At 36.5% G+C, this 72,089-nt stretch overlaps 2 protein-coding genes across 4 annotated transcripts in view; one reads left to right on the top strand and one right to left on the bottom strand.

Annotated features, from left to right (window-relative positions):
• LOC145981684 (transmembrane protein 126) overlaps nucleotides 1-2,695 on the top strand; it is a 25,013-nt gene extending 22,318 nt beyond the window's left edge. Inside the window, exon 5 of one of the 2 annotated variants that reach the window (XM_083115075.1) lies at nucleotides 2,305-2,695. In XM_083115075.1, coding sequence (XP_082971201.1) covers nucleotides 2,305-2,541 — 237 coding nt within the window. In that variant the 3' untranslated portion in view covers nucleotides 2,542-2,695. The remainder of the gene's footprint in view (nucleotides 1-2,304) is intronic. The other variant, XM_083115074.1, reaches the window with a different exon arrangement.
• Nucleotides 2,696-16,319: 13,624 nt separating this feature from the next.
• LOC145982023 (nuclear protein AMMECR1) lies at nucleotides 16,320-69,911 on the bottom strand. Of its 2 annotated transcripts, XR_014441016.1 has the most exons (5): nucleotides 69,656-69,911; nucleotides 62,945-63,055; nucleotides 51,638-51,843; nucleotides 19,237-19,947; nucleotides 16,320-19,198 (listed from the first exon to the last, which is right to left on the bottom strand). XR_014441016.1 is itself a non-coding variant. In XM_083115586.1 (4 exons), the coding sequence occupies exons 1-4, from the start codon at nucleotides 69,859-69,861 to the stop codon at nucleotides 19,781-19,783; spliced, it is 690 nt and encodes a 229-aa protein (XP_082971712.1). In that variant the 5' UTR covers nucleotides 69,862-69,911; the 3' UTR covers nucleotides 16,320-19,780. The 2 variants fall into 2 exon arrangements, 1 of the variants encoding a protein (XP_082971712.1); XM_083115586.1 differs by having other exon boundaries at nucleotides 16,320-19,947.
• Nucleotides 69,912-72,089: the final 2,178 nt, after the last annotated feature.

The following is a 72,089-nucleotide window of genomic DNA, read 5'->3' as shown; positions in this document are numbered from 1 at the left end:
GCATGATACGCCAGGTGTCACCACCGAATCGAAAATGGTCGGATATAAAGTGAACAACCTCCGTACATTTCTCTTACCACAGTTGTGGTAATCACCCTCTTCAATGCATGAAACGTGCAAATCACCAGAATTGGGCTATTTTCAATTTTCAAAGCATGCCTTCATATACTTTCAGTCATGACTCTGTACCTTGCATATCATATCATGAACAGACTGCATGCAATATCTGCCTCTAAACAATAAATGTAAGCTTTACAGTAATCGCTCGCATGAAAAGTTTTTTAGATATTCAAGTATTTCTATAAAACTAACAATACTATTAATTTAAAAGGCAATAACAGTTTCACAGAGGTAAACAATTCGTCTGGATGTTTTGCAGAACACTGTTGAAATATAGGATATATTTGGTTATTTGGAGTGTCATCACAGAGTGCAGGACATGACCCTCAAAAAAAGGACTGTCCTGCTAAAATCAGGATGTCTGGTCACCTTAATTTATGTAAAAAAGTGAAATTTCATGATAAAATGTATTTTGTCTGCCCCTGTTTAGGGCACAAAAATGGTTTGTGACAGTAGGACATCTATATCTATTCACAGTACCTACAACGAAACAAGCTTACTAACCTAGCTTACTGTTACACTAAGATACTTATCTGCACATATAATGCTTTTTTTTTAATGTTGCATAAACCCATAAATTTTTTTGTGATGAAGTATTGAACTATTATCAACAAAACTTTGCATGGTTGTAGGACCCTAAGAGTATATTTACAATATTTTTATTTGTGTCAGTTTTTTACATGGCCTCTTTAAGTAGGATTTTTTATTTAAATGGTATATCATAATTTTCCTTACCAAAAGAGCATTTTACTTTAAGAAGCAAAACAAAACCAACTGGTAAATACTCTATTTACACATGTATAATGCACACTTTTTTCCAAAACTTTTGCCCCCAAAAACTGTGGTGCGTATTATGCACGTAATAATTTGGACAGGCAACATGAAACCATGAATGTTTTCAATATGTCACTGCGTATAACATGTATATATCAACAGGTGCAAATACAAATTACCAAGTTGGATTTCTTTAGTAATAATAATTTCACAAAGAAAGATGAAATGTCCATTTTCCATTATTTTGCAGTTTGTATCGGACTGTTTTGAGGCATCGAGAACTGATACCAATGCCAATTTCGCACTTTCCTGTGTAATTTGCTGGTTGTGTTTGTTAGATATTGGGATTAATACCTATACTATATTAAATTTTATTACAATATTTCAGCTATAATAATTATGATTTTTGATGAAAACAAATTGTCAATAAGTGCCAAGTATTACGTAAAAGGTTACCCCAGATAACCCTTTTCAACAGCCAATTTCTATTCACTATTCCTTCGTATCAATTTTACATGTGAAGTGAATGTTCGAAAATCTTGGTTAAATAAGAAGGTAAGTGTGGTGTTAGCTAAAATATAGTGTTAGATGAATTTAAGCGAGAAAAGTTTGGTTCATGATCTGGAAAAGTCAGGAAATTTTGTTTTTATGAAATTGTAAACATCCTGATCATGTCACCATGATCTGTTTGTGTAGAAGATGCTCCACGAAGATAATTTATCTGTAGAATTTATTTTACACGCCTCTCCTCCTCCATACATAATGCACTTTACCAGACTGCACTCTATGAGCACACTATTTAACACAGCGCTAACCCACTCTCACAGTTTATCACGGAAGAGTCTCACGCATTCCTCTCATTAATTAAGTGCTGTACATCTAATTTGAGCTACGAGCGAACTATTTGTCATGGCGTTAACCCGACCCTGCAGTTTATGACTCGCTCATGAGTCCCTAGTTGCTGCAAACACTCTCTGTGTATCTTTATGTATCCATGTGTAGACAGACATCTGTCTATGTATCCATGTGGCTCTATGTAACTGTCTAAGGAACAAGTCGGAGCCTGGTATTTATACCTCTAACAAAACTGGCCCACCCCCAACCAGCTGGGTGAAGACCCTTTTGTTACTTTCTTTCAAATAAGAAAGCTGTTAAGAAAAACTAACCGTTGACTTCGCCGGCTACCGAGTAAAAAGCAACATTGGCAAGATCATTTACAAAGATTCAAACTTTTACACATATATTTCAATTTTACAGCTGTGTGTGTTAAAAACCATACAGCACTTCCCAGAAAGAAAGAAAAAAAACTGGATGCAATGAACAAGTTAGTAGTAGTATAATGTGAGCACTGATATCAGTAGTGTTCCGAGTCAAGTATGATATGATTAATTTCGTTCTTTATTCCTTCAGATGGCTGCAAGACACTTTACGTATGACATCCCAGTACTTCACAAGGACTTCATGGGAGTTTTGAGGCTGTGGAGGAAAATAGTGAAACCTATTTCTACCCCTTTGAACACAATTGCAATTGCCCATGTTCTGCTTGCTTGGTGTGTGACATACTTTGAAACAAAATCTGTCTTCACAATGTCAGAGAAACTGACGAAATTAGAAAAAGAATATGATATGACAAGTGAACAATTGTAGAAAAATTTGAAGCATGTAGTGAGTTTTCCGAACAGAAGTCAGCAGTTTGTATTTTTAGTTTAGATTTCAACTAATGTAACAACTGTGCAGTATGTAAATATAGTTATAATGAAAAGATATAAAGAATTGTTATTACTTCAAATGTTTGTATGCTAAATATTAGAATAATGAAAGAACAAAAATATGTATTATATGTCAGTTTTTCTTCCGTGCTATCCCCTACAGATACATGTATTGGGAGGGTGCTTGTATGAGCTCCTTCTAGTTGGCTGCACTTTATGACACTTGGTGTAGGGCAGGTGTACCCTGGTGTCAGGCTGGTGCAAGGAAATTATGTTCACGACCAAGTAGACAAATAGCAGTGTTCAAGTTCAGAAGATTCAACAAATGCCTGTCTGCTGCTTTAAATGTTCATTTGATTAGTTAGCACACACCATGTGACCATAGGCCACATACGAGGTACATTCAAGTTCTAAGGTCTCCTATTTTTTTCTTCATGAATTGAAGCAGTTATAAACGTGAGAGTTGTTTGAGAAGAAACATCCATTCTTGAAGGTTGATGAGGCCAGATGACAGCACAATACGACCCATAGGAAGCTAGTGGCGCTATCTAAGGACGGAAATGTTTTTGATACTGGGAATGACATCATTTACATCGAAAGATTATCCATTTTCTTCACCTGCGTGGAGTAACACCCATCCATATTCATCTTAAATTGACTGAGACATGCTGTGGTGGTGTCATGGACGTGAACAATGTCCGTTCGTGGGTCCGATAGTTCAAGCAATGTCGAACGTCATATGAAATAAAACGAAAGGAGCCTCGCCCACGAACCAGCCGCCAGTTACTCCATTGCTGAGAAAAGTGATGTTTTGGGACAGCGAAGGCGTTATACTCACGCATTGCTATCCTAAGGGTACCGCAATGATGGGTACAAGCTATGAAGCTGATTTGAGGACCAAGTTGCTTCCAGAATTGCGAAAGAAACAGCTGCAGCTGTGTTCTTTCATCAGGAGAATGCACCTCTTCATCGGGCGGCCATTGTACAGACGCTCTTCATGGAAAACAAATTTGAAGTGAATCACATGCTCCGTCCATACTCACCTCACCTCGCACCTAGCAATTTTTTACTTCTTCCAACGCTCAAGGACAGTCTCCGTGGTTGCACATTTTCCAGCCGTTCCCCTCTTGCATCAGCGATTATTCAGTATACAAAACAGACTCCTAAAAAAGCGTTTGCAGAGGCCATTATAGTCTAGATGGTGTTTATGGTGAGAAGTGACGGCAGTTTCAGATTTCTGAGGTGAGTATATTTTTCAAAATTATTTAGGAGACCTTAGAACTTGAATGCACCTCGTACTACACTGCTCCAGAACATAGTGCAGACACCTAATAGACGAAGTAGGCGAGTCAGTGTAACTAACTAGGTGCTTCAGTGCCAAGAGAGTCAAAAAGTGCAGCGAACTATTACTGGTATAATTTCACAAGTTTAAAAACAAGATGCTGCAAATAGCTGTTGCGCATCTCGCACCACATTTCCCCACTCCATTCTCCACAGCGACGTTGGTTCGCAGCGTTGCAACCTGGAGGGAGCTGAATGGTCTGAGGATTTTCGACGAAATTTGTATTCGCTTTTTCCTGGGCTGTTTTCTACCTGTTGGAGTACAGAAATTCAGCTAACCTTTCGCCAACGACTCTTTTCCTTCTTTTAAAACTTGGCCTCCCGATGGCACAGTGGTAGCATCGTCGCCTTGTAATCAAGGGGTCCCGGGTTTGATTCCCGGTGGAGGCACATAGTGGTTCAGATCCCACTTTAAACTGTAGGTCCAGTCCCGATTAGCCTTACTGTGAATAAAGTGGACTTAAAACAACAAATCAATACAATCCAATTCTTTTAAAACTTGAGAAAGCATCCCTTAAGATACTCCCGTGGCGGCGCTTGTGGATTCGACAACATTATACTTAAGTTTATGTAACTCCTCCTGATTTTGCAAATATGTGGCAACATTGTAAACAATTTATCTGGCCTGTCCTATAAGGGGCTTTCCAGAGCAGATTGTGGATTTTGTTGGACCCGGCATGATTTGATTTTTGCATTTCAAAAATATGCAGCCAAGATTAAAGAGCAAGAACATATCAATGCTTTAAATAAGAACACAGGCAAGTGTGTTATCAGATTGCCTTCTCGTAGTGATTGTTGTACAGTCTTAGAAAAAAATACCTGGGCCACGGGACGTAGAATTTCGTAACGTCTTAAAGCCTGTTGTTTATGCAACCCAAATAACAAAATATTCGCTTAAGTTTGCCTGGTGATTCCGAGTTCTCGGGAAGGATTGAGCTTTGATAGCATGAGTCACATGACTCGTGCCCCAGCCACAACAAACAGCTGGGTGCTACGATGCCTCCAGAAGAAAATTTCAGGAACTGGTTTCTTGACAAGAGCTACTCGTAAGGAAATACTATTCTTTCGAGTGATATTACAGTCATTGTCAAGAAGGTTCGCTGAAATGATGGTTCTCATCACAGACCACATGCCACACGTTAATTGTTTAAGTCCAGTTCATGCACTGGACCTACAGATTAAAATGGGATCCGAACCAAATGCCTCTCTATTTGGTATTGAATTCGGAAGCCTTTCATTACATGGCGAAGACGTTACCACTACGACATCAGAGAGGCAATGGAACCCCTTGAGAAAGAGATAAGCGAAAATTGCTACGTGACAAACCATATTTGCCCGTAAATTTTAAAAATAAGACAATATTTTGTACTGACAGTTTCGAACCGTGGGAGTCCCGGGTTCGATACCCGGTGGAGGCACAAGTGGTTCGGATCCCACTTTAAACTGTAGGTCCAGTCCCGATTAGCCTTACTGCGCATAAAGTGGATTTAAAACACCAAATCGAACCGTGGGAGAGGCATATATTTTTTTGTACCATCGTCCATTTCACAAGTTTATAATTCTTCCTCACCGACTCGAGTAACGCGAGTGGTAGAAGAAAAGCGAAGTAAAATAACTGAAACAGAAATAAAAGGAAAAAGCGAAATAAATTTTATTCATAATATTCTGCAGTCACTTGAGTTGTATTCACGGGATGCTATCTTTAAAGAAAGCCGTGGTCTCTTCCTTGTCTTTTTCGCTTTCTTTGTGCTCTTGCTTCCCCTGTCACGATTGGTCTAAAACTAATTAATGCGACGTTAATTAAACAATCCAAACAACGAAACAATGCACAATCAACTGCACAAAACAACATTCCAAATGTTTTCGAATCGGAAAACAATTGAGATGCTGTAAAATGACTTAAGATGCAGTAATAAAGTGGGAGTTCGGTACCGTATAGAATTAAATCGGTAGAGATGTTCGATTTGATTAGATGTTTGTTATTTAGATTTGCTATTCTTTCACTTTTGGCAAATAGCGACGATGAAGATGAGTGATGCTATGATGAAATTGATGAAGGGACACTTACCAAGGACACCCACGCCCAAGTCGAGATTCTAACCAGGGACCCATGGCATCGTAGCGCGCTGTGCTAACCGCTCCTCCATGGAGTGGACATTATACCATATTTTGTGTGCTCAATTGGGATCAATCAATGGAATGAATAGGCATATTATATGATTAAAAAATTCATATCATAATACCACGTCATGTTATTCGGCACGAAGTAACATCAGAGACATTCAATCTTCCATTTTTGCCTTTCAACTAATTCTTTGAATTCAGGTTAATCACAACAATAAGATAAATTATGAAGCAAATGATAGTGAATGTGGGATATTATTACGAATTACCTGACAGAAACAACATTAAGCGGCTCGGTGGTCAAGCTCATTAAGTGATTGACATTCGATATCGTCGCCAAAGTTTCCGGGTTTGAGTACCGTCCTTGTCGGGGGTGTTTGACTATTTCGTCATCAATTTCATGTAATGGTCACTCGTCCTTATCGTCGCGATCATCGAACAGGGAATAAAAATTATAAAAATAAATACGATGGAAGAGTACTTATTTCATCTCTCACGAAATCTCCTACAAAACCGGAATATATAAAATACATGTATATTCATTCACAAACATTTTCGATTTCTATATTTAATTAATCGAGACCGAGAACGGGAGAGCAATTTTCAATTCGACAAACCGAGAGACGGAGACACTGTCAAGTCTCGTTTCTTCTTGGCACCTCCGTAATCGAGTTGTTCTGTTTGTCATTGGCTTTGTATTGGCAATTATTGTCATTATTCTTCCCCTGCAGGTAAACCATAACGATGAATTATGATGAAATGAAGCAGATAAAGGGCAAGATCACGAAAGTCATGCCTGTTCGGGACTCAAACCCAGAACCTTATGTAACGAGATTTGAAATTCTGGAGAAGGCGTCCGTGTTTCGCTTGGTTTTCTCTTTCCTCTACTTCTCTTATATTATCATACATGTATAATAAAAATGGATCTGATACGATATGTTGTGATTCATAATTGTGCTGGTTAGATGCTACAGATGTGAACTCCAACCTGCAATATATTATTCCCTTTTGTTTCGTATCTGGTTGAACATGAAATTTTCTTACATTGTGACAATTTCTTTCTTAGTTTTGGTTTGGTGCACAGATATGCTAATCTGGACTGGACCTTCAGTTTAAAGTGGGATACTAACCACTATGTGCATCCACCGTGTATCAAACCCAGGATCCACTGATTACAAGGCGACGACGTTATCACTACGCCATCGAGGAGGCCCCATGACAAAATGTTATTCACTCGATCTCTACCATAATTTATTTCAGCATTTACATTTTCGTTTTCTTTTTCTTTTTTCCTTTTGTTAACTACTCTTATACAACTTTTTTTGCGTCTTCGAATTTCTTCTTGTTTCAGGAAAAAATAATACATGCAGGCTGTATAAAAATTCCCCGTTCAAATAGATAAAACGTTCACTCTCGAGAACTAATTTACATGTTTATCACTAACGTAACCATTAGGAAGGAAACTATTGAAATGTTAACTGATATAACTGCAGATGAAACAATACTTACAGCCACTGACGAAATATCTATTCTTGTGTAGCCTCACAGACAACAAGTATATGGTGAGTTATTCACTCTTGCTGACTACGGGCGAAGGTCACTGAACCAAAGGGTGGTGGCAAGCAAGCAGGCTTCTGCTCTACCAAAGACGAGGTCACGTGTTCCAGTTATCAATGGCGTACGAAATAAGGAGGAACACAGCTATCTGACGTATGTTTTGGTCCCGTCATTGCACGTATAACACTTTATCATCGTGGCCTTGAAGTTCCCTCAGGGCACTTCTGCGTAAAGGCTTCTCAGCTAGAAGCATATCTTCCCCATTGAGTGGAGGAGAAGTGGGTGCGTATAGAGGTCCTTCAACTTTCGTATTCTTTTTCATTTCAGAACCCGTGCTGTATCGTCGACTTAATCCAATCTATCCGATGTAGGTTTTAGGTTCTGTTTCTGTTCGGTTATTTCACGTTGTCTTCCTGCTTATGTTATTCGCGACGAAGGTTCTGGATTCGATAATCTGGACAATAACGGGATTGTGTTGGTTGCTTGATTTGGTGTCTTAAGTCCACTTTATGTCCTGTTAGGCTAATCGTGAATGGACCTACAGTTTAAAGGGGGATCCGAACCACTATGTTCCTCCACCGAGTATCGAACCCGGGATCCCTTAATTACAAGGCGCCCACGATCCCACTGCGCCATCGGGGATTGTGTTCGAAACGAATGAATCAAATTTGAGTGATATGATATGCAACCATTGGAAGACTATTGAAAGAAAAGCTATGGGAACCTGCCAGTTTTTCTACTGCAGACAGGAAACCATAAACATGGAAGAGAAGCTTATATTCTATGAAATCTAACTCTATGTGCTCGAATACTGGCTAAATATAATCCATAGAGGCATAGAAACGTTAAACAACCTCTTATATGATACATATAGGTTTAAAAAGGTCGAAATACAAAGATTGTGTGCGCCTCACTGATGGCGTAGTGGTAAGGCCTTGTAATCAAGGGGTCTGGGGTACGATACCAGGTGATCGCACATAGTGGTTCGGATCCCACTTTAAACTGTATGCACTTCAGATTAGTCTATCTGTGCCGGTGACTCAGTCGGTAACGCGTCTGACTACCATGCTATAGGCCCCGGGTTCGATTCCCGGGAACTTTTCTAACGTTGGAAGCGGCCCCAGCGCCCACCCAGCGTCGAATGACATGGGTACCTGGGGGAAACCCTGGGAGTAAAAGCGGTCAGGGGCGTGATGCTGATCACATCACTCCCACTCACGAACGAATCAAGAAAGTGTGGGGCGTTACCCCCACACCCCCTATACGCCTTCATGGCGTAGCGCCAAGCACAGGTGAGAACTTTACCTTTTTTTTTTTTTTTTTTTTGCATAAAGTGGACTTACAACAAAATTTAAACTTGCGATAAAGATTATGATAAGGTATTAAAGAATTGGGTCTAACACATTTTTTTATTGTTTACCAATGACATTGTTAACTAATATTCTTAATTTCAGTTTCAAGATGAAATCGGCTACGAAATATAAGGAGTGGGTTCATATTTCTGTTACGAAATTCCACTTTTGCAGTAGACCTGTGCCACACTAAGATGTGACGTAATAAACAAATCTGAGACACTTTCAAAGTATTAAATTGCTATCTACGTATTTGGGAAAAATCTTTCAATATAATACTTTTTTTGGACGCGTCAAATCATAGTATTTAATTCCTGTTTTAGCAGCTTTAAGAGGGCCTCCCCCATGGCGCAGTGGTAGCGTCATTGCCTTGTAATCAAGGGGTCCCGGGTTCTATACCCGGTGGAGGCACAAGTGGTTCGGATCCCACTTTAAACTGTAGGTCCAGTCCCGATTAGCCTTACTGTGCATAAAGTGGACTTAAAACACCAAATCAATCCAATCCAGCTTTAAGAAACCTGATTTGTTTTTGGGGGGGGGGGTTACAAATGCCCTTTCTGCTCCCGTCAAGTTACGCCTATGACAAACAGGAATTCAAAGTAAAAGACTGTCCCGACTAAATCGGGAGACACGTCTGATAGATTTACAATTGGGAAAATCATAATTAAGCGTGTAGTTGAAAACAACCTATTTTCATATATTGCATGCAGCTCTACTTTTTCTGCAATGTGGATCAAGAACTGGGGACGTGGAGAAGCACAACACTCCACGTAACCAATAGTCACGTGACCCTCTTTGCTTTCCTGTCATGTTGACCTTCACGTGGAACACATTTCTCGGTGTTAAGACAGGCAAAATCACCCGATCATCGAAGGGTGCAATATGTGTTGCCTACCCTCCTGCATTACTTGCTCCTATTAAAGCCTTATGGGGAAGAACTTTTTTCCACGACTGTACAATAAACAAAAGAACCCCCACCCCACTCAGCTTTAAAAGAAACCAGTCCACTGCTCGATGTCGCATTCAGAAAATGAAGTAATTCGCCCAATAGTTTCTCTTTGTTATAAACCTTAATGCGTGTGCGTAATACTACAGTTTACGATCCGCGAACCACACGCATTTTCAAAGACCGGATTAAATAAAATGAACCACTGATAAACTGATATGAGCCGGCACCAAACAGTAAAAACAGTTTGTCATATTTGATTTAGCTTAATTTTGCTGAGTTGGCACCACTCGCACTCTCAAGGCCAGACCAGTACGTAGAAGAGTGGTGGGGAGGATGACGTAATAGGAAGTGTTCTGCGCATATCAGGACTTAACTTGTCAGGCTTTAGGCAGGCATGTAGCCAGGAGAGGGGGGTTTGGCCACCCCTTCAAATAGTGTATTGTGGTAATTTATTTTACTTCCCTAGCAGCATTAAACATCTTGTGTAATAAGTTGTACTATACTGACAAATTCATCTTCAGGGCTTCTACCCCCACCCCTCACTTTTTTGCCTTTAGATGATGGCTGCTAAGGGATGAAATAAGATAAATAAAATTCTGGCTACAGGCCTGCTTATTGTGCTCAAAATATGTGATACCCTTTGCAACTTATGTCTATATTATTCACTGAAACAGCCTAGGACTAAAAGGAAAGTAACATTCTGAAGTTGTTACAGATCAGCGCAGTTGATAAAATTAACTACTAGGGCAAATCAAAAAGTAAGTTACACCCCCTGTATAAAAGAAACAAAACACATTAGAAAGAAAATAATTATTGGACAAGAATGTATGAACATTTAACTTCTTTCGACATAGTCACCAAAGTAATCCAAGCACTTTTCGAATCGTGTGATCAGTTTTTCCTATCTTGTGTGTAAAAATTCCATCAAATTTCAATTGCGTTGACTTTTGTACTCATCGGTTAGCAATCTCAGCACCCAGCAAGAGCACAGTTTACGATGCACCCAACTGGTCATGAATCAGCATAGACACACTATCGTAGGATATGTTCAGTTCACTTGCAATATCTCTTAATTTTCATGTGGCAGTTGGCAAGGATGATTGCATTCACACACTCCGTTTTGATGATAGTGTTCACAGATGCAGACTGCCCGACACGCTGTTCATCGTTCATGTTTGTTCTTTCGTCTTCGAACATCTGGCACCATTTCCTGATAAGGGGGTGTGACATTGCATTCTCACCATACACCTTGACAATTTGGCGATGGATTTGACTCCGATTATGTCTTCATGCCCACAAAAAATCGGACGCCACCTCCATACAACGTGCCATATTCACAAGGTGACTACTTGCATACTAAACCAGATGCAGCTTGGTTGCCTTCGGTATGGGGAGAATACATTCCAGACAGTGTTGCCACCTCTTTTAGTACAGGAACACGGCTTGGGTGTAACTTACTTTTTGATTTGCCCACGTACTTGAAAATGCTTTACACATTAAAGTATATGTGGAGAGGTTTGTTGTAGCCTGGATATCAGGGTACAAAATCACTGAAGACTTGAACGATGAACAGCGTGTCGGGCAGCCTGCATTATGAAATAGTTGTATTATTTTTATTTTTTGTTTAGTTTTTGCTTTTTATTAATATAAATCAATTAATTTCATAGTTATACTTATCTTGCACCTTTGTTTTACTTCCATTGTGCATATATTGTTATTGGTGTATATCTAGCATTCAACACTCACGCCACACTACTTTCTCTGTGTTATCTTATCCTTAGTAAAGTATATTTGAAGTCAACACTAATTGCTTATCTTTTGTTGTTACAACAAATACTCCCCCCTCACCTGTCCCCCAAGATTTCACATCCTGCTGGATATGCCTTGGTGGCAAGTGATTTGTCAATAATTGTACTAACATCTTATCATTATTACGTTAAAAAGTGAACGAGAAAGACACCTGAAAAGAAGCGTAAGTACCAAATTCCATTTTGGTAGGTATTATATCTAATAATGTTGCAATAGAGACATCGCAAGTGAGAAAATTCTGATTTTTTGACTTGCAGATTTCATCAGCTTTCAGCTATGATGTCATAATGTTTTATGCCTGTGCTTCATTCCTCATTCTTGCAGAATATAAATACAAAGAAGTAAACATCCCACAAAAACTAAATCTGAAGCTTATATCTACACCATTAGGTAAATGGCAATTGAACACTTGCAAAACTAAAGTACTATAATATCCTAATGTAATGGGTGCCTGTAAAATGTAATCGTTCAGATAAGAGAGAATTTTTTTTTTCCTAGTAAAATTTTCCACGTTTCTCTATTTCATATTTTTGCCCTTATGAAAATATACACTATATTGTCAATGACCAGACACCCCTGAACTGCAACTAGGATTGTCCATGTCATGAATACATGTCGGGAGCGACTAGAATGACTCGTGAAAAAACAGCAAGTGAGCTGTAGATGTGTATACCACTGCCAGCAGTCAAATAAGCAGAAGGCATGAGCTAAATAAGGCTGAATGGGGTATGATTATCCACAAGAAATAATACCAGTTTAATATTATTATAGATAGATATTTATGTTTGAGCAGGCTCATGGTGGTTCCATAGCAACAGTATTAAGGAAATCTCCAGAGAAATCAATAGGCCTTGCAACACGGACTCCGATTGTGGTGAAGGCTCCTCCCCCCAACAACCACGAGCATAATGCGGTTCTGCGCAAGTTCTCTTTCCTGTGGTTCCACTATAGTTTGTAAGAACAATTGAAGGGGTTAATAGAAGGGCTCATCCCACTCTGCAGCAAAAAGCGAATCTGATACTATCTAGTATTTCATGTGCAAACTACAAGCTTGCGAGTTATTCCGTTATAATCTGAGTGCCGTGTTGGGAGAGTTGATTTCCAACTACAAGAATGATATTGTTCTCTCGTTAGAAAATGTTCCTTTAAAATGTGTATTTTCTTAGCATGTTTAGTCACAAAATGATTAAAAATAACTGCAGAATGTAAATTAAAATTTTATAAACATGAAATTTAGCGTTTATTTCACTACACTTTCTGAAGACAATTATCCTGTCAGTTATGTAAATTCATAGAAATGTCATTAATTCTGCAGTAAAAATTTCAGGAGGAAAAAATGAATGAAGTTAATATTCTGGTAACATAATTATGCATGTACTTTGTAAACTAAGTATAGTTTTTAAATCAAATTTTAGATTGCATTCGCCATTTTAACACCGAAGTGCAATTTTATGTACCACTTTAGATCCTGAAATGTGCACAGGTTTTGTACCAAAATCTCTATCTTTAATCCACCATTAATATGTTGGGTACATAGCACAAGTAGTAAACTCCACTTTGTGGAAATGGAGTTACATGTATAACTTCGAACTGTGAAGTACCAACATTTTAGTGCTACAAATATCTCCTAAGTTTCAAATTCTTGCTCATGAAGGCACCACTTTTGTTTGTGCTCCAACAGCTGAAGATAGTACTACCTTTTTCAAATGTGCCTTTTTCTCAAAATTTTCTTGAATGGAGTTACACTTCTTATGGTCTGAACCCCTCATATGTGTATCAAAGTTTTCTTTTGTTGATATTAAGTGTTCAATACCAGCTGACCACCACACCCCTGGGTATATGGGGTGTCCACCACTGCTTAAAATGCTATGGACACCTGTGACTCAGGGTTGTAAAGGTCCGGGATCCCATAACTTGTAATGGTTTCTATTGGGTTCCGCTGAAAGACCGGAACCTTTTTTCTCGCACAATTTAAATTCAATAAAAGTTGTGTATTGTTTCATTGAAAAAAGGTTCCTGAATCATACTTAAATTCATCTGGAAAAAAGGTTCCTGGACAAAAATTCAGCCAGAAAAAGGGTTCCTGGACCATTCATCCGGAAAAAGGGTTCCTGGACCATTCATCCGGAAAAAGGGTTCCTGGACCATTCATCCGGAAAAAGGGTTCCTGGACCATTCATCCGCAAAAAGGGTTCCTGGACCATACTTCCACAAAAAGGGTTCCTGAACTGAATTGAAACACTTTAAATACAAAAAGGTTCTTTATAGTCTAGAACCCATTTACACTTGCCGATTTTCTCTCCTGGACGGGAATTGAATTTATTTACGATTCCTTGATCTTTAACAACCTTGGGATTGATAAAGATCCAGTAACCCATACATTCTAATGTGTTCCATTACAAGACTAGAACATTTTTTTTTTCGTGCAATTTAAATTCGGTACAAGTAACGTATTATTTCATTTCAATACGGAACTTGGACCCTATTTAAACTGATGTGGAAAAAAGGTTCCTGAACTTCATTTAGATTGATCCGGAAAAAAGTTTCCTGTACCAAATTTAAATTTAGCTGGAAAAAAATGTTCCTCGACCATATTTAAATTGATCCGGAAAAAAGGTTACTGGACCAAATTGAAATACTGTACATATAAAAAGGTTCGGTAAATTTCTCGTATGGGACAAACAGCTGAAATTTGCTAGTTTATTTAATTTGAATATTCGTACTTACATATTCTGCATTGAGAAACATTGCTGAAGGTGGCATTTCGCTTATTTCACGGAAATAAGCTCTATTTGCGACATATTGAGTAAGTTTTCTTAGTTTCTTTTTGCCTTCGGTAACACGCAAAATGGCGATCACAGTTTCACTACCGTACTCAGCATGCAGTGTTTCCACCCCACTGCACCCAAAAATACCTACATAGCCCACAAACCATTGACGCATAGCCCCACAAACCATTCATACATAGCCCCACGAACCATTTCCAGTAAGGTTAGGTTAGGTAGGGTCACTATAGGTTACAATAGTTAAAAATTTGTTTCGAAAAAAATATGCGTAGCCCCACACACCATTCTCGCATAGCCCCACGAACCATTGACGCATAGCCCCATGAACCATTGACGCATAGCCCCATGAACCATTGACACACAGCCCCACAAACCATTTGTGGAAACGTATCTTCTTCAGTTACAAAAACACGTGTTTGGAAACACTGACCAGGATTACGTCATCACACACAGGCTACATCCACCTGGAAGTAAATGGATGCAAGAACTTCCATGCATCGGTCACACATTTATATCGAAAAATAGATGATTTACCGTCAAAATTCAATGAACGATGCGAGAAAACACTTCCCCGAACTTCCACAATTCTAAACAAACTGCATTCGGTAAGTAATTTCTCCTGTAAATTTGATGAAATCCGTTTGTCCCTTACGAGAAATTTACCAAAAGGTTCTTTACAGTCCAGAGTCCACTTACGGTGGCTGCTTTTCTCTCCTGGACCGGAATTGAATTTATTTAATATTCCTGGACCTTTAACAACACTGCTGCAAGTACCATTGTACCTAATAATATTCATCAACTGGGTACACTGTTGACGAACGATACCATATTTCTGACTGAAGTGTATCCCCTTCCTCATCTGGCACCAGTACCTGGGTAGCTATGTAATGATCATGCACTCATTTGCTGCTGGTAAGTCACAATCCCACTGCCCTATGGAATCATCATTATTTGCTGTTTTGCAGGTAAATGTCAAAAATTAGGGAGAGCAGATACCGATGCAGACACTCACACAGATACCAATACAGTTACTTGATAATTGAAAGTTATTCAAAATATTAGGTGTGTAAGTATTCCACATTAATTATATGCATCAATTTACCATCACTTTTGCTTTAAAATATTCAAGAATTATATAAAATTAAGAAATTACATGTTATGTTACTACAAAATATTTCTTTTCACACAAAAGTGGTGAAAAATAAAAAGAAACTTCATTTTTTGTAAAATTTCCAAGATAATTATACTCTGTGAAAGTGTTACGCAGCATTTTTGCAGAGTCCATGAAAGACCAACATGCAAGGAAAGTATCGGCCGGTATCTAAATGAATTCCAACTGATATTTTCCAATACAGATACATCAGCATCGGTATCTGCTCAGCCCTATAAAAAATACTCCTTCTCTCAACCAAGGATGGCCATAAAACCTGGAAGAAATGATGAACAATGCATTTCCTCAATGTAAAACGATCTCTACATGTCCACCACCAGTTTCAAAACACTTAAATGTCTCAGCAAGTTTCCTTGAATTCTCTTCAAAATTTGAGGAACAAGAGCAGTGTTTTTTCTTTCCTGGAGATGACCCAGATTTCCACAGCACACACTCTCAAATTTCAGAATCCCCACATGGCATATTCCATGCAGTTGAGGTCAGGTGACGTGGTGCCCATTCAAGCATACGGGGAAACCTCTTTTGTCAGTGTAATACCCCATCTTTAGTCTGAAAATAATACCGCCATTTCTCCCAAACTTTTATGACCAACTTGTATATAAATTCATGTAAGAAATAGAAATGCAGTTCTAAAGTATAGTATGCATTTTTTCCTATCTCGCCATCAAGTATAAAAATCACAACATATACAGTCCAATACATTCACATAAATAATTAAAAAAAAAGTTCTTTCTAGATGCTACAGAATACGAGCTTTCAAACAGAGCAGGAGCCAAATACATTTTCACTTGATTACTGCTTTACAAAATATCACACATTATTGTGTTCTTTTTTTCCACAAAAAACAACAAATTATTATCCATGAACCCCACTGCTATTTCAAAAGAGCTTGGTGAAGAGAACCAACATTAACCAAATTTACCATCTTTTTTTTTCGGGGGTGGCCCCTTACTACTTCAAGTCACAACTAGGCACAATGTTATATATATATATTTATATATAATATAATAAATGTCTTGTGATCTACTTTATATAAAAGTGCTGCCATATTAGAAAAATTAAATGATGGGCTGTTCCAGAAATTACTTAAGGTGATTGGAAATAGTGATAGAGGAGCAGATCGCTTCCTTGAATCATCTTTTTATTTAACGTCTAGCGCATTCTTGTTTTTGTTACTGCTATATTTCCAGGAAATATATAAACTGGAAACACATTTCACATGCACACACAACCACACCCACAGTAATTTCTGAACTCTATACGACAGTTCACACTCAGCTCTCTCTAACACCTTGAGAAGAATTGTGGTGGCAACGAGTAGACATGAGGTATTGAACGCTATTCTTGCTGAGTCCACACATCATATTTTCATCTTTCTTAAATATATCCATGAACTTATAATGAACATTATACATACAACAACCTACTGTACTATCTGGTATTTATGAAAAAAGAACTTGTTCATATTTTGATCAAACAATGGCACAAGTGTTGTTACAGTAACAATGTAGAACTTTACAGAAGGCAGCCAAAAAAACAGCCATTGTAGTTTTACAACTGTCACTATCCTCATACCAATGAACACTGCACCAGTATTACATAATTTCAGTGCTACATTCCTCACACTACTATTTTAGATGAAAGCAATAAAAAAACATGATTGAATGAGATTCAAGTCTCTGGTTATCCTAGCACTATCCAATGAAAAATCTTCCTGGTGGCTGAGATGCTTTTTGCACATGCATTGTTTATCTAATGCAGTATGTTAACAATTCTGTTGTTTATTTCATACACAATAATTGCATGCGAACCATATTTTTTATTAAATTTACACAATTGTTTCTAAAATATGATTTAATTCATAACAAGAAAAAACAGTTACAACTAGATTGTCAATTACAGTCATATGCACTTCTACACTGAACAATCCTGTTCAAGGGCAACTGGATTGTTAAAATGTGGACATACACACAACTACTTATGCAATTAATGCATAATTAACAATCAAGAGTTTTGTGTTGGCAGAAAAGCATACTATCCATATGCAGTTTCAAATTATAAATATACTGTTTTGTTCGCTAGGCACAATAAAGTAATGCCTTTAACAAGAATACAACCACCAGGAAGATTTATTGTTACGTAAATCCTGGTTATCAAGGGACAATACACAATACAAAGCTCAAATTATAACAACATATTCTTTGCAAATTGACATATCGGTAGAATGAATCAGGCCTACATGTGCAGAAACTTATAAAGGTTACATACAGAAATAGTTACGCTTACATCCTAATACTTACTTTAAAAAAGAAAGAAAAAAAATTCATCGATATTCTACACATTACTCCTTCATTGTACCTTCAGACTAACAACTTGTGCGACCTTCACCCAATGTCAGTCTCTTGCAAGTGTTACGGGCATGAACAGAAATTAATGTGCATTATTAATGCTGCACATAAAATTCTCATTAAAACTATTACACAATTATTAATTATTGTATGTTTCTGTGCACAGCACAAGTTTAATATTAGCGTATGTGTGAGTGTATCTAGATTACATAATGAATTACTACGGTATAAAAAATTTCTTCCAGCGCCCAACAACTATACCGTTCCAATTTACTTCACACACATTTGATATGAAGAATGTGTGGATATGGAATGAATATGCAGGCATTTGTCTTGTTCACAGTCAAGCACCTATGTATAAATGTCTCTGATTTTATAGTTAAAAGATGACAATTTCTTTTACGTGGCAACTAGTATTGTGCCCATTATGCAACTATCATTCAACAATTTTTTTTGTTATGGTTTTTCGAAAGGATTGGTGTTTGATTCATTCTATACACACTTGGAAGACAAATTCTAAATATCAAAAAATCTTTTGCCTACAATCATTCTGAGAAACTACTTAGATGCCTTAAACAATGACAACTGCAGCATAGAGCACATTCTCACACTATACATTAGCATACAAATCTAGTCTACGTAAGGCCTTTGTGTCATTAGTTGATGATCGTTAACATACGAAAAAACACAAATGCTACACACATTGATTACCATGATAATGTGAGATGAGTGAAAAACAAAATAAAAATGTCTACAAGTTGCCCTTTTATGTGCAAATAATATTGGAAACCAGAAGGTAAAAAGTTGGAGAGGGATGTTTCATTTTCAGTCACAACAATGATGTCATCCAGATGCAGAACGATGGAACAGCCCCAATACCTGAGCAGGTCATGTGACTGAAAGACAGTTATTAATTGGCTCGGGACTGGGAAACATATCAGCATTCTCATTTATCTTAGTAATGGACTACTTCGTAACCTTTGATCACAGCAGAGATGCAAGCTACAGGATTCTTATCTTATCTCACAGAAAACGCTTTACCGGAATCTTACTTTGTGCCGAAATAACTTCAACAATCAATAATATCTGACTTCAGAGGCCAATGATTAATATAATCCAGACAATAACCTTACTTTCCCAGTGAGCTAATCAGCATACCTATCTTAAAAATTCATTCTTTTAAGAAATCAGCATACCTATCTTAAAAATTCATTCTTTTAAGTAAATTATGGATGGCAGTGACAGTACGATAATGCCAACTTCTATTACCATTAACTTCCCATGGTAAGATATATTCTATGCTCACAATCCAATGTTTTTGTATTTCATTATGAGACCTTGAGGAAAAAAAAAAGCATTCCTGAAATTAAGTTGTTGTTGTTAAGGCCGCTTTTCCAGCTTGATTATGATGAACAAGAATAATATATCTTCTTTCTTTCAAAAAATCACATGTATCACTATGCTATTATGCATGGTGATAGAACTTCTTCTGGTGTGAGGATTTTTCTTTATCTTGCACTTATTTTCTTCAATGTGCCATACCATTCTTGAATCACATATTGTTGGGAAGTAGTCAGGATTAGGCGGTGCCCTACACGTCTGTCACTTCCTTTTTCTGATCGGGCCTTGCTCCCCGGCAGAACATCCTGGATAAGATTCCTGTGAGCCCCATGCACAATCCACTGTATTCAGAGCTTGCGCTGCAGTCCAAACAATTGCACCACCTAAGTTCCATATTTGCTAGCACCGCCGGTTCCTCCAATGGTTAAGATAATCTTGGTAACTCACTGTTATTTTTTCACTTTGATAGCGTGTCAATTTTATATTCCGACGCACGTCTGCAGTCACAGATCCCTTGTAGCCTCCTTTCCGAAGAAGAGAATCTATTGTCTGTATCCGGTCCCAACCTGCAAAAGAAATAACACTGTAAGCAAACAATTCACAGTTTTTCGAGCAATGCACGCAAATGTATTAATTTATATTAACAGAGATACCCAAAGGTCATAATTAAGAATATGACAAATCGGATGTACAGTCATGGACACTTCTGGGTTGTGGCAACGCTATTGATTTTCAATGGGATCATTACAACCCAGAAGTCTCCGTGACTGTACAAGGGTCAAAACTTTGTATCCAAGCCTGTAAAGATATGATATTCAGCTTCTCACTTCCCAAATTTTGAATATACACAATTGATATGTTATGCACAAAACATCACAGCTTATTTCACTAGGAACCTATTAATTTTGAAGGCTCACTGTTTAAGGTGTCTTGGACACAAGCTGAATCGGATCTATGCTTTCTTTGCAATTGTCTGGCAGGAGTTTGCATTTCCTCCACATGGTAGCACTGGTGATAGTATGCTGCTCAATCCTCTATTCCAAAGAAGCAATGACAGCCCATTGAAGCACACGACTCAACCCTGTAGCACACTAATCACCAAAAGCCACCAAGCAGAAGAAATGCAAACTCTTGCCAGATAACTGAAAAGAAAACCAACACAACACAACTTGCATCCGAGACAATGAACACAGTGGGCCTTCGGAACTAATAAGTTTCGAATTAGTGAAACAACAAACACAAATACAGGGTTTTTTTATGTAATATGGATATAGTTTTGGTGAGTTCAGTGCACCATAGTGTCTTCCGATTCTCCTGAAATAGGAACAACTTTTGAAACTCTTGTTTTCTTGTAATGATTGGAAATACCATAAACAAGTACTGTACAATAACAAATATTGATAGGTTCATATCTATTCAAAGTCTGCACCATGGCTGTGCGGTCTAAAGTGTCAAGCTTTGGGCTACGAGAAGTGTGCAGGTTTGAGTCTCTAGGAGGAAGTGTAACAACTTTCCTCTTGAGATTACGGCCTGTGTATGGAACCGGTGACCACTCACCATCATGAGGAAAATGGGGTGTTGCAAATGAGTAGTGTAACCCGGTCACAGAAACCTGCAAGAATGACCGAGGGTTTGTCGTGCTGAGCACACGTCACCCCGTAACCGGTTGGATGATCTCACACCTTGTTGGTGGGATTGAGGTCAGCAGTTGCTAAGTAGACCCTGGCCCCCATGGGCAGTTGCACCATGGGTTATTATCTTATCTATTCAAGTGAACCAGTGAAAGAACATGGCAAAATTTGTTTGGGTCCACTTTATGCACAGACAAGCTAGTCCCAACTGTCCTTAAGAGTTAGATTTAACAAATCACTGTAATGAGCTCTCTCTAATTAATGGAACCAGGATCACAAAAAGATAAATTAAAAAAACTTCCAATATGACAACACCGACTGAATGCACAAACTTGTACTAAAGTGAGACTAAAATCAATTGCATAGCACCTCTTATGGAATGAATACTGCCGTATATGATTAACAGATTGCACGAGATACAATATTAGGGGCGAAGGGGGGGGCAATATCCTCATCATCCTCTAACTTGGGCATTCTGCTTGATGTTCACATAGGTTGGCAAATCAGTATCTGAGGAGTTTTGAAAGTGCAGCTGCATATCTTACGTTACTGTTACATGGCACAAGAATTTCTAGCAAGCGCACTGCTTACAATTTAGTTGTTATGGAGCACTGGTTCATACAGCATCATCTTGCTGCAGTGGAAGCATTTATTACAGTCAGGTACTTATGGCAACACTGCAGGGGTTTTGGTGATATTTTAATATGCAAGACGAACCTTGTAGGAATACTTTGCTATTGTGAATAAAGAGGTGTCAATGCAAGATTTAAAATCTTAGACGTTCAGCCAACATCTGAAAACTGAAGCAGCGCATTCAAATGACCACTGCTGGATCTTTCAGTGTCAAGAAAATATACATTTGAGCAAATTCAATATTTTCACTACATTTTTTACACCACCACGTTTCTGCCCTATCCTGTTCCACTGTTTACGACTTAAAAGAACCAGAGCTGAGCAGATGCCAATGTATCGGTATCAGAAAGTATCAGTTGGAATTTATTTACCGATACCTTTCTGACATTTTGGTCCTTCATGGGCTATATTTTATTTTGGTCTAATTATCCTGAAAAGTATGCAAAATTCGATTTTTTCGTTATTTTGCACCAGGTTTGTGTGAGAAAAATGAATTTTGGCATGACATGTAATTTTATATTCTAATGTAATGTTGGTTTATTTTAAAGCAAAAATCTATCTTGGTCAATTGATGAATGTAATTAAGACTGGAATACTTGCACACTATTGTTAATGAACATTTTGAATAACTTTTAAGTATTACAATTTTCAAGTATCCGTATCAGTATTGGTGGGAATCTTGAGAGAGTATCTGCATTAGTATTGGTCCAAAGTGGTATCGGTTCAGCCCTAAAAAGAACCCTTCATATATATTTACATTATTATATATTATTTATTTCCGAAGTTTCCTGAAGGTGTGTGGTCCATTTTGCAACAAAATTTTGTCACAAACAGGTGTGAAATCAAGTGTAAAATGTGGAATAAACTCAAATACTTTATAACAAGCCTCTTCCATATCGGTATATTAAATATTGAAACTGAGCTTAGTTCTACAAATACGTGTGGTTTATTTTCTTATTAAAAAATGTGAGAATTTTTTTCTTTCCACCTAGTGAGAATTTTTCTTTGCTGAGAGAAGAGCAATTTGCAGTCTTCTATCTTCAACAATTGTTTTACAGATTTTCTGCAAACTGTTCTGTAGTGTCAGACATCTTGAAGCCAGACAATCCTACAATTTTGATTTCCTTGCATTTCGCACAGGTAAAAGTTACCGATCTGCTATTAGAATGTAATTTTTTATTTTATGTTGTGGATGCAGTTTTTAAACCACATGTAAGCTCTTATTCACAATTATAACACCAAAACGTAATTTTCCAAACAAAAATATGATGTATTTGTACAAAAAATGTTCTTTTACTTGCATTAAGTTTGAGTTTTTGTTTTTAAGTCCACTTTATGCACAGCTAGGCTAATCAGGACTGCACCTACAGTTTCAAGTATGATCTGAACCTCTACATGCCTCCATCGGGTAACGAATCTGGGACTCATGATGACACTATTCTACTGGGGAGACTCTTTATTCAATTTAATTATGGAAATTTGCACATGGTATAATGATACACTTATTTCAGGTAATAGTGCATGATGGAAGGTCGTGGAATAAAAGCATCCATGTAAGAAAAAAACAAAGGTTATTCTAAGATGGTATGTTATTCATTTCAAAGTACAGTTGTAGGAAATACTACAAATGATATTGATCAGAACTGTTGCGTCCTCAAATAAACAATGCACCAGTTATTAATTCATCTATCATTTCTTCCCAAAAATTAACTTAGATTTGGAATCTATTTATTTATTTACTTTTGAACCTATTTTTAAATCAGTATATAGGAAACCTGTCTTAGTTTCATCTCGTATGCACAGAAATATTTGGCAGTCCTATTGAAGCCAAACTCAATGGCATTTTCTGTTACTATTTCTGTAGTACGGTAACGTAAAATTGCCAAAATTTTAACCGTTAAATGCAAGATTGGGACAATTATGTATGTGCAACTTTGGAATCATACTGTGACTCAATAAATGTTCCAGATATTCAGGTTTCATTCATTTTACGGTGTCATGATGAATTTTATATCCTTGGCTTAATTATTTTATATAATATAATCATATGATATAATAAGGGGTTGGACCACAACCTCTGAGGCTTGCGGATACAAAACCAAAAGTGAGACAGAGTTCTGTACAACTGAGACTCACCTTTGTTCAAGTCTTTGGCACAATATTTCGAAAATTTACCTACACTGAATTTACTTTACAGTGGCAACCCAGTGTTGACTTACAGGAGTCCAAAAATGTTACTTTCTACTTCATCTAATTAGTAACACATGCATCTTTTTCATTAGCATGACATTATAGCTTGATCATTTGTGACTACTATCATTTACTTCTGAATCATTCTGACAAGAGTTAAGGGTAGTATAATTGAAAATAGCCTGGTATCCAAGGGTTAAAGCCTTACATTTCTATATGTGAAACTTGTAATTGTCCTGTCTGTCATTTAATCAAGAATGTAAATCATTTAAGCTTATTGTGCAATGTTAGTAATTTTATAATGAAATGGTATAATATGTATCAGTTACTGGTGTTGGCAAACAACATCTGCCCATCCCTAATATATGAAATTGTGTGTGTGTTAATACGAGTGGAAGACAAATCTAAGTACCACATCACCGACTCTGCTAATGTGTAATATGCATTAGAATTGACCCATCTCCATCTGAATAGCATCTAACATAACACAAAAATAGGAGTTTATCCACAATTTTTCATTTGGGGAGGGGGGTAAGTTCATGTTTAGGGGGTTGTAAAGGTATATTTAGAGCCAAAATGACCATAAATTGGGCCTTCGTGAAAAATTTGAGAATGTTAGCAAGGGTTGCGCACAAATCACTGCATTAGAAAATCCTGATATGTGGTATAGAAAACATTTGCCACTTCCTGACAAAGTTGGAAAATTTTCAGGAAAATCTAAAAAGTTCCAGAATTAAGCACTTCTATGACACAACCATTCAGAATTTAAAAATTGAAAAATCAGGAAAACATTCCCAAAGTCAGGATTGGGACACATCCTGCACACCCTTTAAAAAAAGGTCCTGAATTGGAAAGAAAATGCAAGTTAAGGAGCAGAATTCTAGATAAATGGCTGGTGACATATTACATCACCCAAATGAAAGAAATGTAAAAATCTGTACCTTCATATTTAGGGTAAAAAGAAAGGAAAGTTTTCTTCAAGCTCATTTATAAAAAGGAAAATAGTAGAACTCTTAATTTTATGCTCAACAATTTTCCATTTTTCTACATTATACAGTCTATCTCCATAGTTCACATAAAGTACAGATTTGTAAAATTCTCTAATTTTACATTTTCATATTTCTAGTCCCCTTCACCCCTTTGGTCCCCTGACAAGCATATAATCGAGGAACTGGATATGTGAACATGACATTATCACGGACATGCCAATAGTTAAGCATATTTACCGAAAATAATTTGGTAATGTACAAGAGGCAGAGTGTCACAGTGGACCAGTCAGTAAAGTGTCCGACTACCATGTGGAAGAAAGCCGTGGGTTTCATTCCTGGGATGAGCAATTCCAGGTAGGAATTTTTAAAGCATTGTTACTGCATGAAGCAGCTCTGGAGTTCACCCAACCTCTTGATAAAAGTAGGCACATTTTCAGGGGCAGGTGACTGGATCATGGGCTGATCACATTACCTCTGCAAATGGCCAAGATCATGAATGTGTGTAATCCATATGCCCCCATGGCAATATGTTTTACAATGCAACAGGTATCTCATCTCTGCGAGAGAAAATCAATTTTCTGACTTGAGAAAATTTATGTCCTTTATCATGAGAACAACTAATACCTGATCCTTATCAAATTGTTATTTAAATGAACCAATAGAAAGCAATTTGACAACACATTGTATGCCCCCAGAGTATCATGGTCATTGGAAGCGGTTTATTGTTTTGTCAAAGAATGCAGTTTCTTACTTTTACATGCATGCTTTGTATCAATACATGCACTTTTACCCTATACATTTCTCATAGTTGTACATTACATGTGATTGAAAGTATGTAAAACAACTGACATTTGTCATAAATTTAAATTTTGTCAGGCCAATGCAAAACTTTGCAGTATGAAAAATTCATTAAACAATACACACATTCTTACTCTGTAATGTACAAATACAGTCAGCCGGGCCAATGTGTTCCATTTCAGAAAATTACTCATATGTCAGGTGGTAGCTAAAAGAAAAGTTCGAAAGTAACATGCTTAGAGCGATTTGAGTTACTGTATAAAGGAGTAAAAAGCAGTATTATTTTTTGGGTATGTCTAAACAAAATATGCAGCAATGTTCTCTGATATTTTGTGGGTATTGGGATAATTGAAACTGAAGAAAGCACAATTTTGAAAAAACCGGTCAGAATGAAAACAGAACAAGTTATAATCTGGGACTAAAATGTTTGGGTTCCACTGTATTAAAATAAACAAAAAACTAGACAATTCTGTCCTCATCCAACTTTAACAATAATTTTTAAAAGGTTAAAAAAAGTTTGCTATGTGCTATTTGCTACATGACAATGTTCTGCACATATAAGCTACTCAGGACTGGACCTACAGTTTAAATTGGAACCAGAACTATGAATTCTTCTCTTCAAAACCGTAACTCACGAACCTTTCAATTGCAAGGACTAAATGTAAATGTCAGTTCATTCATTCCTTCAGGAAAGCTGCGAAAATCCAGTTCTTTGCATACCCAGAATGGAAATGTATGGTCAATCATACCATGAGGTATTTCTCCTAGAACTGTTATACCACAACTACTTTGTAAATATTTTGAGAGAGAATTTACAATTCACACAATTCTGTGAATTCTAAAAATAAATAAACAAACACTAGCATACAAAAATAACTCCTACTTCTTGTATCTCGCAATACAGAATATGAATAACCGATTTGGGCAATTTTTCTCATCAAGCTTGTACGTTCCAACTATAAGAATCAACAAAACAACAAAAAATACATGTGATTTAATTCCCTGCTTTACAACAATATTTCAATACTTTGAAATATAGAAATAAAACTGCATTCTGCTTACAATTAAGAATGAACATTATATCAATAAACAAATCTTAGTTGCCAGTTTCTTTCAATATTTCATTAAAAAACTTGAAAGTATTCTAGCACCAGCTAATACCAGTAATGAGAAGTTACAGTACTGAAGATTCAAAAAAGAGAAATTACCAAGAAGTACTCTATAACTTTGATCAAAATTTATCCGTTTAGCACAATTAGTAATAAGTCTACCCTAAATAGAAAGAAAACTACTGGTACTGTTTTTAAAAGAAAAGATGTAAAGCATTTTTACTACATAGAAAACACTAGTGCAAATTTGCACCAACTGAATAATTTTAATGTATAACTGCTTACAAGCTATAGACCACTTAAACATAAAGGTCTCCAAGTGGGTTGCTTTGGGTAAGGATTCAAGCACTATGTGTGCTGCATGACACCAGTTGTATGTAGTAAACTTGTTCTCCAGCATCAAGCTGCAAGTAAACGAAAATATAAACGCCATATATCTTGAGAGGAAAGAGAAAAGAATCATGTATATTTAAGTACACTAGCCTGCTCGGAAGGCAACATGAAACAATACAAATGTTGTGAAATGAACATAACTTATCATACCGGAAACATAATTCATTTTTCAAGCTGAAAGTGGCTATATACAAGTTCTCGAACGAGGAAGATCAAATGGAAAGTCTGCTTGATATTTGCTCAATGCGAAGATTACCAGTTTCTGGTGTATTTATGAGAAAAAAAAAAAGGAAAATAAATATTTCTAAATTGAGCATTCAAGTGTTCGTATTCAAATATACAGGGCAATTACAGAAGAATCAAACACTTTTGTAAAATAAAAGCCACCTATTATCAAGTCTCAAAGAAAAATCCCATTTTGGACAAACTGAAATTTGTTTTGAATCAGTGGTCGCATTTTGTGTCACATGCTTTAGAAAGCATTTGTGTTCTACAATTGACAGACACAGAATCCCAAAGTGCAATGCAAAGGCTTTTCAACAACATTATGAATCATACTAATTCACAACAACATAGGCAGATTGAAAAGAGAGACTGCATTTACAAAGGGAAAGAGAATGGGCAGATGATAGAAATCTTCCTCAGCTTGAAAAGTGCTTTACAAGACAATGAACATGAAACTCTAAGTTACAGCTGGTGCAGACACTCATAAAAATTGACAAGATGTAGAATTATCGAATCTGCACCCAATATGCAAATTTGCATGGACGGTTTAACATCTGTGATAAGTAGGGAACGGATTTCTAGGTTCATTTTTGCTTCGTTCTAGACATATGCTTTAGAGTTTTGCATTCCATATACACAGTACCTCTCTACTGAAATTCTATAGGTCCTAAAATGTCTACATGAATTCCTATAAATGCATAAAAGCCTTTTTTGACCTGAAAAACACATTTTAAACTTTTCGCGTAACTTTACAAATAACTTGTATTAAGAACAATCCTTACTTTCCACCACAAAGATTTGAGACTGTTGAGACTTTGAAGGAATCTTGAGCATCAAAATGCAACAACAAGGGGTGTCAACGTAGTGCAAATTTCCATCTTCCAGCCTGCTTCACGACGATACCATTATGCCTGAGGGAGCCCCAAACATGTCTTGGGAATCTGTAGCAGTTACATTTATAAAGTTTGCACCAAAAACTTCCTGTGGCATGGAGAGAAGGTTCTCCATGGACACTTCTGGATTTTTACAACACAGAAGTGTCCATGACTGTACAAGCACCCACTCACGGACAACTGGAAGAACTTCACCACAGAGAACATTGGAAAGCATATGGTGGTGCAGTACTACAAAATATGATAGATTTTATATTGAACAAACTGTATATTTTTTAGGGATAGGTCCGATTAATCGGTACTCGATCGGTATCGGCCGTTATAGGCATATTGGTTTATCGGTAAAATTACAGGTTATTTTACCGATCCGATTTATTAAGGAGGTTACTGAACCTTTCATGTTCTTCAAGGACCATTTATAATTTTATATCGGATTGGTAGAATATCGGTTATCGGTATCGGTAAATTTTATATCGTTACTTTATCGGTATCGGACAAAATTTCATATCGGCCCATCCCTAATATTTTTTATAATAAAAAAATACAATTTATTGCATGGAAAATAGTGCATTTTTTAACACAAATTGCATCTAATAGTAGATATTTCATAAAATTATTATTAATTAATAATTAATATTTTAGCACCTAAAAATCCATTCCCTAAATGAGGTTCCTTAAAAATCAATGTTTTTTCTTTATGCAGTGACATAACAAGGTGTACAGTGTAAAGGGCAGGCTAACCTACCTGACATGTTGACCAAATTACTTTTTCCGCAACTATTGGAGACCCTATCTCATTTTCACAAGACAGTGCTACCATTTCTGAATGTAAATTTGGACATATCAATAGCATGTAACAAAAGTCCGGGAACACTTTTAAAAAATTATTGTAGCCAAACAAGTAGCATTACAAAGTGACAAAGTACATCATTTCAAAGAGTAAAGTTGTAAGTTTTTTCTCATTGCAGATGTTACGTGTAGTTCCATATACCATCGCTAGGTGGTGTCATAATCAAGATGGCGCTTTCTGGAGCTAAGAAGGCTTTCTGCGTGCTAGAATTTGACAAAACAAAGAGTGCAACGGATGTCCAACAAAAATTTAGGATGAAGTACAGGAAAGCAGCACCAACCAGGAAGGCAATCTACAATTGGCATGTAAAATTTGTTGAAACTGGGTGTTTGAGAGAAGTGGTCGGCCAGGTGTGAATGAAAATGACACTGAGCAAGTGAGAGAAGCTTTCACAAGGAGTCCGAGAAAATCGATACGCAGAGCTTCACGTGAGTTGGAAATGTCAACAATGACTGTGTGGTGGGTTTTTGCGTAAAAAATTAAACATGAAACCCTACAGACTACAGTTAGTGCAAAAGTTATATCCTAAAGACAAAGACCAGCAATTCCAGTTTTGCTGTGCATTGGAGGTCAAAGATGATGCTTTTGTGAATTTGATAATTCTTTCGAACAGGCAAAATTGTACATTGCCTTCCTGATTGGTGCTGCTCTCCTGTACTTCATCCTAAATTTTCATTGGACATCCGTTGCACTCTTTGTTTTGTCAAATTCTAGCACACGGAAAGCCTTCTCAACTCCAGAAAGCGCCATATTGATTATGACACCACCTAGCGATGGTATATGGAACTACATATAACACCTTCAATGAGAAAAAACCTTACAACTTTAATCTTTGAAATGATTACTTTTGTCACTTTGTAATGCTACTTGTTTGACTACAATATTTTTTTTAAAGTGTTCCCGGACTTTTGTTACGTGCTGTACATGATTTGGTTTTCCCAGAATCCACCCTAACCTTACCATGGGATCCTTCCCACTTCCCAGGGATATCAATGAACCCTGCTGTTACATTGAACAGTTAGCCCTGAATTGTATAGGGTTTGAGTTTCAGTGCAGGGTTGACATCTATCTGATGCAACACGACATGCTTATTTATCACTTTATATTGTAAACAAACTGACCATAACATTTTTCTTCAGGATAGGGTAATGAAAGAGTTACAATGTTCACAAACAGTTAATTCTTTTATGATCACCATGGATTTCATTCAGTCCTCACAGATTTTACAAGAGGTGACAAACCATGTGAGACTACCTATCTTCAATTCAAATTGCACTTGTAGTGCGAATTGTGGGTATCATATAAATCTGCTTCGTGATGTGGAAAACTCAATGTGTGTACACAAAGTACATAATCTTATTCACAAACAAAACTCCTTCAAGAATTATTTTTTTCAGTCTGCAATCCCATTTTATTAACAAATCTCTCCACAGTTGATTCTCACGATTCCCACACAAGAAACTAGCTCTTCCGACAACACATGCATATAAAAAATATTGAAAGCGATACAGACAATTTACTATGAACTTCAATTGCCTTATGCTTCATGTAACGCACATTTCAAGTTCCAAAATAGTGGATGACATTATGAATGTGGCTCTGGAATTTAAGGCACTTGAAATGACAAATTAAGCAACATATTCTACAGTGTAAAGGGAAGAAATTATAGAATTTTGATGTAATATCATATTTTACGAATAGAATTGGTCCTAATTTCCTTAGCATTTCACATAGTATAACCAACCAGTAATGAGCTCTAGGTCACGAGTGTAGAGGTGATGGAAACAGTGTGTGATTTAAAAATGTATTGCGACTTTGTTTACAAGTCGATACCTATTCAACCGAGAGGAACAATGTTTTCTACAAAAAGGTGTTAGATACAAATCAATGGCGATGCTTAAATACATACTTTATAGTGCAAACAATGCATGTGTGGAAGAATACATTAGCTCAGGCATTTTCAAACTTTTCGTTTTCGCAGCTCTCCTCCGATGCCAAAATCAGCACATGCCTCCCCTCAAAAATTATAGATCAATACATGTGATGTGACCATGAAAAATCAACACAAAATCTCTTCGTGTTAATTTACTGTTGATACACATAAAGGGTGCATCATGGGAAACTGACTGTTTTCAAATGGGGATCTCGAAGCAGGGAGAGGAGGTAGAAATGAAAGTAGGGTGGCATTGAACTAGCTCGGCCATGCCATTTTCGGCACGGTTTGGATCGGCTCTGCTGGGCTCGGCTCGGAGTGACAGTAAGAAGAAATAGAGAGAGCGTGTACAACGTCAGCTGAAGCAAAACAGCTTGCGGCGACCGCCATGTTGGGTGGTGCCACCTGCCTGTTGCGTCCATTTGTTAACATTCATCAGGAAAAATAAGGCTGCTTGTTATGCTTCATTAAGTTTAAATCGTCAAAAACAATAACACGAACAATAACTTTCTGCTCGGGGACATTCTGTCGAATTGAGGCTGAGTAAAAGCACAGTACGGCGAATCTTACACAATAATTTGGAATGCCATCTGTACAAACTTGTGATCGTGCAGAAGTTACCCGAAGAAGATTATCCACAACGCTCAGCCTTTGCCAGAAACAGGCTCACCATTTTCGCAAGCATAAAGACACCATCCTTACGAGTGCAGCTGACATTGCGTGTACTGCTGTCATCCGGTGCAAGCCCAGCCGAGCCGATCTGAACCGTGCCGAAAATGGCATGGCCAAGTGAGTTCAATGCCACCCTACTTTCATCTCTACCCCCCATCCCTGCTTCGAGATCCCCATTTGAAAACCATCCGTTTCCCATGTTGCACACTGTACAAGTAATGAAAATATAATGTGTGATTAATGCAGGTGGTGTACAATTGAATGTTTAAATGTTATCTGGTGTCAATTCATTCAGCGATACGATATTCATGAGAAAAAAAGGATAAATACAAACAGTAAGGAAAGCTGGACAATAGATGTTAAAAACAGGCATACAGCAATATTTAGATTTCATCATTTAATTGTTGTCCTGTTTCATCTAACAACATGCTCCATGTACGAGAGCAATCACCAATGCTTTCATCTTATAATCTTCCTCTTACAAAGCAGCAACTTCGTTTTGAAGGCTGACGCCTTGTTTGATAGTTGCAGGATTCTCTTGTACCTTGTAGAGATACATTCAGAGCATACAGTTTGAGGAAAATATCATAAAAGTAGGCCAATTTCTGTACACGGGCACCATCAATTAGGTTTTCAGCATTGGCAGGGTTTTCTTCTACAATGTACAGTACCGCTGCACTCTCTGTCTCAGTTCAAAAGCACGGGAGATGACGTTACCCATGGAAAACCAACATGATTTTCAGTAATACAGAAGAAATATATATATTTTTTATTCAAACATTTTAAACTTTCAGATAAAAGAAATAAAGAAAGTTCTCGAGCCTCCCCTTTGAAACTTTGGCACCTCACAGCTTGCACAGCACTGCATTAGCTTCTAATTGATTGATTGAGTGGTGTTTAAGTCCACTTTATGCACAGTAAGGCTAATTGGGAGTATCAAACCTGGGACCCCACTGCATTAGCTGTTTCAATTGTAAAAAAATAGGGCACTGACTTCATGGACAGAAATATCTCAAAATAAAGCTGAGATTAATAGTTATGTAACGTTAAAAAAAGTGCAGAGTTTCAGTAAGTTTATGGGTTATTCAATGAAAACCATGTAACTCAAATGCCTTTTCTGTTGTGTGTAATTATCTAACATTCTATGCACACTTTGTATTGCAATCGCAAATGCTAACTGGAATGTCAAGTAAAGTATGTAAAGAATTGTCTGCTATAAAAATCTAAAAGATTTTTGGAAGCATTCATGCTAGCCCAAATGTTAAAGGAAATGTTTCATCTAAAGCTTGTCAGTTGGACATTAAGAGTTAAGCAAGTAAACAAGAAAATAAATTACAAATAGTTTTAGATACAAACATTCTCAATAATCATAATTCAACTGGATAACTATACTTAAAAATACTTCCTCTTAGAAATGAAAACTGTAGCCCACTCAATTTTATTACATTAAATTTTAGTAGCATTCAAGGATGTAATAATTAAATGGAAAATAATTTTGTTCTGGAATATGACTTAAGTATAAAATTTGGGGAATACATGCATGTAGTGAGAGAAATTCCGGGCTAGAAATACTATTTCTTTTAAACCAAAACTAGCTAAATTTGTATGACAATTTGGTATCTCATATACAGTGGAGTCCCAATTGTACACTTTACTATTAATAGTAATTTTCAGATTAATCTTTGTGCTCATAATGCTCTGAATAACATATAGTCAAGGTTCCACATGCATGCAGAGAGAGAGAGGGGGGGGGAGTGCAGCATTCCACTTGAACAGCACTCTAGGATTAAATGTAAAATAATTTTGATCTGGAATATGACTAGTATAAAATTTGGAGAATCCTGACAAGAAATATTTCTTTTAAACCGAAATGGCAATAACATTCCAAAAGTAAATGGGTTGTTATTTGTACCACCAAAGTATTGTGTAACAAACTCATGGCAAGTTTTCTGTCATTGCAGTAGCATGGTGATATACAGAGTTGAAACTGACTGTGTTTCCTACAGTAAAGTGTTTAACTGGGATGCAATCCTAAAAGCATTAATAACTTTTTAACAACTGTCAGGAAAGCAGTAGCCAATCACTAGAGAATGTCACCTATATGGGTAAACATTTTCAGATAAGCTCTGCTTTGGCCACCATGACTATGTTGATCTATCTTGACTTCACTGTTTTCCACTTTCCTTTTTTGTCTCAGTGCTCCTTTTTCTTGTTCTATTATCTTCTTACTTTTTCTACTTTTCTTCCATTGATTCATTATCTCTTTTATACTTTTCTTCCTTTGTTGCTCTATATTTTCAATTCTTCCATTTATTTCTCATTCTGTATTTTTTGAATTTAAATTAAAAATTTTGGGTGCGTCAGTACTTAGGCTATTTTGCACCCACCGTACTATACGGGGTCCAGCCCCTTATCATAACAAAAATAAAAGTGTGTCTGAAAATTAAATTTCCTTACCTTGGTTAAAAGCAGAGGCTAAAAAGGGGCACTCAGCAAAAATAAGTACAAACACAGGACAACACACAGAATTATACTGGCCATGGGGACAGTCGCCAGACCCTCGTTTGTCTGCAAAATGCAGTCCAGGGTGTACTACGTGGAAGAATCACCCATTACACCCCTATAATGTATTTTTGTCTTATTTTCTGTCTTCCTTCTAATGTGCCTGTCTCTCTCTCGCACGCTCTCTAAATTGCCATATCGAAACTTGGCACATAGAAAAACAATTATTTTTCATTGATCATACTTAAACAGTTTGTGCGCATTCTCACAAAATAATGTCTCTGGGCCTTTTCTTTCATCTTCTACAAACTAACTCTTACTGGTCTAAAGTACCTCGTAGGTTGGCACTGTCCCTCCTTCAAAATTCAGTACCTGCAGTCTGGTGTACATTTTCAGCAAGATATCAACCCCTTCCCAAAATTTTCCACATGCGTATCAGCTGTTGGAATGGTAGAGAAATTATTTCATAGCTTTGCACTACCATTGACTTCACCAAATTACAGAAGGGTCAGTCAGTGGAAAACAGGCCACATCGTATATCTCGACGTGTAGATATCGCAGCTCCATGAAAATTCGTGCCACTGGAAGGGGGTTCGTTGTCACCTGGTACATGGCAGTCATGTCGCAGGCTTGTGTGAAGCAGTGCGAGTGTGAGACATGTGAAGCAGACATGCAGGGACTTGCCATCCAGCATATCATGTAGACCAGTAAGGAAGAGCAGCAAGCAGCCATGTGTTTCCAGGTGGTAGAAGGTGCTAGTATGCAAGACATTCACCGTCAAATGACAGCAGCGTTAGGGGAACATTGTTTATCTCTGTCGTTGGTGAAGGAGTTGAGTCGGAGGTTTTGCGAAGAAAGAACATCACTGCAGCAGGATGATCCACCACCTGGTTTTTCTGTCACTGTCACAAATGATGACCTCGTCCAACATGTGATGACATCATTCAACAGGATCAACGGTGTACAGTAGTGAAGACGTTGCACAGACCACAGTGGCACGTAACAGCATGGTGTTTAACATCATGAAACACAGTCTCCAGTATCAGAAGGTGTGCGCACAGTGGGTTCCCCAAAATCTGACCACAAAACAAAAGCTGTTTCGCATGGGAATGACAGTGTTTCCTCTGTCGAATCCATGTGCCATCTGTATGAACTGGAAACCAAGTGGCAAAGTCAGCAGTGGAAGAACCCCCACTCACCACCACTGAAGGAATCGAAGGCTATGCAGTCATGTGCTCCTCATATTGTTCTTCGACCACAAGGGACCCTTGATCATCAAATTGTGTGAGCAAGGTGCAAATATTACTGGCTTGTATACAGATGCCTGCGACAGGCCATCAAATCCAAGAGACCATATTTGCTGTTGTCTGGGGTGGTATTGTTGCATGATAATGCACGTCTGCATACAGCCAATGTTGTCCAGGAACTATTACACAGATTTCAGTGGGAAACACTCCAGCACCCATAGTATACTCCGGGCATGTCCCCATGTGATTATGCCATCTTGACGAGTTAAAACAGGCACTGTGGTTGTCGAGCTGAAGGATGCCGTTGAGTGATTGGTTGTTGCAGCAACCGCCCACCTTCTACAGGGCTGGAACTGACCTACTGCCAGGACAGTGAGACAATAGTATCATAGTTATACAGGGTGGCCCGTTTTCCACTGACTGACCGTTCGATTTATTTTGCTCAGTGGTTATGCAGTAAACATTATCTAAAGCCAGGCTCACATGGTTTATGTCCATCCTTACTTCCAGATTAAATCTGGAGCTTCCATACATCGGGACTGTGTGAGAGCATTCTTGTCCTCAGTTCCCTACAGAAATTAAAACTTTTGAACAAAGGGTCGTTGGCAACCTCTATAAACTCCCAGATGAGAGTGTGGGAGGTCGGTTGTTGGAACTGTGAACTCGAAGGGAGAATCTGATTCACTTCGGTCAGCTCGGATCAGAGGCCAGCTCTCCTGCAATGGATGCTGTAAGGAATTGGATTGCCCGGAAGGCTAGTGCCTTGGTGTCCAATTTACAGGTAAAAGGGTGGTTCGTTCTGGATGTTATTTGGTAGCAATTACGGTGCGCCGGGCTGCCTAGTGACTTGTCACCATGGAGTGTTGTAAAAATGTACACGTCGGGCAACATCGTGCCTGTTAAGATGTTTCTTGAAGTAACGCGAGTCTACCTTGTGACAAGGGTACTCCCGATGTAATTCATAAAGTGTAAAGCATCCCGGTATAAACAGTAGAGATTTCCAACATCACAAAAATTTGAGTTTTGGCTTAATAATTAGAGAAACAAATGTTCGGATATGACTTGTATATAACCTTTGCTTACACCTATTCTAACACTACGTTTCGAGGGAGCACCTACATATTGTCTCTCCATGAACACTTTCTTTTTGTCACTGTGGGGATCAAACCTACGATGGACTTGTGATTTTACTATAAATCCAGTGTGTTAACCACACACTCCATTACACTACAAGGTCTCTCTCTAAGTTACTATTTCTATTATTTTTAGAAAAGGTACAGAGTTTGAATTCTAGGCTGGGATGGCTCATATGGTTTAGGGCCAGAGCCATAAAGGCTGACTAACTAACTAACTCCCTAGCCTTCTTAAACCCGAAGGTTCATGGCTGCAGCAACACAGGCCTTCCATCTGTCCCTATCTTGAGCCATAAAGGCTGCTTCATTGAATTTCTCACTTTCCAATTTGGTTGTTTGTTCCATTCCATTCGATGCAGCTATTTCAACCTTTCTATTTTTAATCTGCATGTACCTGCCTAAGTTACAGAAATGCAACTGAAGAGATATTCTCAAGTTGCCACAGCAAAAAGTGGCCCATCTATGGTTCACCCATAACATCAAATTGGCAACTGACATTAGAAGATAGTGGCAATAACATATGAGGGAAGATTTAGGATAATTCAATGTGAAGGGCATTTATGGTGAACATGCTCTGGTGAGCTCTTCATGCTAGACTTGGAGATGATCCTATGATGAAGTATGGTGCCATTACTGTAAATAGATTATAGCATTTTGTAGGTTTGGTGCATATTACTCACAATTCCAGAATATAAAAGGACGTTAAAAAATTAACGTTAAAAACTGTACTTACGTATGCGAGTATGTTGTTCCTATTTTTCTTTCTTTAGAACTACGTTTCGGAGATTAACTATCCCCTTCTTCAGGTACGTATGAAAAAACTAGGTACTTAGCATAGTACCATGTCGAAATGTAATAAAAGTATAGTGGACAAGGGTTGGTGTGGATTCATTTAAGATATTATATCCCCGCCCCAGACGTATATAAAAAGCTCGTCGTTCGCTAAAAACTTGCACAATTAATTTATTCTCATGTTAAAAACATTAAAAAACTAAAAAAAACCTGTGTGTATCACTATATACAACTTGCAGGTTCAGCCATTCCTGCTCAACTGTGCAGGAAAGCGGACATAGAATTGCAAAAAAGGAAATCATTAGAAAAGAAAAGAGGAAGTTAGGAAGAAATGTGTACGAAACAGCGAATATTTGTAGAGGGGGGGAAGAATAGTCTGAACAGGGATGAAGGAAATGTACAAGAAGGGTGGATCAATTTCCTAAAAAAATGGGACAAAGCCTGGAAGATTGCACCCAATATCGGTTTCCACGTCATCCAAGCTGCTGAGAAGAACGAGAATTTATGTTGGATTTGTGACACGATAAGGGGAAATAAGAAAATAAAGGGGAGAGGAAAGCATTCCTGGAGGAGTAACCTTCATGTAGATTAGGAAGCACAGTTGAGCAGGAATGGCTGAACCTGCAAGTTGTATATAGTGATACACACAGTTTTTTTTATTTTTTTAATGTTTTTAACATGAGAATAGGTTAATTGTGCAAGTTTTTGGCGAACGACGAGCTTTTAATGTACGTCTGGGGCGGGGATGTTGTCCACAATCCTTTTATTACATTTCGACGTGGTACTATGCTAAGTACCTAGTTTTTTCATACGAACCAAGGGGATAGTTAATCTCCGAAACGTAGTTCTAAAGAAAGAAAAGTAGGAACAACATACTCGCACACATAAGTACAGTTTTTAACGTCCTTTTATATTGTAAATAGATGAATGCACCTCATTGGGTGATGAGGGCACCACTCTCTGAAGCCACCTTAAAACTGCTTGCATTCTTACATCTGATATAAATCTCCCTCAACTTTTTAAAGACATCGCTGATTTTCCATGATTTTTATCTCATCTTTAGGTTTTCCCTGACTTTCTCTGACCAATTTTCACTTCCTGGACCGAGACAACTTATCTAAAAAGAAAAAGACAAGATTGGAACACAAAAGTAGTGGAAGATCAGAAGAAGATAGAGAATGCCAACCCAGACTGAAAACTGTGAAAGATGATGAAGTATTATTAGCTCTGAAAGAGTACTGCATATTAAAGATTTCCAAAATAAATCTATGAAAATAAGAGGGGACTTAAGGGGAAGAGTGACAATTACGCACCAGTTGTGCATTTATTTCAATATCGTCGGATTGGGCACTTCTACTAAAAAAAAACCTTCACCACACTCTCAACGTTGCTTGAAAAATATGATCAATAAGTATTTACAATTACAGAATCCTATGTATTCCTTATGAAAAATCAACTTCAAGTTAAGGCTAATCAAATGGGAGTTTAGACTTTTCCTATGACTAAGACATAGTTCAACGTGTCCTTTTTCCATCCATGTACAAATTATTATTTGTCATTGGATGTTTGATATGCAGAACGAATAAAATAATGGTCCCATAAGTGTAATGCATTTCTCCTTGCCGCCTACTGCCATCCTGGCAGTGTTGCCGAACCTGATGTGCATAAAAGAGCCAACTTTCACCTTAAATAGAGTTAAAGTTGACTTTCAAGGAGCTTAATTCACGAAGGCTGCATAAAGTGCCTCCTAGGGTAATTTTAGGTGTCAAGAGGGGCGGGAGCCTGCTTTTACCTTTAATTACAATAGATTCTTAGTAGGGATGGGCCGATATGAAATTTTGGCCGATACCGATAAAGTACCGATATAAAATTTACCGATACCGATAACCGATATTCTACCGATCCGATATAAAATTAGAAATGGTCCTTGAAGAACCTGAAATGTTCATTAATTTCCTTAATAAATATGTGTTTCGAGGTGACTGCAGTGCAAAAGAAGTTGAATATTTAGACAATTACTTTTTTAAAAAGTAGGGCATCGAGATTATCTATAAAAATTACAACCAAATGGCAGAATTTTGCACTAAATTATAAGATATTTATCGATATATCGGATCAGTAAAATAATCAGTCATTTTACCGATACACTGATATGCCTATATCGGCCGATACCAATAGAGTACTGATTAATCGGTCCCATCCCTAATTCTCAGTGTTCACAGTCTAGATCTGGCAGCATCGCTCATCTCAATAATACACCAATGGTTGCATGAAATTCGAAATAAAGGAATCCTGGATAACAATATTATGTGACGTTAGCTACGGTGCTATAAAAAAGCAGCTGAGGTGGTAAGAGGGGAGTGGGGTGATGCAGACAATATAACAATATCACATCACCTGCAAAATATATACTAATGGCAAAAGTTGGTCTTTGTGGTGGCAATAACTGGCCTGAGCCAGTGATGACATCATAGTGGGCCAGGTGGCAGGTACCACATTTCACAGCCAAATGCGTGCACGAAAGAGCAAGATCCAAAAGAGAGGGTGGCAACAGTGCTGGGCAGCTGCTGCAGAGAAAAGGACCTATTTGAAATTGTCCATCTCCCCCTTAAACATGAAACTAAAGAGGATTACTCAAACAAGTGTTTAAATGAACGTCAGAACAATGGATCATCAGTAATTATCCATACAGAATGTATGATTACCACCCTGAAAATACAATGATATGTTTGGGATTTACAAGGGATTTTATCCTTCACAGCTTGCCTAGCCCCCTACAGTAACAGAGGCAAGATGGGAACAGAAGGAGGTAAAGACAATGTAAACATGGTGCTGATCACACCACATTCATTTAACTTTATGACTGAAAATTTAGAAAAGCATATTTCACACTTTGTATGTGCCAACATAGAAATTTCTAATTATTTTCCTGTAGTTTACGGTTATTACAAGCATAAGAAAACAGTTTTTTCTTTGTGACGTTTCAGGAGAACACACGCTCCTTTCATCAGACATTTATTTTCATTTTGACTAAAGATACAGTTATAACAATGGTTAGTAATTTTTAAACAAAAAGAATCTGTTATATAATGGATGTTGTCAATGTTACATTGTTGTAATATAGCAACTTAACTGTGAAAAAAGCAGTCTATTTTTTAAATTATGAATCCCAAATATCATCAGGTAATTAGTCAAAATGAAAATAAATGTCTGATGAAAGGAGCGTGTGTTCTCCTGAAACGTCACAAAGAAAAAACTGTTTTCTTATGCTTGTAATAACCGTAAACTACAGGAAAATAATTCTATCATGCAAGCAATGCGTACATACAAGAAAAAGAAATTTCTAATGCGATGGAAGCTAAACAAGCACAATAATATGTTTCATATGTAATGATGTCACTGAACTTCATATTGACTATAATGTGACTATACAGATATCTCTAAATATCTACGTTCAGCTTGTAACAAACCTTCATTACAACCCACCATTCTAACTAAATCTACCAGCTTTTCCATATCCACCCAATTACAACGCAAAAGCATAAATCTTTGCCAGTTTACATTTTTCCTAAACTAAAAACACTTTGCACTCAAGGACAGTTCTGCACTGTAACAAACATTCTCAATAGCGACATTACAAAGTGTAAGCACTTGTAACTGTTCTTGATATATAACATTGCGAAAAAGATCAATACAATTCTGTTATGGCATCAAGGTGCCATAGTGTGTGTGTGTGTGCCAAGTGTGACTGAGGCAACACAAGGCACACTTGAATAAACAGCCCAGTCTGAGTGACATACAGCATCAAGTTGCATGCGCAGCAACATGTTACTCGGATATAACAGATTGCTCTCATTTCTGAAGGTCTGTTTTCCACTAAATTGGTGGTTCTATTTGACATGTATCAGTGATGCATTAATTGTTTTCTTCATTGTTTGTACTCAATACCCAAAATGTGGGATTTGTACAAATTTTATTACTGATATTTAGGGGCATGCTTATTTAGTTTTTGACAAAAAAACGAAATTTGAAAAAACACATTGTACTGTTAATTTTTCATGTTTTTGAAAGGTGTGAGATGCATTTTGTGACCATGTTTTCTCACGAAATAATGCGAAATGAACTGCAAAAAGCGAAATTAACTCTTAAACACGAAATTCAGGGTTTATTCACCGACGCGACACCTTCTGAGGTCTGAATTATCCTGAGAATTATGCAATTCCTGGAAAATTGATTATTTCTGCTGTTAATATTGGAGAAGGAAAAATGGACTCCTTTACATAGAAATAAACTTAATACTCTGATAACTACATAAATGTGCTATTAGAAGTGAAATATTAATTCTGTGGAATAAGTGTAGCTTTTAAATCAAATTTAGGATTATATTCACAATTTCAAAACCAAAATGTATTTTTATATACCACTTTTCATCCAATTTTTCACCGCTATAACACCGATATTTTATTTTATTTACCGCTTTTGAACCCGAAATTGACTCCATTTTTGTACCAAAATTTTGCTTTTTTATTTACCAAAAATATGTGCCTCTACTGATATTACAATGGCATATAATCCAGTTCATGGTTAGTAGCATATTCTGAAAATTCTGACCCTGTTTACCAGAACAATTCTTATTTATTGTGTATTTGTTATATATTGATTAGATATAATAGAAATAAAACACCAATTCAAAACTGCAAGTAAAATAAAACCAGCCGACAATTTCAAATTTTCTAGCAACTATTATGTATGAAAAATTTTGTTTACTGGCAGTAAACCAGGTAACATGGGTGAATATGCCATTGGTTAGTACAGGGTGGCCACTCTAGGACTATGATAAAATTTAAGTATAATTCCCAGTTTTCAAGGCGAACTCTCCAAAAATTCAAGCAGATGTTTTCTCTATTTCAACCGTACGTAATGTCGCGTCTCACCACCCTCACACATACAAAGGCAAATATATTAACAATATAAAGGGTCTGTGTGATTCCAATGAATCCAAAAATTCTAATTCAATACAACTAAATGGTATATATATATATTTAAAATGTTAAATTTAAGGTGCGCAGTTTATATTTGCCATTTCACATACTCAGACTCGAAATACATCTGCAAACACAAGTCTACGGGATATACTAATCTACAAAAAACTGTTAATTGTATAAGAATTTCTAACTCAAATTTTAACTAATCAACTTCAATACCTAGTCTTACCATAAATACTGTCACAAAGTTTTAAGTAAAACTGAGACAAAATGCTGAGAGATATTGTAATATCCTACTAACATTACTGAAATGGATGCATGACAAATCAAAATCACAAATCATTATTCAAAATGGCCACCCTTAGCACGCACACATTCCGTAAGTCTTTGTGGCCACGCATCAATTGAATTATGCAACACATCGACTGGAACATGAGCAACTGCCGTCAGAAGGGACTGCTTTAAACTTTCAATATTGGGATGTCTCTTCTTGCAAGCCATCTCCTGAAGCTTGGACCACAATTTGTAGTCCAAAGGGTTTAGGTCCGGACTTGCAGCAGGCCAATCCGAAGTGGAAATGAAGTCTGGTACATTTGCCTCCAGCCACTGCTGTGTTGTTCGGGTCTCATATGCTGGGGCTGAATGCTGCTAGAAGCTCCAGTTCTGAGAGTGTTGTTGACATTCTTGACTAGTCTCTCAAGCACTGTCTGCTGGTACACTTTGGCTGATGTTTTTACCCCTTTTTCACAGAAATGGAGCATGTCCACATAGCAAATGTTCCAGACTTCATTTCCACTTCGGATTGGCCTTCTGCAAGTCCGGAACTAAACCCTTTGGACTACAAATTGTGGTCCAAGCTTCAGGAGACGGCTTGCAAGAAGAGACATCCCAATATTGAAAGTGTAAAGCGGTCTGTCTCTTCTGAAGGCAGTTGCTCATTTTCCAGTCGATGTGTTGCATAATTCAATTGATGTGTGGCCACAAAGACTTACGGAATGTGTGCGTGCTATGGGCAGCCATTATGAATATTGATTTGTGATTTTGATTTGTCATGCATCCATTTCAGTAATGTTATTAGGATATTAAAATATATCTCAGCATTTTGTGTCAGTTTACTTAAAACTTTGTGACAGTATTTATGGTAAGACTAGGTATATGTTACCTTGTAATAATCTTCTGTCTGTCAGATAGACTGTTCTGCAAATGACACTAACAAAATAAACAAACTGATAGAATTCTGTTCGATTTTCCACGCAACTTTCTTTTCCTTCATACATAAAAATAAAAGCTATACTGTCATAAACCTACCTCAGGGCATGTATAAATATTAGGGATGGGCCGATATGAAATTTTGGCCGATACCGATAAAGAACCGATATAAAATTTACCGATACCGATATAAAATTAGAAATAGTCCTTGAAGAACCTGAAAGGTTCATTGATCTCCTTAATAAATGTGTGTTTCAAAGTGACTGCAAGGAAAAAGAAATTGCATATTTACACATTTACTTTTTTTACAAAGTATGGCAAGGAGATTATCCATAAAAATTACAACAAAATGGAAGAATTTTGCTCTAAATTATCAGATATTTATTGATATATCGGATCGGTAAAATAATCAGATAAACTGATACACCGATATGCTCATATCGGCCAATATCGATAGAGTACCGATTAATCGGTCCCATCCCTAATAAATATGTATTAATTCAATGGTATTTTGATTAATAAAAAATTGATAAAAATTCACGTCTACGTGAAAAATTCACGCACGATTCCCAGATACAATAATTCATGCATAATTCCCAGAATTCCCGGTGAGTAGCCACCCTGTAGTAATTACAGAATACATTACATTGCTAGCCCAAACAATTCCAAGTATGTTTTAATTTCTGTTGAAGTTGAAGCAGAAAGCAAGATGAGGAAAACAATAATGTCAAATCAACTGAACTCTATTTTGTGAGCTGATCTTCACAAAATAACCTATAACAACATTATTTAAGGAAAAATGCAAAACAGTACACGAATGTATAGATTCAGAACATAACTATTTACAACTAATAGCAGATTAAAAGAAACCAATCAAATGATTACAATCGTGTAGTGTCCCAGGGGAGAAAATGCTGGTAAGGACCAGAGGATAATCACCAAAGAAAATATTTTGAATTTGTATTTTTTTTAGTTATTTGATGTTACTTTTTACCTCACTAGATGCAGAATAAATGTAAATTTAGGAGAACTGAAGAAACAAATTCAATGAAATGTCAATGCTTAACCTGGAACGGAACTTGAACGTTTACTATGCTAACCTTGCCACAGGCTACCAATGTGTTATTGATATATCCTAGGGCTGGGCCAATACGATTTTGAACCAATACCAATACTCTAAACCAGTTCTTCTAATACTAACAAAGATGTTTAAAAATTCTAACAATTCAAATTTGTTTAGAGTAATTTAAATTTCAATACACAACTTTTCCTTTGGTACTATACCTAGGCAATCTATAATAATTTGATCTAAAATATTCACAATATGAGATAATCATTTAATTACAAAATCTATTTCTCCCAACAATGTTTTTGCAAAAAAATATGAAAAATATGCATGGTACATAACTTCCAAGGTATTTAAGACTCGCGAGGCACTTTTGTGGACTCTGGAAAACTATCAGCCACAATTGGAGATAAAATTTCAACACATACTTTAACACCAATACCAGTGCAGCTCAGCCCTAAGGTATACATATTTCAACATCAACATTTCATTTGTTGCCTCTTCAATAAACAAAACTGAAAAAGATAGTATTTTCATTTTCTTGTGATCAGTCAACTTTACAAACTGGTTTCACATGAATGCCACAACAGCAAATTAGAATTCAGTGGTAATTCCCAGGTGTATTGATGTGAAAGTATGTATCTAAACATATTCTCCTTTCAGTAAAATACCATTGTGAACACTGTATGGTTCTCCACAAATGAAAATGGCTGCCAAAATATTTATACACTACAGTTAACAAGATGGTGGAAAAATTGGTTCAATTGCACATTTTGGAACCTTGTAATTTCACAAATGCAGGAGATGTGGTTCTGTAATTTTGAATAGGTTCCTTCCTCAGGTGAACCCTTCAGCATGGCAAAATTCAAAAGAATCAAAACAATGTTGCGCTCAGAACCTCATTGATTTGGCAGGGAATACCCCTGCAGGATGAAGACAGGAATCAAAAAATGAGAGGTTGAAAGGTGCTTCTTCATTGGTTGTTTCACATGGAATGTCACTCCCACTAACCTTTTAAACCTCCTCTTTTATAACATTTTATTGCTGATGAGCATGAAGAGAGATTTTTAAGGGCATTACAGGTATGTGTTTTATTGCTATTTTATCAGTCTAAGAGAAACGTGTGTATGTTTAATGCTTATACAATACAGTATCTTGCAGATCTGCACAAATTATCAAAGCAGGCTAAGCCTCAATAACAATTAACCAAAATAAAGAACTAGTTTAGGGCATCAAGGAAGACCGGCACCAGCCTAAATTAAGGCAATGTTATTATTCATAAATTATACAGCTTCCCACAATGCAGGGAGCAAAGGGTGTTGTAACTGGGCAAAGATTGGAAAAACAGTTTCGCAGAGGAAGATATTTCGTGACAGTCACTTTTCGATCTTTACACTTTGGTACATTTGCCAATTTCTACAACAAACACACATTTGAGCTACACGTCCAGTGCTGAAAGTGAGGGGCAGAACCAGTCAAGAAAATTTTTGTAAAGCATCCCCCCACTTATCCCAACCTCAGCCAAGCACTTGTCCCCTCCTCCCAGTTAGGAAGTTCTACAAGTTATGCAAGTCTATTGTAAATTAAAAAAATTGAAAACACAAATTAAATTTGTCCAATTGACAGTTTAATAAATATAAAACACCAGTACAAGCTACATTCTGAAAAGATGAACAGAGACAGCTCAAAAATGCATTCCCTGGTTAAATATATTGATAAATGCTGGACAAAATTTACAAATAAAATACTATTTATACAGGACCGGGCTTAAGTTTCATGTAGAACCTTATCCAAGTAATCCTCACGAACTATTAAACGCACAACCCTCTTGATTAGAAGAGTGAAACTTCAATCAATACAGAGACAAAACTTCTGTTAATGCGGACCAGGTATACTTGACATGAAGTGTTAAGAGTAGAGGAGAATGTTCAAGTATTTTATCCTTTGAATGCATTCCTGATTTAATCACCCAATTCACTATGTTTAAATACACAGTACATCCATTATAAACTAATAGAATATCTTACCTTGTGACATGGGTGAATGATCATGAGCTCTAGTTCATCATAAAAGGAACTTAGTCCACCCAAGACATTTTCAGACTCGTTTCAACAAGTGATAAAAGAGAAAAACAAAGAAAAATATTGGGTAAAAGAATAATTAAAGAAAGAAAGGAAGGATAAAAATAAAGAGATAGAGAAATGGTGCAAGAAAGGGTTGAAAAGAGTATAGCTGAGAAATTGTAAGTTTTCCGGTATTTTGGTCTGCAAGAATACTATGCGACACTTTCATGGGAGTTATGCAAAATTCAGTTTCCATTCATTTTGCACCAATATTATGTGACAAAAAATTTTATTTTGTGATTACTAAACAGGTATTTTTATATTCTGACGTGATTTCTTAATACGTATTTTATAACAAACTCTTGCTAAATTGATGCTTATAATTGGTTGACTGATGGATTTGGTCTATTTCACTTCGCATTTCTGCCACTTTTTGGCTAATTGAAAAGATGATGATGGCTAGAGCCCAGATTTATAAGCGAAATGCATATTCTTTTCCAGACTTCTAATGGTAAGAAGAAAGGTTATACTTCGTATTACATACCTTGATGAGCTATTTAACTAAGGTTGAAAGTGCTTATAAATGCTTATTTCTGCAGGAAACTGTTATGCTTGCTTATTTTATGATTTTGGTTTAAAATAGCATATTTTACCCAAATCTGCCATATTTCAATCACACGACGGCATTGGGATGACGAGATCAATGCTTCTAAATAGCCGCACGGGAGAAACGGCATCCAAGAAAAGATACAGTACATCCAAAATCATTTTTCCAAATTACCTGATATTATAACACAGTTGAAAGCTCAAAATAATGCATTGCAACATACACTTTCTCCGATTGATGAAATTTCAATAACCTTGTCCTCACAAACTCAGTGTTGCTAAAATATTACTGAAAAATCCCGAATACAAAACACTGTGTCAAATTTATAAAAAGATTTCTGGTGAAGAAACAGACATTGAAGAGGAATTCACCGAAGAAGAACTGTGGTGTTTTTCACATTCGCCTGTGATGTCATACGATGTGGAAAGAACATTTTCACTGTACAAATCATTCTTCACTGACAGACGCAGGACTTCATACAATAAAATCTCAGGATGACCTTCCTTACATACTGTAACAGCTTTGAATAAGGTAATAGATCTAAGAAACAAATATTTTTTTCAGATTTTCCTGTATTTGTTTATGCTTATTTTGGTGCTTATTTTTTTCATTTTATGTGCTTATTAACTTGCTTATTTTACTGTTTGATTGTGCTTATAAATGCAGGCTCTAATGATGGCTGATGAAATTAATGAAGGGACACTTACAAAGAACACTAAACCCATGCCCGGGCTGGGATTCAAGCCCAGGATCCCGGACATTGTAGCATGCAATGCTTATAAGTGGAGTAGAATAATCAACCACTAATATTAATCAATAATTGAAACAATTTTTAAATTTTGTAATTTTCAAGCAATGGTATCAATGGAATTCATATTTTGAGTTTGCTTATGGAAATTTCCATTACCTTTTTTTTAAATAACGAGTACAGTATGTTTTTTAATGTTTGTGTGTTTTCAGTATCATGTGCATCATTAAATCAGAATAACGAACATGCCATTATAAATTTCTTCAGTGTAGCTAATCAAATTTTAAAATCTGTGGTGATATGGTAGAGTGGGCCAGGTATTGGCATGTATTGCATAGTTATTCATGCTGTTGAGCCTTCTTTCGGAAGGCCACTCCAGTGCAAAAAACTGTATACAGTAAAACCTCGTTAATCCGGACCACGATAAGGCACAATCAGGACAGGCAAAAGGAAAAAAAAAAAAAGCAGAATGCAAGGTTTCAAATGTGGCAAGAAGTCAGCAAGAGAACTTCCCACAGAAAAGGCAGTCAACGACTCATGAAATTCTGTTTCCCGCAGACTTTGTACTGTACTGTATAGTGTATTTAGGCCTATGCTCTTTAAATACACCATAATAAACGTGTTTTGTTGCTATAAACGGAGTTTTAATGCACTTTCTACTGTTCTTTTAGGTTATTTCAGTTAATACGACCTTTCATTAAACTGGTCAACTTATCCCCCCCCCCCCAACTAGTCCGGATTATCAAGATTTTACTGTACTTTTAATCCATATCTTGTACTAATTAATACATAAAATGTTTCAAGATCATATTTCAAAATGTGTAGCTTTATGTTAGCTGGATTCATGGCTTTCTTAGATTTTTGTAAAAAAAAAAAAAAAAAAGAGATCCTGAATCATTTTCAGTTTTTTCTACTCCTGCAGCATTGCTACGATTATTTTATTATGAAATTCCCCGACATTTCTAGGTTTTCCAATCCAAAAATGAAATTTTCCCAGACATATTTATCATCATGATTTTAGCTTTTGAACCTTGTGTTTTTTTAATTAAATATATAATTCATTAATTATTATGAATATTCACTTTCACAACTTTTTTTAAGCAAATTTCATTCTACACACACAAGAACACGTGAAAATTCGAAGAGTAAAATGTAGAATTACATTCGCCGTCAAATGTATTGGGTATCTAGCCTTCAGGCTAAGGTAACAGAGGTACATTATTTAACCATTAACAGATCTCCGCAATATAAAAACAACAGAAAAAGTTCATAAACCATACACAATTATTCATTTTCTGGCAGATTCATATAGTGTCGTAGAAAATACTGCTTTTTTTCTTATATTTATAAGTACACAGCATCTGGAGAAATTTTTGTTGCATATAGGAATTCTATAGGAAATGCCAAGAAGACTAAGATCTATAAAATAATAGACGATAACCTCATCTTCACCAACCTTTCCGATAATTATGATCATATTGTCAATGTAATTTAGTTATGAATAAGATATGTGGACTGCAAGTTTTACTTTGATATTCTTTCTAATATCTAAAAGTGAAAATTTATTACAGAAATTCGAAGGAACCATAATTTGGCACAAGACTGAGAATCATAAGAACAAAAGAAACAAGTTTCTAAAGTTTTTGGGAGTGGAATCACAAGAACAGAATCCAGAAGTGGAAGTGAAGTGCTTGTTCATTTTGAAACTTTTTCTCTTGCAGACTCCAAAATGCACGTAAATTCCAGACAATTTGCAAAATTCCCTGACAAGCCAAATTCTCTGACATTTCCCTGTTTTCCAGATGAGTAGCAACCTTGCCCTGGGAATCAGTATTGGTTCAAAGTGGTACCAGGTCAGCTCTAGAAAAGAGGGAAAGAGAAAAAGAGACGAAGAAACAAAAAAAGAATGGAGGAAGAGAGTACCAGAAGACATGACCCACAAAAGCACAGCCCAGCTGAAAGAATTTCATCCACCCTTGGGCACACCCCAATCAAGATTATCTGCCAACGCCACTGTTGTGACATTCTTTTCTTTCTCCAAAAAAGCTTTTTCAGCTAAAGAACCAAACGTTTCACTGCATTGTGAAGAAACAATATACAAACTGATACTCCACAAGATTCCTGGACAGTAAAGCAGTGCAGAACAATCTTGCATTGGGTAGTGATTTTTACTACTTTCCAACAATGTAATGAAGTACATGCATTCTTGTTCCATAGCAGAAAAAGCTGAATTGAGGCAAAATATTATATAAGTAACACAATTACGCATATAAAGGGCATATGCAAGCATGAACACACTGGTGAAGCCTTACAAATAATAGTATTAAGAACTTTTGCTTGTTTCTTTAATCTGCTCATCTTCTCAATATGTTATATACATTTACATTTAAGAAGAGCTTGAATACCATGAAAAGATAATTGGCAACACTGTTATAGCAATTAAAAATTCAAGACAAGTGTTTTTGAAAGTAACCAGTAAGCAAAGTATTTGTTGAGCATCAAACTAATACATGCCAATTACATTACTATTATCAATTAAACATTAATCTCTAACAATGACAATAGTAATGGGCATGTATGGCTGCATGTGATATTCTTATAATGAAGATAAAATTAAGTACAATACAAAAGTTATTTAAAAATTAATTCTTTACGGACATACAATCTTTTACTTTTGTTGTAACATTATCACATATTATACTTTGTAATGACATAAGATTTTGCTTTACTCTTGGCTCAGATGAGTAGATCAAAGAATTTTAGTCACACAAGTTCTTATTTAAAATATTACTTGTAAAGTCACTATGGGCTAAAGATCATTAAGATATGAGGTGCAGCAGTATTCATAGCGAAATTTGAGTAAGAAATGGTGCTGACTGGCAACAGTGTCGTTATGCTGTGCATGGTTTGCCATTTGAAGTCACACTGTTTCATGATTGATTTGGTGCTTTACGTCCACCTTATGCACAGTAAGACTAATCGGGACTGGACCTAGAGTTTAAAGTGGGATCTGAACCACTGTGCCCTGTGCCTCCACCAGGTATTGACCCAGGATCCCTTGATTACAAGGCGACGACGCTACAGTTGTTTTTGTGTTGTTGTTTGTTGTTGCTCCATGAAGGGTAGTGGATTTCTTGCGAAAGAAATTCCCACAGAAATGATTTCCCGTCATGGTAACATCCCATAGCCAGCTCGGTCCCCGAATTGTCCTCTTCGGGCTACTTCTTTGGGGTTTCCTTAAGCAAGAAATATTCCAAATACATCAGGTCACGATCTCGGAACTTATTGATCGCATCAAAGATGTCATTCCCAGTCCCAGCAATTCGACAAACACATTAGAACAAGTAATGGACAGCATCCAACACCAATGTGCGACATGCCACAGTACTCATTTGCCAGGGTTCATATTCAAACGTTAATTGATAAATCACATTCCTTTCGGTATCAACAACAATACTTTTTTTCCATATTTAACTGAAACTTTAAATTACACTATGAACGCTGGTGAATCCTGCATAAGTTCAGGAGGAAAAAAACAGTGTAGCATGCGTTAACTATTCCAGATTAGACAAAAGGGACAACACATACCTTGTTCCGGTGCAACTTCTGGCAAATAGGTTGCAGTTCGCTTGCTGCCTTTCTCGTTGTGGAACTCAATTCGGATACCGTGGACCCCAACTTCCCAATCCAGGTAGTCTGCCCCATCTTCAAAATGTCGCAAGATGGACACAGAAACATGAAGTTTAGAAAACTCCTCCCTGGTTATGGGACTAAATCTGGAGTCCTTAAAAGCACTTTAAAAAAGAGAGTATCAAAGCATGTTATTTGTACATTTATGCTGAGACTACAGACAAATATTATTACATATATGTTACATTCTTTATCATATATTTAAAATAGCTGGTGGATGGTTCATTCTAATAACGAACAAATATACAATACATAATAAAAACTGGAGACATTAAAAACTATATTTTGTGAAATTCAGTTTTTGAACCGAGACAAGCTTAAAATTTAACCAAAAATAGCAATAAGCTCTTGTTTTAACAAGGATTACAGTCAAACAGTGATCAATATGAAATCAAATTAAGCACCATTATATAAACAAAAATAGCATCTGCTACTCAAACTGAGATTGTATAGCTTTGCCAAGTCTGCACAAAACTAAACCATTTTTAAAAACTATAAGAAAAAGCGAGAACTACATTAAGAGCCATGATGATGATTAAGAAAACACACACACACACACAGTAGGGATGGAGCAGATTAACAGGTACTTGATCCTTATTGGCCGTTGTCTGCTTATCAGTAAAATTGTTGAAACAATCAGATATAACACTAAATACTTAATTTAGTGCTACAATTTGGCACTTTGTTACTTGTTGTTACAAATATAAAGATATGATCAATATATACTTTTTTATGTAGATGTCTCAATATGTAATTTCATTTCCAGGACAAACCAATTTTTTTGGTGAAAATAATAATAATAATAAAACCAGAGTTCAAAACCTTTTGAATTCATGCCACTCTTCACATATCACAATTTACATGTGACACACCTGTGTCTAACATTTAAAGAAAATTATCCAAGTTTGAGTTTTTAAAAATGAAATTATTTGCATTATTAGCTTGCATTGTTTTGAATTACAAAATCAAAATACAGTCACAGAACTGTTCTAGAGAAAATTGGTGGTATGCTTTTTTTTTTACGATTATTCCATTCTTTTTTTTTTTAAAAAAAAGGGTCCGCCTTTGCAGTATAATCTATTGCAATATGTATCTATTGAATAAATTATCAGTTTTCTTATAACAGCAACACCGCAGACCAACATCGGATCACAATGCAGTTTGAAAACCTACATGATATAAAATGTTTTAAAATGCAAGTATAGGGTATAAGTTATGCTGTAGCTCTGTAGTTATAGACAAGGAAAATAAAGCAATAAAAAGTTCCAAATTGGACCAGCAGAAAAGTGAAAAGAAAATGGAATATACAATGCTTGTATGTCACTCACAAGAAACAGATCAATATATTCAAAGAAAGAGTGCCAGCCAGGATAAACTCGCATAAAAATACTACCAATATTTAAAACAAGTCACACAGTATGAGAGTTCCAACAGATCTTACCCTGGAGGGAGAACAAGGAAGTAACAGGATACACACACATTCATGAAATATTCAGTCATGTAGGGAATGAAATAAATACTTCAAAACGTTTGTGTTAAGTATGGCCTGACAAGATTTTTGATCCCTTCATGATTCATCATAAATTCCCCTTCTTAGATATTCTCTGTGCATTGTCTTTCTGACACACGTGCGATTCTTTATAGAATTTAATACGACAATGCCATGAAGAATTAAGTGAGCACTACTTCGAAGTGACAAAATTAGATAGGTAGCTATCAACAATGGAATGATTTACATCCACCATAAGCACCTGGAGTAGGAAGGTAAGTTTTACATCTCCACCATTTATAGTAAGTAATTGGGACTCCCATGATTGTAAAACTTCAAATATAATTTTGTTTCTACATTTGAGAGTGAATTCTTGTTAAAATAATTATAGGTCCTAAGCAGAACATATATTACAGGTTAATGGAAGTGCAAATTATTTGAAAATAAACATTGGTCCCAAGATTAAAAGTCAATTACAAATTCTTTTTGGAATAAAATACCTAAAGTGCAGATTATTAAAAGTTATAATAAGTGGTACATTTATTACACCCGAACTAATGCTGAATACAAAATGTTCATGAAAATAGTTCACTATTCTGTAGTTATTTTCAATCAACATGCACCAGCTGCCACCAGTATGACAAATCAGAGTAAAGACCAATACATAACATAGTACACATTACAGACGTTTCATTGCACCAAAACTTTGCAGAAAAATAAATAAAAATGAGTCAAATCAATTTATATTTTCCTTTCTATCACACTGTCTTTGTATGTTACAAGATCGAGCAGTTAGTAACTAATCGACAAATATCACCTGTTGACTCAATCATGGAAACCAAGATTCTTTATGTCAAGGTGGTGTTATACAGGGTAATCAGCAAAAAATTACACAATCAACTAAAGTGCAATTATTTTATCACTAGTAGTTCCCATTGTTGCATTGCTTATGGCTATTGTCACCAGGTAGCAGTTGTTCGTAGCCAACTGTGAACTAGTTTCAACTGGTTATCACTTCTATGGGGTAGGTAAGTGTGGAGTAACTGGTATAAACAAGTGTCTCCTAGTGGTCATGTTAACATTCCGTAGAAAGGGTCATGATGTGTTTAAGTACTCTGGATTGCATGTTTTCTTTTCGGAACATTTTTTCAGGGCAATGTCCTGTTGGAATTTAGACAGATGGACAGTCACACACACTTCTGTGCCAAAACGACCCTTGTTTACAACGCTTATTAGCTTATCAAAATCCATCTGCACCCACACAAAGTAGGAGAAAGGTGCACTGTCTATTAATGCATATTAATTGCACCACTGTTAAATGCAGTATGGATGAGGTTGAACATGAATGCAGGTTTCAGCATGACAGGGCAAGTTGTCATGTAGTTATGGCCACTAAGGTTGTGCTGCAAGAGCATCTTGGGAAAATCATAAAATTCAAAGGATTGCAGCTGGTCATACTTCAAGACCAAACTAGCCTAGCCTTTTTTCTGTGGCGTTATCTGAAGAACACAGTGTACAGAAGTAAACCCCCCCCCCTCCTCCCAATGAAGATGAATATCAGTGGTGAATTGCCTTGAAACATTGAGGGAAATATGGTGAAACCTGCACAAATGTGCGCACAATTAAATGGGGTCCCTCGGAACTTTCTGTTAACTTACAGAAAGTTATATTGAATCATAATTTCCAGTGCTAATATCTACGGTATACTCCGAAGTTGTCTTGGCTCCCACAGACAGATGAATGAATGGATAAATTGAAATTGTTTGTGTTGTGATAAACTCTCGTCAGGAAGGTGAATTTTACATCTCAAGCTTTTCTAGTTATTTGGGCATTATATGATGACAACTGATTCCTCTGATGGGTAAGCAGTTAAATATCTTTTATGGTGCACAGAGTTATTTCACAGGTCCATCATTCCAACAAATTTTGTTAGTTGTAATATTTTCAGATATTACTAGTTGGCACAGATAGACAGAACAGGAGCATAAGTGTTCTTTTTCCAGCTTCGATCGTTAGTACCTTAACACCAATGTTATTAAATGCATTATGAACAAGAAGGAAAATGAAATTGCGTAAGGACAAAGCAAAGTTTAGACCAATTTCATGCACAGTAAGGCTAATCAGTACTGCACCAAACAACTGAAATGTGCTCTCATCTAGAATTGAACCCAGGATCATATGACAATAAGACCACACCATTAACACTGTGCTTTCGAGGAGACTTGAATCAAATAATATATTGGGGGAAAGACAGTAATAGAAATACACCGAACTTCTCAAATGACAGTTAAAAAGAAAATCATCTCTCTCTCAAATAGAAAGAACAATATTTTGGAAATGAATAGGACTTCTTAACCAATTTGCGAAAATGTGAAATTCCATACAAGCAATTCTTGAAAAAGAACTAGCAACAATAGCTAAGTATTGTTTCTTGTTTACCCCAATACGGAAAGCACATAAGCAAAGTATTGTTCTTCACAACAATAGATGTGGTGAAATTGAAAGTCACACAGGAAGTTAACAAAGAGTCAGGAGGTTAGGTGATGGAACCAATAAAACAAGAATGTGCCTATGTTCTTCCAAGAAATTACGGTGAAGAATCAAAAAAGTTTGCTGGTCATTGATCCTTGTATTTTCTTTCACAGGAACGGGTTAACTGGTTCTCAGGAAATTCTTTTGGTAATATGTTGCAGGCCTTAAATAAGCAGAAGGACCCATGATTTTTATTATGTTAAAGCAAAGTTCGAGAGTATATTACTTTCGCTGTTCTTGCTCTGCGGACATAATTAAATTAACGAACAATATGGAAACTAGCCTACTCTTGGCGTTTCCAGCTAACAACTTCCTCGAACTGTAATATCTACCTGAAATCCTGTTCAAACACTTCAGAAAAAGGTAGTGCAGATGACCAAGCCACATCAGCCTGGTTCCTTATTCCTACCATACATCCATGAAATCCTTATTATTTGACGAATACTTTTCACAGCCACCAGAACAGCCCTATCACAAGGCTGCATGGAACACCTTTGAGACTACCTCCCCCACTTACGGACAGGACTCCCCTGGCCCTGTAATTTCACAGACAAGCCATGCTGCTTTCATTCCTTATACCCACCATTCATCACACTTATTTTCCTTTGAGGAAGCCACCAGCATGAATTAGAAACAATGAAGCCTTAAAATGCTAAACTGTAGAAGGAAGAACAAGACAAATGTTATATAATCTTATTTCTTGTACAGATCAATCAAGTTTTACAAGAAACAATTCCTAATGTTTAAAATAAAGTACGCTTGATGCCTCACGTCAAGTAGTTGAAAATTATAAACTAGACCCCAGCTGATACCGATGTATCGATATCGGGAAATATCGGTTGGAATTTATTTACCGATACTTTCTTGGCATTCTGATCTTTCATGGGATCTGCAAAAATGTCGCAGGACAATTTCATGGACTCCAATTGTCTTGGAAATTATGGAAAATTCGAAGTTTCTTTTTACTTCGTACGGTCAATAAATACCCGGATTAATGCAGTGAAAAAGCAATCTAAAGTGACAGAGCAATTAAACTTACGGGATATGTAGGCTACACTGGGGTACGCCACATGTCTGCGCAACGAGTTCCAGATTGCATAGGCTAGGTGGCAGCACTGGCAGTGAAGGAAGGTTGTGTATGTGTAATTTGCCTCCAATGCACCAGCCAGTCATTCAGTGAGGTGAGTCATGGCATTCACAGTGTCAGGTGCCACAAACGAGGTTCAGTGAGCCATGATACAGTTTTTGATGCCAGAAAGCAACACCATAGTGAATGTGTTCCTGAACAATAGTGTATGCTGTACCATGATTAATGCAGAGTTTGGTTGCAATCTGGTTCAGACTAATTCCCCCGACACTCCAGTTTACGAGGTCATCAACGGCAGAAATGGACTCATCCGTCACGGCATAATCCCCTGAGTTGTTGAGGCACCCGACACTGTGAATGCCATGACACCTCACTGAATGACTGACTGATGCATTGGAGGCAAATTGCACATACCCAAACTCCCTTCCCTCCCAGTGCTGCAACCGTACCAAATACTTTTCACCTGTTTTGTGCGAAAAAATAATTTTCTGATAACATCACATGTACCTTGGTGTAATTCTTGAATATTTTAAAGCAAATCTATTGATAAACTGATGCATATAATTCAAGTAGAATACTTACACACAAATTTTAATCAATAATTTGAATACCTTTCAATTATTACAATTTTCAAGTATCTGTATCAGTGGGGACTGGTGAGAGTATCAGCATCATCATCGGTTCAAAGTGGTATCTGCTCAGCCAGACTTCTTGACCTGAAGAAGGGGGCAGTTGCCACCAAAATGTCGTCTTTGACAAGTTTATACTCACTGTACGTAAGTAAATAACAAAAATTGAATTTTATGCTTATATATGATAGTAAGTCGCACGCATCCAAAATATGAATTCAGCCCTATTATAGATGTATATGTACCTGGCAATTAATAATCTCAAATTGTTCAGATTTGCCTTGATCCTCAGGAGTTGGAAAAGAGGTCAGAATCTCATTAAAAGGTAGGTTAAAATGAATGATTAAATATGATGCAGTTGGAGGTGCATGCTACAAGGTTGTGCACCAACTGTACAGTACGAGATAATTGGTAAACCTCACCACCAAATTGCTTCCTTTGAAATATATTATTTCTATTATTCTGTTACTAATAGCAATGACCCAATACCACTCTCAATACCAATAATTGGAATTTGAATGATTTACAGTACTTCAAAATATTTATAAATTTAAAGAATAGTTTCTAATTGGAACTTTTTGCAAATCAATCTACTTGAATTTCTCTTTAAAATACTCATAATTTCACATAATCACAAAAACCACACTGTTGCTACCAAAATAATAAAAATATTGATAATTTCCACGATATTAAGATTCCACAAAAGTATCACTGTATCAGTGCTAAAACTTAAACTGATACTTTCTGATACCAACACATCAATCGCCATTGGCTCAGTCCAAGTTATAAACCTACCTTTTATGTGATAACTTCTGAACAAGTACTTTTGAAAATTTGAGGTTACAATTTTGTCAGGTGACTTCTTAAGGTTCGAGTGGAACCTTGGCAGCCGTCAGGTTGAATTTTTTCAATTTCTTCTCTCTACTCGAGAGCATTGACGTAAATTTTCATGTAGTTTACTTCCACTGTTATTTAGATATTATCAATAGTTTAATAGACTTACATAATCGCAACACTATGAGAATATCTAGATAACAGTGAAAGCAAACTAAACGAAAATTCACATCAATGCTCTAGAAGCAATTCTAAGCTGATGTAATTTTCTTAGATTTTGGAATATCACAGCAGATTTTCAAGTTGAGAGGAAAATTTGAAAAAATTCTCCGACGGCTGCCAAAGTTCCAGCGAGCCTTAATCTACATTTTCTGTTCTTAACATAATTATAAGTGATGTGTATATGAAAGTCCTCCTTGGCTAATGAAAATAATTCAATGACATAAAAATAAATAATAAAGAACTTAGCTAAATTTTCACAGAGCTGCTTCAGGCTTCAATTCTTACAAACAAATAAAACTTCATTTTTATTTTCAACACATTAGTTAAACAGGGGGAACATAGTGTCTGATTTTTCTACAACAATCATCTCATTTCTGATGCCTTCCTACAATTGGTTTCATTTTAATTTACTTAGCATCACATTTCTGCCACATTTAGCTAATTGCAACGATGGGGGAAATATTGGTGATAAGATGAATTGGATGAAGAGAGAATCACAAACACGTATGGACAGCACACAACACAAGCCTTACAGATGTTCATCCAGGCCGTTAGTCCTGATGTCAGAGCCTCGTTAGTCTACAAAACGAGGAACAGGTTGCACTATGCGGAAGTGAGGTTGACATTTGGGTGTATATTGACCTTACCTTATTGACCAATTAGTTCTACAAATAACCATAATAACTGTACACACACACAAAACTATTACTCAGCTATTGAGCACTGAATTGTGGCTACTTTGGTAGGTACAACCTGCTTCTTACATGAAGAAACCAGTAATAATAGTGAAAAGACAAAATTTAAGCTACTTCTATTTTGCCTTGGTCCCCTTCTACCAGCACAAAACAATTGAATTTCAGGGAAAAGAAAAAATGAGCAGGGATATGAAATTATGTTGCGCATACAATGATTAGCCACAGAACATGTGTCAATTTTGTTAACGTGCATGCAGTTTAAATTACTGAATACTCACTCACTGGAGAGAGATCTGGAAAATTTTGGAATTACAGAAAATGTAAAATAAATTAACAATTCCTTTGCATACTAGTAAGCTAATATCATTGTCTGAGATACAGGAAGACAATGAAAACTTTTACTTTACTACATATATATTCAGTTTAATCAAAATGGAATGCTTCATTCCAAACCGATAAAGGCTATGGTATGAAAAAATCTTGTACATAGTTTCAACAGAATCACTTGTACGATATAAACTGAGTTTGCTGCTTTTGTGGTAGACATGAATCTGTAAATACAGTTTAGCAAAGACTGCCAAAAAAGGGAGGCAGGGATAATATAAAATTTATTCCATATTTCAAATCAAACTTATCCTTTGGAGGATGGGGGAAGGGTAGCAGCAGTCCCCACATTTAAGCACGCAATTTTCCAATTTATACATCTTGAACATTTTTTTTTAATCACCAATTAAATGACCAATGATATTGACATGTTTGGGATAAAATAAAACTCAAGATTACATGCAGGAAAATTGCACTCCCTTACCTGTTTCAAAATGAGGATAAAGTCCGATTCAAAAATGATTGTTCCCATTGTCAGGTGGTGGTTTGATTTGCTTTATTTTACTTCGCTTTTTGTGCCACTTTGGCTTTGGGATGAGTGATGATATGATGAATGGACACTCGCAAACATCCATGCCCAGGCCAGGATTCAAACCTGGGACCCCTGGCCCATTGTCAGGCAGGTGGGTGTAAGAATACTATCTGGTCTGGAGTTAAAATGAAGTTGGAAAGATCTCCTTTGGCAAACAAGATGTACAAGGTGTCTTTCCATGTCTAAGTCTCAGACTGTTGGGTCAGGGTGACGAAGGATACAAAATATTCTTCTATTTTTTTTTCATTGATTTTTTTATCTCTTGGGTTAATCGCAATGATGAGAATGAGAGACGAACTGGTGATGAGACATACACAATAATAGATTCATGTTTTGACCAGGGTTCGAACCTGGAGTCTGCGCAACACTTTTGCAGAATATAATTATCTTGCAAATTATGCAAACTCGAAGCTTCCATTTATTTCGCACAAGTATTGTGTGAAAAGCTGGATTTTGTGATTCCGTAATAGGTGTTTTTATATTTTGATGTAATTCTTCCATATTTTAAAGCAAAACTATGGTAAATTGATGCTTATACAAGGCACGTACTGAAAGTTGTGAGCCTTATTCTACTACCCTCGGGCCTGGACAGGTACAGCCATCTGTTGTCCACTGCATGTACCACATGCTGGAGCATGCGCACCTTCGCTGTCTCTACTGTCGCAAGGAGAAAAATGGCTGCCCAGAGTTTGAGTTGCCTGCATGAATTACAGTACAGTGAAAAGGTGGGTGAAACACTTTAGAGATGGTAACACAGGCATGGTTGATAAGTCTCGTGGTGATAGACTGAACACAATTTCCAAGCTCAACAACATTGACCGGATTGACGAGCATATACAAAGTAACAGGAGGACAACTGTACGAGAAACTGCACATTATCTGAACATTGGACACAGTGTTATACAGGACATCATAAAGACTCTTGTCTATCACAAGCACAATGCCATTTTGCAACATGACAACGCCTGTCCCCATATAGCTGGTCAGAAAATTGGAAAGATGGGCTGGGAACTAATGTCCCACCCTACCTACTTCACAGACCTATCCCCATTGGACTTTCACTTGTTTGTTCTGTTGAAGAACAGCATTCAGGGTACCAAGTTTAACAACAATGACAAGGTGAAGGATGAGGTTCGCCGGTGGTTACGTCGTGCCAAAACGGACCAGAGTGACAACTTCCAGCTGCCGTTACGATGGCGCAAATATGCTGACCGATCTGGATGTTATGTAGATTGATATTATGAAGAAAAGTAACAACAAAGCATAAATTATGTATTAGCTACCATGTGTAGAAAGAAAATAGTGGTTTCAGACTTCCGAGTAATATCACTTGGGTAAATACTTTCAGTACATACCTTCTAATTGGAGTGAAATACATGCACACCAATATTAATAAATATTATAATTTTCAAGGATATGTATCAGTCGGAATGAGTATAAGTTCAATCCTAGTATTTACCCGAAAATAATGGGACTATAAATGTATATACAATGCCACAAGGGGAGAGGAACCAAATCAATATAAGGCAGTGATGAACATTTGTTCTGAATAGAGTGGTTAGTACACGTTTGTCATTGCACCCTGACTCTACCATACAAAACAAATGGGTATTCACAAAAAAGGTAATATTTCACACCACGTGTCATCAACATATTAAGAATAAGACAAAATAACACTTTGTATTTGTCTTCCATATCAACCTCAATCCTTCTTTGCAGACAAGAGAAAAGAATGCATCATGAAAAGTTTTAAAAAAATACTAAAAGTTCAGTCCGAAGTTTGATACAAATACAATGATCATTCAGGGTGGTCCTGATCACATCACTTCCAAAAAATGACCAAGATCGAGAATGTGTGGGGCCCTATATGCAAGAGGGAACTTTACCTTTACCTTACAATGATCATTCCGAGGTTACAGGACATAAACAGGACAAAACATTTTTATACCTTTAACCCTTTTCAACTAGCGTAATCATATTTTAACCTTTCCATGACACATTTTTTTCTTTCATCCCCGAAGACGGATTGAGGTTGGTCTGAAAATTTGGAACACAAAACCTGGCATGCGTTATGATTTTCTCTCCTTTTTATATTATAAGTTTCTTTAAGAAGGGTTTTGTTAACCAACTCAACTCTCAAGCTGAACACCACCGTACCTTATCATTCTCGATACACCACCACATTGCAAAAACCCAATACAAAATGCTCCTTGTTACGTATTAAAAAGGTAGATAAAATATGCCTTCTGCATTGGTTACAATTGAAACCATTCTCATACCGGGTGTACTAGTTTTTTTAACAGTACAAATAAGATGCATGAATGAAAATGTATGATAAATTAATGCTTTAGTGAATTAAAAGCAAATAAATTTATGAAAGCAATGATGATTTTTATTCATGAATATATAGTGCAGTAAAATGTTGCAATGAGATATATGGTACTTCAACATACCACCTTCTTATAAAAGGGTTTCTGTAGAAATGCTGGTAGAAAATAAAAAATCCAAATCCTCAATACAAAGAATAGTCAATTAATATCAGATAAATAAATGTAAATACGGTATGAATCTACGCATCCGCACTTATTGTGCATCAAGACTTCTCTAATCTACCGACAAGCCCTTGTCATTATTTGAACTTTTTAAAGCAATCTCAAATCAATAATGCAATGCTCAAAAGAGTGCACTGTGAAGTTTGCTGGTGGCTTCCAAATTTTTAACAATTATATATACACACACAAGCAAAGGAAGGAAAGCAGCACAAGACTCATCCAGGACCAGTGTCAAAGAGGCCTGCTCACCTTGTAACTGCATATTCTCGAAGCCCTGAATGGAGGTTCATAGCATTAAAGGTGCCTATACAGCCTCGTAACCGCCTGTCCTTCCCGATTTTCCATGTCACGAATAAGGGGCTGTAAACAAAAGAGAAAACTATTAGAAATTTGAATGAAATAGCACTTCAGAGGCTTACTCCACAATTTCTTCATTTCTCTCATTTGCAATGTTGTCTAATTTCAGGGAGGAAAAGTAAATCAGTAATGCCACCATGCGTAGCGCAATATCAATGGCTTCCTGTTGAATTTTTCTAACTACTCTTGAACAATTACTTGGAAAGTGACAAAAGAAGTTGAGACAGCACTCTGAAGCACTTAGAAAAGTCATGACACATTTAAGTATACAATTCATTTATTTCAAATGCTATGATTATAATATAAAAGCTGAATTTCACTGTATACACTGATTTTACATTAAACTTTACACTTCATAGCAAAATATGATATAGTATAACAACATATGTACTTTAAAAATAATAAATTATCAGATTACGGCAGTCTCCGGTGTATTTACATCTTCCACCTAACACATGCTTGAGTATGAAACTGACAAAAAGTTAAAATTTGTTATGCTTGTGTCTCTAGATTCCAGTCCTAAACTTTGACATTTCAGTCTCATTTACAGAATCTTCCTCAGGAATATATTCCAGGTAGTAGAGGTCATCCCCCCCCCCCCCCCCCAGTAGAGTAGCAAGCAAGCGATTACATGGACAGCTATTATATATAAAATTAACAATTCAATTATTTTTTTTCAGTTATTTTATGATTAATAATTATCAGTATCCTTGTGATCTTCTTTGTGCGGTCATGAACACACACATTGTATATTGGTCTGCTGGCAATGTTTCCCTCTGCTTTCCGAGAAGCACTAAGATGCTCAACAATTTCTGCGAGGGTTGAGGCCCGTCTCTCCAACAAGATTTCATGTGTCACCGTGTGATCCTTTGGGTGCGTTGGTTTCCCATGTTGGCAGCCACAAGCAGTCTCTGCTGTTTGCAACGGACTGCTGAAGGAGTTTTAGACCATAGAATTTTGTGAAATTGATTACTGGTGCTGTTGCTGGACCGCAGGACCCTCGGTTTGAATACGGGTAAAACATGGATATTCGTGCAATCTCCTGCAGTTTCATCATTCATTCCCATTGTGACTAACCCTGAGATAGAAAAAATATATTAAATAACTAACATTCAATCCCACAATCTTTATGCAAATATAATGTAAGTTTTAGATAAATTACAAAAAATATTTTTAAAAAACAAAAAACAATTATCAAACTTTTATTGCTTTCATCCACCAAAATCCTAGCGCCCCTTGCTTCACTTGGCAATAGTACCCTACATGCAGCGTCACTTATTTTAAAACAAGGATTAGATTAAAAGATTACATTTGGGACATAGACAAGATTTACAAATCATTTTTTAAGCCTTGATAAAAACTCCCAATGTCGGTATCCCTCCCCGCAATGCATCTTCGGGGTTGCTTAATGGGAGTTTTTATCAAGGCTTAGACAAGATTTACAAATAATCTTTTGATGTCCAAACGTACCTTTTAACCTAATCCTTGTTTTAAAATAAGTGAAGCCTGAAGGGAAAGTAGGAACCCCGAAACGTTGCTCAACCAACATAGAACTACTCGCTAAAGGTAAGTAAGCATTCTTAGTGTTTTTTAAAAGAGACATTATTTAGTTTACCACGAGTGAGTAATACGCACACATGTGAATATGTATATGCCTCATTGTTTATGTCTGAAAAATACAGAGGAAGAAGGGGAGGGTTGTACTTGGGTGGTCCTGCACCATTAACCTGGCCAGAGATTTTTCTAAAAATTTCTCCTCTTTCAAACAACTGCTATGCTATTCCAAATTCTCAAAATATTACTCAGAATTCCCTCTAAATCATTCAAGTGAAATTTTGTGTGGTTTCCTTTCCTGCATTGTAAGTCCATTCTCATTGGCAGATATCTAGAAAACAGCTAAATTAACAGATTCAGAAATAATTCTAAGAAAGGTGGAACTTTCATATTTGGAACAGCATAGCTGCTTTTCAAAGAGAAAATTTTTAAAAAAAAGTATCTATTCTGTATTCTGAATTTCAAGACTGGAGCCTGTTAGCACCATTTTTTTTTAGGCTTCCACAAGGAATTGAACCTGGGACCACTCACATTAAAGGGAAAGGAGCAAACAATTCAGCTACACGGGAGTCAAAATTATCATACAATGTCGGCAATGATTGTCACACGAAATTTGAACCTTCCTTAACACTAGAACCACGGAAGCGGTCAATGACCCTTGTTGAATTTCAAATTGCTGTTAAGACGTTAATCTCTCTCCGAATCATCTGAAATTCCTTGACTTTTGTACTTTTTACATTGAGAATATATTTTTGATTTAATTTTTTTTAAATAAATTTATTATGTAGTTATTCATTGAAATACCTCCAACCGCGGGAGCGGTCAAAATGATCGCTGTGCATTACCCTCAATTTTTTATGCAAAGATAAACAGAAAAATTCAACCTCCTTTCAGATGTATTTATTACAAAATTCGCCTCCAAGCTACTGCCACCTGGTGTGTCATTTATTAGATTTATCACTAGGTGGCAGCAGCTTAGAGGTGAATATTCAATCTCTTTGTTTGAGATGAATAGGGAGTTGCGAAACTTTGCAAGCACTGTTTTTGTTTGTCCTCTGTTCTTGATATTTGTTTTTTGCACACGTGAGTGATTATTGTGCTCTAAAAATGACTGAACGTGGACTATCAGCTGAAGATATATCAAAGTATTTAGACTCAATTCAGGACATAGATGCTGACAATTCCAATGGAGGTGAAAGTGAAGAGGATACCGATTTTGTTCCAAAAAGAAAAACCACAGTGTCTCCTATTCTATCTGGAATGAAATACAGTGCTAAAGATGGAAGCGAATGGACTGTAATTGATGCTGATGTTCCTGGTAGGCATCCAGCACAATGTTTTACAAGAAAATCCTGGCCCGCCAGGATCTGCTAAATGAAACATCCTTGAAGGAAAGGTTTCAAGTGCATGGTGTCTTTTTGTGAATGAGAGGATGCTTCGTCACAAAATCCTGCACTGAAGAAGCTTATCGTCAAACTGGAGGAAATGACTGGTCTGTTACCTTACAGAAACTTGATTCATTCATTGCAATTTTGTATGCTCACGGAACACATTGTGCGAAATCTTGAATTAGACAGTTTGTGGGACAGTACCAGGGAACCACACTTTTTTTGTGAAACCATGACTAGGGGCAGATTACGTGAAATAATGTGATATCTGCACTTTGATCATGAAACAACAAGGTCTGAACACATAAAAAGTGACAAGTTTGCGCATGTGTCCGAAATATGGAATTGTTTCATTGAAAACAGTGGCAGAAATTACATACTAGGAGCATACATCACTGTAGATTTCCAAAAAAGTTAGGTGTTGATTTGTGCAATAAATGGTAAATAAACCAGACAAGTTCGGCATTTATCCTGGCTTTCAGTTGATGTTGACAGTAAGCAGATCAGCCTGTTGCAGAATATGTTGTGCTTTGCTTGATGGAACCCTTTGTTGGAAAAGGAAGAAATGACACAACAGATAATTTCTGTACGTCAAGGAAACTTGCAGAAACCCTGAAAGCTAAGAACACTACTTTGGTAGGAACAATAAGACATTCAAGAAAAGAAGTGCCTCAGGAGGTAAAATCATCTCATCTAGAACAGTATTCTACAGTTTTTCTGAGTAGTGCTGACAGCACACTCACTGTGTACCAAGGAAAAAGAAACAAAAACGTTCTAATTCTCAGTTCCATGCATTCAAACATGTGTATTGGTGGTGGTGTAAAGAAACTCCCTGAAACAGTCAGCTTTACAACAGCACAAAATTTGGTGTAGTCAATTAGATGGCTCGTAAATTTTCCGTAAAAGCAGCATTGCGAAGATGGTCAGTTCATGTATTCTACAACATTTTGAACCTGGCCAGTCTCAATGCATATATTTTGTACAAGAGTACAACTGGTGAAAAGTTTGGTCACTTGTTCCTGTTGAAACTTTCTGAAGAACTCCGAGAAGGAACCTACATAATCCCACGGCTCAATCTACAGATTGTCTCGTATGAGCCTCCAGGAAAACGGCAGCGTCAAACATCCAAATGCAGAAACAAGACACAAGACTTATGTGAGCAGTGTATAAAAGCAGTATGTGAAAAATTTGTAAAAATTGTTAAAAAATACTGCACCAATTGCATTGCAGATGATGCCAAATATGTAAATTTATTGTTATTGCATGAAATAATTTTTATTTGTATTCATGCTTGTAAAAACAAGAACGGGGTCATGTATTCATTTCTGTGAAATTAAAGATGTGTACTGAAACAAAAAAAAATATTAACAAACAAAACTATAAATATGACCCATTTTTTCCATGGCGGTCAATTTGACAGCTGTCGCAGTTCCTAGTTATAAAAAAAAGCCTGCGGTTCTAATGTTAGCATAATGAGCAAGTTTGGATTTCAAAAAAGTAGCTATTAATGGTGAGAAAAAAACTATAAAAAAGACCTTACACAAGCATGTTTTCCTTCGTTGGGCAAGTTATTTTCTGTTACCTTAGCCTGAAACAGCCCAGCATACATTGTTAGGTTAGACAGTGATAGCAGTTATTAGATTAGGAATGCTAAGTTTGGTGGTGTTATCATTTGCATGTGTTATTCTTTTACTCTGAGATTGAGTTTTTTTTTAGTTTTGTAGCAATATATTGTGTGTATTTGTATTTTGTGTCTCTCTCTTTTATGGTTTCCACATGCTGAAATAAATTTTACATTACACAAAATATCGAAATCTATCGATTAAAAATAAATTTGAGGTACCAGTTCTGTATATTTGGAAACACATTAAAATCGGATATTTTGTGTTTCGCATGGTTCGTACTTACCAATTGTGTATTGCGGAACATAGTTCAAGGTGTCATTATGCTTTATGCACAAAAAAAAACACATTTTCACATACAGAGTACTTCTTTAGATTCACTTCTTGGCTTTCGTAACACACAATATGGCAGGCTGAGGTTGACTACCATAGTGGGTATGCAGTGTTTCCAATTTCTTCACCGAAAAATACCTACTATCATATTTTCAAACTTCTTCACCGAAGAATACCTACTATCATGTTTGTCACGTGTGCAAATTGTACATTATGCACGGGTAGCTGCCGGATAGCGCCACGAACCATTTCCAACAAGGTTAGGTTAGGCAAGCATAGTTAAAAAGGGGGGGGGTTGGAAACACTGACAGGGGGATACGTCATCAAACGTATGCAGCATACGGTTCACCTAGCGAAAGCAATAGCATTTGTGCGTCGGTGAGATATTTCCCTTGAAAAATACATGATTTCCCGGTAGGATTTCAAGATGAACAAAAAGGCCCAAGTTCATTTTGTTTTATTGCAATTTCATCATGCTACGAATGCAATTTTTACATGGTTCGATTTCGATGTACATCTGTTAACACATACTGCGGAGTTTTAGCGATTATTTAAGGTTTTGTTCAATATATTATTTCGTGGTTAGGTTAGGTTTCCTTAGCATTAAAATAAAGTCCCTAAATGCATTCTACTAAGGTTCCAATTTACTTCTACGTTCATTCCGACGCTTCTACAATATTTAGTGTCGCTTGTCGACGGAGACTATCTCATCCATGAGAGATAAGGTAAATTTTAAGTTGGTTTTTTTTTCAACATAAATAACTTTTTTCAAGTCCAAACAGTGGTCATTACTTTAAGGAAGGTTCAAATTTCGTGTGACAATTATTTCCAAAATTCTACAATAATTAGTTTTTGTGGTAGGAGAAATCATAAAACAATCTGAACAGTTACCGAAATGTGTTTCCGATATACGAAACTGTTACCAAATTGGACAATGCTTGAGGATACAGTAGGGCAAGGATTCCGTAAGAGTATTTCTATTTCGTTCTTGTTTTTTCACATGAAACACTACACTGAAATTGGCACACCTCCATGCACCTACCTCATACAAGATACAAAATACAAACTGCATGCACATAAATACTTCATCTTAGTCAACGTTCTTTTAAAATTGGTACTTATGTAAATTATTATCAATCTATCCATAATATTTCATACATACGGATAGATAAAATTTTAAAAAAATAAAATATTCAGGGTTGACTTTAGTTTCAAATGCTTTTCTAAATGGACTGCATATTTTATCGTAAAAGCCTCCATGATTCTGTAACGTTAAAATTTCAAATAACACAAAGCAAAAAATTAATCACAAGTACTAAATTCTTACCATATAAAAATATGTACCATCTATGGCATATATATCAAATAAATTAGTTTTCACGCAATAAGCAAGCTACCAATTTAATTTCACCATTGTTTTATCTCATCAGCAATCCTCATTCAACTAAAAAGGGAATTTATCATCATAGCACAAGACGGTAACTGGCCTTGGCATGACCCACTTTCTTGTTGATGGTATGCAACTGAGATCCTAAAAATACGAAGAACATGCATATATTTGCCATCCATTTTATAATGAAAAAAACACGGCACACAAAAATATTTCGACCATGATGTGCTTGCTACTTCTTTAATACACTAGAGCCATATGTAACCACAAGCCCCAACCATGCACAAAAATTAACACTGAACAATGGGATTCTCACTATGGATCGTTGCAGAAGTTCGGGCTTTTCGGAGGTTCCAAGCTGTGCAGGTGACAGTACAAAACATCAAAACAGAAGAAACACATTTCTGGGTGTGCCACCATTCCATTCCGAATACCATTTGGAATAACTGAGGTCCCATTGCACGTTATACTCGACGAATTATTCAACTTCTGTTTTTTAGTCCCACAACATCCAGCGGCCATGTTTCCTCATACGAATAACAATGGAAAGAGTAGCGTAACGCCACAAGCTGGAGCGCTTTTGCCCAAGCAGCAAGTTAGTTAAACCAACTGTAGATGGCAGCAGTGTGCACAGCGATGAATCAGCTGATCCACAGCTGACACTTATCCTGTAAAGAAAGTTCAATGCACGAAAAAGCAGCGAAGGAACGATGTTTTGGAGATCGACTTTCTAAACACGAACAATCAACACCGTTTTCTTTATCCTGCACCACTAATTGCTAATCATACTTTATGTTTTGCGAAACATGTAAGTTATTATTTGGTAATCGGGAGACGGCCTCAAAACCAGTCAAATATGTTGTATTTCGGTAGCTTTGTAAGACAGATAAAGGAAGAATTGAAGGAAAAATAACATTAAAATTGAAGAGAAAGATAAGGACGAGAGAAAATTAACGTGCGTTACGATTAACTGCAAGAAAGGTGGAAAATAGCAAATGCTTGAAAGTAACCATAAATCGCACGATAATTATAAAATTCCACAAAGTTCGTATCAACGTCAGTGCCAGTACAAAATCGGCTGTATCAAATATACATTATTTTTAATATTGCTATTCACTTGTAGTTCACAAGAAAAAGGGAAATGAGTTTCTTTTAATGGTTTCTCTGCTACAGTTGAACCTTCGTTCGTATGTGTTCACAAGAAAACACTTCATTAAGTTACTTTTCCTTTTCTTTTAAGATGGGAATGGGCACATTGTACGAATTTCTTCCCATGCTGCAAATGGGAGCTGTATTTTAAGTTGATTATTACGATCTGTAAAAAATATATATATATATATGATGAACAAGTATTTACAGAATACAATGTATTCCTTGTGGAGAAGCAACTTCAAGTTAAGACTAATCAAATGAAAGTTTCAACTTTGTCAACAACAAACAAAATCTTCAACCTGTCCTCTTTCGGTTCATGTGTCTGTCTACGCCATCGGAAGTTCGGTATTCCTAAGAGAACAAATAATGTAATACTCCCATAAGTCTAATGTTAAGTCTCTCCCCCTCCTTCAACCATTGAGCGAACCTTCTCCAGCTCGTCCCAGGGAAGGGTCGGTGAGTACTTTCTCTCCCTTTTTTGTTAGACTTTTAGGGCTATCTGCACTCTTTTCAATCTCCTTCTTAGCTTCTTCATATCTGAAAATCAATCATTCTTCTCTCCTCGCACCTTGTTAGAAAAAGAAATACTGCAATGTCCAGGGACGGCGCCGGGGGTGGGCAATTGCCCAACCGTTCGGACACCCTAATAAATTCTAGAAATATATTTTTAAACGTTAGGAAAATGTGAATGTTAAACAAATAAGTGCTTGGAACATCAGAGATACAGACGAAGACTTCAATGACTCTGTAAACGCAACTGAAGCAAAAATTGTTGTCACAAAATACTCTGAAAGCACGGCAGCTGTATTAATGAATTATAAGAGAACGTACAGTATGAGGAAATGATAGAGAAATGGTGGTATGGACGAGAAAATCGACAAAGTCAAATATTTGTGAAGCCACAGAGAGAGATAACACTAGCAGATTAAGGGAAGTCATGGAAAGTAAAGGAGAAGGAGATAAGAGTAAAATCGAAAGTTAACGGCAGACCAATAGTACACGTTTGTTAAATTCAAATAGGGTCTCCCAGTTACGTAGTGGTAACGTTGTCACTGTATAAAAGGGTAAATAAAAATCATGATCTTTAATTAAAAATCATTTTTGATGATTTTTTTTATTCAAATCGGATTTTTATTTAAATTGTTTTATTTTTATTTTTCAAAAAATACACCCTTAAAATTGCTTGTATGGCTTTTGGCACCATACATATACATATATGTTTTTTATGAAAGGCTTTTTCTAGTAAACGGCCCTGTAAAATATTTGAACAGTTGATTGAAACATATAAAACATTAATGTACGATAAATATACATTTTTGTGTTTCTGATACTGCATATATGAATCTACTATCGAAATGTTTGTTGAGTGTGTTAATGAAAATATAATACATAATTTCAGGAACTTTTCTTCCAGTGAAAATAAAACATTCTGAATGTAGCGCAATTGTAATTTAAAATATTAACTCAAATATTTTTATAGTCTTTGTAGCTGGATTTTGGCAATTTTTTAATGATAATTTGAGAAATATGAGCTGCCATATTTATTTACAGTTTAATGATAATGACACTATTAGTATTTTGTATATTTTTCTACACAA

Source organism: Lepisma saccharinum, chromosome 30 (assembly GCF_977018435.1).
Source record: "Lepisma saccharinum chromosome 30, izLepSacc3.1, whole genome shotgun sequence".
Lineage (NCBI taxonomy): Eukaryota > Metazoa > Arthropoda > Insecta > Zygentoma > Lepismatidae > Lepisma > Lepisma saccharinum.
The sequence above is the reverse complement of the archived record's forward strand: the minus strand, read 5'-3'. Positions and strand labels throughout refer to the sequence as shown.

Bases quoted from the DNA above. Each gene is read 5' to 3' on its own strand.
- LOC145982023 (XM_083115586.1), bottom strand. From the start codon at position 69,861: ATGGCCGCTGGATGTTGTGGGACTAAAAAACAGAAGTTGAATAATTCG. The intron at 51,844-62,944 runs GTGAGCAGGCCT...TCTTTTTTAAAG, and splicing joins CGAGAATATGCAGTTACAAG to TGCTTTTAAGGACTCCAGAT. The intron at 19,948-51,637 runs GTATGTGTTGTC...TTTCTTTTGCAG, and splicing joins AGAAGTTGCACCGGAACAAG to GTTGGGACCGGATACAGACA.